Genomic DNA, 72089 nt, shown 5'->3' with positions numbered 1-72089 from the left:
CACAGACGTGAGACACACAGTGCGGCATACTGGGTGCAAAATATGGATTCATCTACCCAGCTCAGCCAAGAAAGAGTTTTAGTATGCCTCTACCTGCAGCAAGTGTTCTTTTCTTGTGACAAAATCAAAGTAATGCGAATTTTTCCAGGCACTAAGGTAAGCGCTTTCATCTTCCAAACTAGCAATTTCAAAAATGTATCTGGTGATGTGATGTAATATTTCAAGTCAGCAGTGGTGTGATAACAAAAGTGACGTTGTAATGAGTTTTTTGGTTTGGGCGTAACTGTAATATTACTGAAATTTTATTAGCAATTAGTTACACTACTTGTTACTGGAAAAAGTAATAGTATTACTGTAATGTGTTACTGCCTAACACTGTATACATAAAAAATAAGGATATGAGTATAATAGTATGGGAGATTAGCCCGGCATCACCAGACTAATTTGCAAATGTGAGTTAGTCTGGAGGCTGTCGGTTCATTTCTGATTTCCTAGGGGAATTATCAATATCCATAGATTTAAATGCATCTGGACGCAATGGCATAGACCTACAATCAGTCAGAACAACGAAACGTGATGTAGTGCTGAGCGACAGACAAATGTAAACAGACTACAGTGTGCAGAGAGGAGCTGCTTTTGCCGTTTTTTGTCATCAGAATGTGGTACTTTGACAGAAAGTTCCACATCAGCTGCAGTCATCTTGGTTGCTTTCAAAAATGTCTCAAAGGGGCTTCTCTTTCCTAAGCTAGGTTTATGCCTGCCATGCTGTCCTGGCAGCCAGGGTGTACAAGCCAAAAAGTGACATCATCACGTATATGCATTAGTGCAAAGGCTCAAGTTGTCAGTCATCGTATCAAACCCACTCCATATTAGCTAAACGGTTGTGATTGGGTTGACTTGGGTCAGATCGGGTGAAAATCTGTCCGAACAGGGGGGGGACCAGACACATCTGCCAGAGCAAATAAAACATGAGCCAGCAGATTTATCTGGTTCCCAGGCTAATGGGGGATGACACCCTGCCCAAAAACATTGTCTATTTACTTACTTGGATGTGATTTGACTATGTGCCCTACTGTATTACTGAGCATAAACCAACCCAGTTTTTGGAGCTTAAGTACTGTTTGTTGAGTATTAAAGGTGACATGTTGTGCAAAATGCACTTTTTCATGGCTTTACAACATAAATATGTGTCACGGGTGTTTCTAGAAACCCCTGAAGTGTAAGAAAAGAACATCATCTCTCATTTCCTCCTGCTCCATTTATCAGAAAAATGTAAGCATCAGCTGGTCAGATTTGCTGCTGGATATGATGTCCTATGGGGTTTGTGTGCTATAGAATCATCTCCAGCTTCATGATCATCCCCGCCCACAGAGTACCTGCTGGATCAACCTTGATCCAATTTCCTCACTATTGCGGACCTGTTAACACTGCACAAGCAAAGCATGTTGGCTGCAAGAATCAGCAGAAAAGTCTTCATGTACTCCTACCTTCTGAAGATGTGTAGACCCAGTGATTACCTTCATATGTGACTGAAATGTCCCCACAACAACAAGCGTATTACTGCCCCGTGGTTGCATGTGTCCATGCACCAGTCAGGTTTCTCCTACAGTTTACATCCACGTCTGTGAAAGCATGGAGGCTTCACACCCATTGACCCCCCGACAACACAGAAGATCTATGCAATCAGGACAGTTCCAAGATGGACACCCAAGATTAGTGCCACCGATTCAGTTTCTGACCAAACATTTCCCCTTCCGTTCCTGAGATATGACGTTGAATAATGGCCAGAGAAGTGTTTTATGCAGCACGTTATGATGTCACATTGAAGTTGACCTTTGACTTTTTGGATGTAAAATGTCATCACTTCATTAATTTATCCTGTTGGACATTTGTATGAAGTTTTTGTTTTGTCACCAAGCCAGACTTTTTCAGTAATTACAGAAGTGTATTTCTCACCTATATCTTAATGTTTCGTACAAAAATATTCCTACCCAAGGCCAACTGCAGAAGCCTAACTGAAATTTCAGTCATCCCCCATGTTCTATGATAGTGAGCCAGGTTTTGAGCCTCTCAACATATTAAACCCAGATTTCTCTGCATATGAGTTGTACCTCATTGGCCGCAGGCCCTCGGGAAGTGCTCCAGACTTAGAAGCCAATGTTTGTAGTGGCCAGACAGTGGAATTACAATTCCATCTGGCCCAAAAAGACTTTTGCCACAGTTTTGCATTTGGAGACATCTGTAAATCAATAAATACATTTTTTGAGCATCACATGAAATGACTTAAATCAGGATTTAATCCTTTCGGTCCAATAACATTTGGAAAGTCTAGAAGAGGCCAAAGATTAAATCATTTTATCCCCATTCAGTTTGGCAGAGGGCTAAACCTGAAGTAACTGAAAGTCTGTAGTGCTCTTTCTCTACGGGCCCAGTGATGTGGAAGCAGCACCAATCATCTGGATAATTCCATACCACAGAAAGAAAGCCTTTTTGCTCCATGCACTACTGAACAACTTTCATAGGAATGAATGGGGTCCCACCTTCAATGATGTGTCCAGTTCTCTTTATACATCCATGAAGAGGAATGATTCTTAGTTTCAGGTGAATATACACTACTAAATAGTTACATAGTCATGAATATTATATTCCATTTCTGCCAATATAACCCCCTAAATCTTACACACTGGGCCTTTAAATGTCGTCCTGGCAGAGGTAATGTGGATCATGCTGTGTTGGTGTCAGTATGCTGCCCAGATGTCAGGGGAGGTAAACAGGACTCAGTGGGTCAGGTACATTGTGTTCTGCAGGAAGGCCTCAGCTGTGCTTTCCTTCCTCACTCTATTCAAAGCGTGATCATGTCGTCCCTGTTGGTTTGTCTCTTCACTCCTGAGACTCCTCTCACTGATGTCTCTGCATGCACTCCACTCAAAGTGTCACCGACAGTAAAGATCAGAAAGGGACAGGTGTCACTTGAAAAATGCACGGGGTGCTTTATACAAAACTACTACTGAACTATCACTATTTATAAACGTTATAAATATAACTGGAGATGCTATTGGAGTTGCAAGCTGTAAAATATAATGTGTTTCAGTTGTACTTTTTTTTTCCTCACAATGATTCAGCGTGACTAAGCATTTTTTCTGCTGGAAGGAGCTTTGCCTCAAAGGAACTGTCTGGAGGGAAACTGCATTAAATGTAATAGGCTTGATTGCCATTTTCAGATTAGAAAATCAATATCAATTTCATCTGTGTGGACAGTACAGACCTAGGTTGGACTTCTGTCTTACTTACACAATGTATCCTGTTTATTAAACACTTGAAGGAATCAAAGCATTTAAACAAGAAACAATGGCATTGTGCCAGCACCACTGTCACAACAAAGTCATTCCTAAAGGTCCAGTGTGTAGGATTCAGGAGGTATATTGTCAGAAACAGAATCTAATATGAGCCATTTATGTCTACCTAAGGAGCAGGTCCTTGTCTGCCATGCTGCACTGCCATGTTTCTACAGTAGCCCAGAGCTAACAAACAAAACACTGGCTCTAGTTAGGGACATTTGTGTTTTCATGACGGCAATTGTAGTCAGAAGCCCCACTGTGACAAGAGCTTTGGAAAAACAACGATTTTTATATGTGAAACTGCTTTATTCAATGTATTATGGTTTAAATCACTGGGTCCGTTTGCTCTGGAGAAGAAGATACCTCTGTGAATAATTTGGCTCCCAGTAAAACCTCCTGAACATCTGGATCATAAGTTATCAAAGAAAAAGAAAAGGTGAGCACATATAAGCAGGTACAAGGCTAGCAGATTCTCTGCAACATCCCAAACAGCACCGGAGAAACACTGATTTGTAATGTCTAACTGTTTATTTAATATTTCTACTGGTTTTAATCACCTGGGCTTTTTGTTTTTCTAGAGAAAGAGACCTCCAAAACAATGGGCACTGAAGGAATTCTAATCGGGAGAAGTTTCAGCTTGCTGCAATCTGCAGTTCTCATTGCTAGATGCCACTAAATCCCCCTAAATCTTACACACTGGGCCTTTAAGTGGAACATACAAAAGATAATACTGGCATTCACCAACTTTCTCATACTAAGCCATGTAAGAAATTCATGAGCCATACAAGTCACATGCAGATAGTCTCCAACAGGCAAAATACACTAACTTGACATGAGATTCTACTGTCCTATTCTAAATGTGTGTCAGAGAGAGAATCGCTAAAGAAGAACCGAGCTGTGAGGGCAACATAAAGACACAACCAGTGACCAACACAGAAACACCTGAAATCGAGGTAACATGCTTTCTGCAGCACATCAGCACATTCAGAAACGTTCAGGACATTTGTGAAGCACTCAGTGCTTACAATGCCCTTATTGCAAAGCACTTTGTGCTGTATTTCCTGTATGAAAGGTGCTATAGCCTATATTATCTAATATATAATGACGAAAACTCTGTGTGTCTGTGGGTGTGTCTGTTCCACGTTTTTCTCCTCACTGACTTGGTCAATCCATGTGAAATTTGGCACAGTGGTAGAGGGTCATGGGAGGATACGAATGAAGCAATATTACATCAATTGGCCAAAGGGGGGCGCTATAGCAACCGATTGAAATTGCAAACTTTGAATGGGCCTATCTCATGCCCCGTATGTTGTAGAGACATGAAACTTTGCACAGAGATGCCTCTCCTCATGAGGAACACATGCTTCAAGGACCCATAACTTCTGGTAGATTTTCCGCCATTTTGAATTTTTTGAAAAACACTTCAAATCGATCTCTTCCTAGGAAGTTTGACCGATCTGCATGAAACTCGGTGAACATAATCTAGGGACCAATATCTAAAGTTCCCTCTTGGCAAAAGTTGGAAAACGTACTAAAACTGAGCTTCTATAAGGCAATGAATATTGCGGAGGTCGTGGCTCATCACATAAAGGTGTATAACATCTCAAGGGTTTCACCGATCACCACGCAACTTTGTAGGCATATGAGCACACATAATCTGAGGGGACCCCTCCATTATTGACCCCGTCAACCAAAATGGGGACGCTAAAGATCTAATTTCTTATCTGGGCCGAACTGCCATATCGATTTTTACTCAACTTGGTAGATATGTAGAACAGGACGCCTCAAGGTGACTGGAGAAATTTAACTCTAATTGGCAACTGGGTGGCGCTATAACAACAGAAAAATACTTAAAAATGGCTAAAATGGGACCGATCGCTGTGGCTCCCCCTGTGGCCGAATGTTGTTGGGTTTTTTTCTCATTTTTGGTATGACTAAGTCATGGTATGGTATGCTGTATATAATCACGGAAACTGTCAGTGTGTCATTCAGTCAGTCAGTCATTCTGTCTGTCCCACGTTTTTCTACTCACTGACATGGTCAATCTATGTGAAACTGCACATAGGCATTGAGGGTTGGCATAGGTAGAAGGTGACAAAGCTACCAATGGGTATGGACTAGTCATTATTATTATTATTTGCTTCAATCTTCTATGCAATTTGTTTTCAAAGCCACAAGGAGCCACTGGAGGGCCTAGAGAGCCACACTGGGCTCCAGCTGCAAGTTGCCTAACCCTGCCACAGACAGTATAAAATAATAGACATAGCCCCTGTTACATCACCCACTGGTTTGTGAACTCCCATTTTGAAGCCTCAAGTTTGGTATTTTGGCCATCTTGGTTTGTTGAAGCCAGAGGTGACCATATCTGGACAAGAGAGTGGAGATAACCCTAATGCTAGCTGCTAGCTTAGTTAGCATGATGCATTTACAGCTATGGGTGACTGTGATAAGACTAATTCAAATGCTTGTGTCTTAAAATCATTAAGATAAAATGTACTTACTAAGAAAACTAAACATCCTACTCCTTAGAGGGTCTTTGAGTACAATCAAACACTGAACAAGACTTTTTTAGGCAACCAAAATGTTACAACTTTCATGAACTGAAGACACACTGAAATAATGTTATGGCTGCCCCTATAATCTATGAATCTGGGGCTCCACCAGCGTTACGTTACCTAACCATCATTGTCACTGTGGTGGTGACTTGTCTACAGACGAAACCCACTTGTCACTCGGAGCGGCCATGCACTTAATTATGCATATCTTTGTAAGTTATGTTAAAATGTATGTCTATACAGTTGTCATAAACTGAGAAATAAGTTGAGGAGACCCGAACTGTTTGTAAGCATGTTTATTTCTGCTGTTAAGTTGGACACTTTAACATGGGGGTCTATGGGGATTGACTCGCTTCTGGAGCCAGCCTCAAGTGGCCATTCAAGGAACTACAGTTTTAGGCACCTCAATGTTTCATTTTTCAGACCCAGAGGTTGCCGTTTGGATCTGTTTTCACAGATCTATGATGAAACACAATAGACTCAAGCACTGTGTTATCATTTTGATAATGGGCAGGGATACATTCAAAGATATATTGATGAATGTGAAATCATGTTATACATTTTTTCTAGCTTCAAAGTTAATTTATAGTCATTCTTCAACACAGGGTTGCACAGTTGTAGTCGCTTCAAACACAGTGGACACCTTTGGGCTCTGTGCAGACACCTTGCCTCACTGTTATCACTGATGCTCTGTAGAGGGTTAATGATAACATTCTGAATGGTTTTAATTACCTACTGTATAGCCCTCCTGCTGGGCCTCCTGCTGAATATGTCAGTATAAGCAAACCCACAGTGTGAGGTGAACAGCGTGGATAGCTTGATGCTTGCATGTCCTGCAGTAAACCTGGTGCATTCTGTTGGATTACTTCGTGTCACGTTCATTCTCCATCCCTCATTACTGAAGCTCAGTTTCCATGGAAGCAGACGAGACAGCCACAGTGACCATGAATAGCATACTAGTGTGCTGAACATCAGGTCAGAGCCTGCAAACATGCACGATGAGAGGGGCTTTAATGAGTCATAGCAGGGGTAGAGATGAATCATGACCAGAGTGACGCAAGGTAAGAAAATATTTGCTGGGATCCTGGGCTTAATGCATCGCTCTCTCCACTAAACAGGTTCTGCTGGTGGAGCAATCCACCTGAGGCATGTATTACAAACGTGCAGTGAAATCTAAGCCTTACATATGATTTGAGCTGTGGAAAAATTCAAGATTAAAAAACACAGTTGTGTTTGACATCAGAGAAAGCCTCAAAGAAAACTGAGCACAGAACAACATAGCTCCAATAAAGGATGTGATGTTTGAATTCTAATATGGGTTATAAATAAATAATGATGACTGCTCCATTTTCCAACACAGAACATTAGTGTTTCTATTGACCCACTGACATCTGCTCAGTCACAGTTGAGCAATGTCAAACTCTGAACAGTGAACCCACTGGAGCCGACCGTGACATCAGCCTTGAGTTTGGCATTTTGGCCGTCGCCATCTTGGATTTTTGAAGCCAGAAGTGACCATATTTGAATGAGAATGTGGAGCTGTAGAGGAGCAAGGGGTGGATCTGACTCATAGACTGTGGTAACGCCTCAAAGACAGCCTGTCACTCAAAGCAGCCCCGCCATTATTTATGTGTAACTTTCAGCCTTATGTTGCATTCACATGGAATTATGCAGACAGTAGAGGGCAGACGGAAAACACCTTCTGGGCACCACGGTAAAAACAAACAGTGTGACGGAATGGCATTACTTGTGATTGCCTACTATAGACCCATATCTAATTCAAAGAGTGCATCATAGCACACATTAGTAAAAAATTACAAATGATCATGTGATTGCTTCAGATAAAAGATTTGTCTCTGTACTTTTTTTTTTTTTTTTTTTTGTTAGATGTTGGTGCTGTATTTACCACATTTGACCATGAAGTTCAGTTTAAAAGAAGAACAGGAGCCAGAGCCTTCAGGTATCAGGCTTCTCTTTTGTCATCGCTGAGGAGGGCAAAAAATTAAAGAAATTTAACTTTGACCAGCAATGCTGTTGCCAGTCTTCTCCACCAGCGTCACCTAATTTTATTGTAATGCTTTCATCCATTAACATGATATCTAGTTTGCTGTCTACCTTCTCTCTGACTCCATGTGAATGTGCCAGTAATAAAATGTAAATAGTTGTCATGAATGATTTGCTGTAGAGACCAAAACTGTTTTTGTACCGGGCTGGAAACATGTTTATTTCTGCTGTAAAGTTGGGCACTTAAACATGGGTATCCATGGGGACTGACTCGCTCTTAGAGCCAGCCTCAAGTGGCCATTCAGGGAACTGCAGTTTTTGGTGGATGTGGATGGAGTGAATATTGGTAGGATTGAAGTGCCATGCGACCATACTTTTGATAATTAAAAAAAATATGAACACAGGTGTTAATGTTTTTGTGTAAACTGAGTTTTTTAAGCATATAGATTAATGTTGATTGTTGGCAGAGGGAAACAATCCAGAGTTACTGCACCAGCATCGTACTTTTAAATCTGCACAAAAAGAAGCAGCCAATACAACTGCTGCAGTGCAGAGGGGGTAGTGTATACTGTTTTTTTTTTGTTTGTTTTTTTTTTTAGCTTTTTTTTCCTGAAAGCAGCTTCTTGCTGCACCCAGAAGGACACTGTGAGAGCAGGGAAAAGGAATCAACTAGTGAAGTTGTTGGCCAGACCACTAAATAATTTTCCAAAACCAACTGGCAACCTCTGGGGCTGAAAAATTAACCCACTGTGGGAGTGCCGAAAACTGCAGTTTCTCTAATGGCCACTTGAGGCTGGCTCCAGAAGCGAGTCAATCTCCATAGACCCCCATGTTACAATGCCCAACTTTACAGCAGAAATAAACATGTTTACAGCCTGGAACAAAAAGTGTTTTTGCTCTCTGTAGCTAATTTAACATTTATGGCAACTGTACAGGGGGCGAATTTTTATATATAACTTTTGACTATAACTTTTATATAACACATTCACATTTTGTTAAGGCTTAAAATGAAGCTTATTTAATGGCAGGGCCACTTGAGTGACAGGCTATCTGTCAGATCCACCCCTTGCTCCTCCACAGCTCCATCCAATATGGTTACGTCTGGCCCCAACAAAATCAAGATGACGAAAAAAAAAAATCAATCAATCAATCAATCAATCAACTAGAACTGATTTTTTTTCTTTACTGTGTACTGGAGGGCATAATAGGTAGCCTAATGTCTGCTTTATCTACTTCATCACAATAACTGTCAAACAAATTATGTGCAAGATATAAATAAAAGTATTAAAGGTTTTGTTAAATTTTGCTCCTAAAATATTCCCTGAATCCACCCTTCTGCTTGGATCAGGATAATCCTGATTTTTTGGATTAATGGTATCCCAATCCAACTACTAACGCATACTAAAGGTTTGGTCCGGATCAAAACCAAGACTGGGTTATGTGGTCTAATTCAACAGCCGAAATCCGATCAGATTACTTCTGAACAAATGGGCCCAGGTGATCATACTCTGGGGGTTCATCACTGTGAGGGACCACTTTAACATTGTCACATTGTTTTCACATTGTCCTTTCACACATTCATAGTGAATATTGATCATTGCCACTTTCAGCGCACCTAACTTCCATCAAATCATCAAAGGGGCAATCAGAAACAACTAGGGTTGGGGGAAAAGATCTATATCAATCAATCAATTAATTTTCTTCATGAAGCCCAATATCACAAATAACGTCCTGGCATTTTTTTTACCGACACAGCCGAACCTGAGCTCTACAGAGAAGTAAAGCATGAAGATGAGAAACCCTTGAGTACAGCAGGAAGGGTGGCATTAACTTGTGATGCCTGGATTTCAAGGTCAGTGGATTCATATGTGACTATAACGGCACATTATCTCACAGAGAACTGGTGACTGCTGTCTCACGTTCTCCAAACTAGCGTAGTACGCGAAAGTCACACCGTAGCACACACTGCAGACCTCCTGCAAAATGCTGCACAAGAATGGGGGATTGTGGTTGAAACAGACAACGCTTCTAACATGGGTGTTGCCATTCAGTTAGCAGGATACCTGCATGTGTGTTAAGATCACACGCTTAATCTGGTCTTGCAGTTCAGTTTGTCAGGTGTATGCAGCATTGCTCACAGGTCTTATGACGGTATTGGCCAGTCTGTCTGCTTTGCATCACATTTTGCTGCATTAAAAACGATTCAAATCAGATGAACAGACTGAAAACTTCATGTTATGAGGTAAAACTGATGTTGACAAAGTTTTCCTTTGGGGAAATAATTTGCTGTTGGAAAAAAGGTAATAAATCACAATATATTTTATCGCAATACTCAGCATATCGCAATTATATCATATTGTGATATTAGTGTATCGTGGGTCCTTTGGCGATTCCCACCCCTAGAAACAAGGGTGAAGAAACTTCTCAATCAGCTGCCTTTATATTGATAATAAATTTCACACTGGTGTTTTTGGACTGAATGAATTCCACATGAATATCGCCTATTTTCTTCTGTCAGAAGGAGTGATCAACCCAGTCGTGACCAACCCAAATATGCTGTCACTGTCAGTGTAAATGCATTCAGCCTAAGTGCGTGGCGTCAGTCATGAGCACATCACACAGGGGCAGTGGCCTGAAGGTTAGAGAAGTGGGTGTTGGACCAGATGCTCGCCAGTTTTAGCAGGATAAATCTGGGTGGAGAAAGTGAATGAGCAACACTTGTCCCTTCCTCATTACAACTCCCAACTGCTTGGGGACTGGATATACTCAGTGGCCATTGCATCAGACTGAGGTTGTATTGGGCAGCTTCCGGTGTAAATAAATGAGAGTTAATTCGACCTTCCTGCAAAACTACCTGAATAAATGAAGCTTCGATAAATATTTCAGTTTCTTTTAATCACTTATTCCACACACATGCAGCTTAGTCTTAAAATAAAAGAGATTTTAATGCAATGAACTGCTGTTGTCTTCTACATACGAAGGTGATGCTTTGCTATGTTAGTGTTCAGTCACATGAATGCATCATAATTGGTAGTTTTCTGAATTCTACAGCTGAGGTGAGATGTTGTGCTGCACAGAGGGATTCCACAGACCTCAGCGTATGTGAAACCGCTGCACTGGCAGTTGCCATGGTAACAGTGCCTACACTCTGCCAAGGGGATGTCCAACCCCCATCCAAAGGGAATCCTGATCACCCCCAATCAGTGATGGAGTTGCAGAATGATGGAGGAGGGACGCTGGATCAGGATGTGAGTGACAGACTCAGTGCACAGGGAGGAGGCAGGGATAGGTGAGGATGCTGCTGATGGCTCACTGGTCTATTTATATCAGACACATCTGGTCCCATTTTGATGTTTCTTTATACTCACCATCTTACCTGGGTCCAATTCTTTTTATCCTCCCACTCCGTAGAGTTGACTGATTCTTCTGGCATTGTGACATGTATTTGCGGTATCTCAGTTGAAAAAGCAATCAATCCAGTGAGCGCCATGGGGGGACTAACAATTAACCTATCAGTGCCACAGGGGGACTAACATCATTGTCAAGCTGTTATCATGTCTTGTCAAGTTGTTCGCCAGAACCAGTGAAGAGTACGCTATGAACAAGATAGGCGCTGCTATCCAGGCTGCTCTAAATTGACCAGTGTTAGGCAAGTTAATCTTACATATTACCAGTTACCTTACCTTACTTGATTGGCTTTACTTTGTTATAAAATAATCTTAATCTTTGAGTTTGGAGAGGATTCCAAGCTAAAAAGCCAAAAGCAGTCAGAAAGTCATTGATGTTAAAGTCGACTTCTTTCTTTTGAGAATTTTGTCAAGTCAAGTTATATTTAAACCTAGTCTGACTCAAGCCAAAGTCATGTGACTCACATATTTGGTGTCTGTGTGTCTGTTCCACGTTTTTCTCCTCACTGACTTGGTCAATCCATGTGAAATTTGGCACAGTGGTAGAGGGTCATGGGAGGATGCAGACGAAGTAATATTACATCAATTGGCCAAAGGGGGGCGCTATAGCAACCAATTGAAATTGCAAACTTTGTATGGGCATATCTCATGCTCCATATGTCGTAGAGACATGAAACTTTGCACAGAGATGCCTCTCCTCATGAGGAACACATTTGCCTCAAGAACCCATAACTTCTGGTTATATAGATTTTCCGCCATTTTGAATTTTTTGAAAAACACTTAAAATCGATCTCTTCCTAGGAAGTTTGACCGATCTGCATGAAACTCGGTGAACATAATCTAGGGACCAATATCTAAAGTTCCCTCTTGGCAAAAGTTGGAAAACTTACTAAAACTGAGTTTCTATAAGGCAATGAATATTGCGGAGGGCGTGGCTCATCACATAAAGGTGTATAACATCTCAAGGGTTTCACCGATCACCACGCAACTTTGTAGGCATATGACCACACATAATCTGAGGGGACCCCTCCATTATTGACCCCATCAAACAAAATGGGGGCGCTAGAGAGCTAATTTCTTATCTAGGCCAAACTGCCATATTGATTTTTACTAAACTTGGTAGATATGTAGAACAGGATGCCTCAAGGTGACTGGAGAAAATTAACTCTAATTGGCAACTGGGTGGCGCTATAACAACAGAAAAATGCTTAAAAATAGCTAAAATACATCCGATCGCTGTGGCTCCCCCTGTGGCTGAATGTTTGTTTTTCTTCTAATTTTTGGTATGACTAAGTCATGGTATGGTATGCTGCTGCAACAAGGGCTAGCCGCACCTTTCCCATGTGAACTACCAGTACGCCCCACTTGTAAGTCAATACAACATATAAACACTTTAACTATGTGCCTTTCAATGTGCTACCTCAACTACTAATGTACAGTTTTAGCCCAGTAACTATCCCACTATTGGCAATGGTACTACTGTACTTTCAATAAAGCAATCGTACTATCAAATTCACAAAAACTCTGTCTGAATACATTGCTCTTCTTAATGGGTTCAGTTGACTATTTAATCTGCAATTTCCTATGACCTGTATCCCAAACACACACCATGTGAAAATGTATGTGGGCAACTGTGTACTCAGTGGGTATGGACTAGTACATTAGGAGGCCTCCATCATGTCAGTTTCATGCAACTCAGTGAAATTCAAAGACAGAGGGAAGTTTTAACCCATACACAATGTGATACAGTTTGATAATACATTTCTGGAGTGAAGCTGAGTCACCTTATCAGTGCTTCCACCTATAATTTCTAAACACCTGTTTTTCTTTGTGATTGCAAAACTTTCCTGCAGAAAGGAATTAACAGCAGCTCTCTTGTATAAACAGCTCATCCTTGCAACATGTGTCATAAAAATGTACTTTGGTATTTCTGCTGCTCTCTTCCTTGATATGAGATATTGAATTCAGTTAGTCCACTCATTATTTATAGTTATAGTGTAAAAGAGTCTGCCTTTTTGTGACTAACTGAGCTTCCTAGGGTATGTTGCTTCAGTATTCCTCTATGGAATCTGGTTAATATCTTGTGAATTTTCTGTGTGGGTGTACTTACAGTAAATGAATACAGTCTCTGTTTTTAGCTACGTTAATAAAACTGGAAGAGGATGAGCATTCTCCTCCTGCACCAGTGATCAGAGAGGATGCTGACAGAATCTGACACACCAATAAAAGTCATCCAACTGCCGCCCTTCACCTGCAACCCCCCACCGCTGCCACAGATCAATTTCTACAGCAAGCTAGACCTTTGAGACTCCCCATGCACCCACTCAGTAAATTTGCACTTTGCCAAGTTCAGTCAAGTGAACTGTTTCCTGGAAATTAATTGAGGCTTGTTTGCACACTTCTTAGCACTAGAACGCCAGGAATCACTGTATACCTAAAACTGCCAACAAGTAAAATTTACCCATAATTCATTGATGTTCAAGGTACAAATAAACCTTGTACCTGTAGGTGCAAGGTTCATGTATTTATCATTATAAAAAAAAAATAAAAAATTATTTATCATCAAAAAATGTCACAGCAATATCAAAAAGATAGACACTGAATGTTATGTGTAAATTCTTTAATTTATATTTGGGAGGTGGAGTGATTGCATTCAGCTTCGGCTATGTTAAATAACCGGATTTAACTTGGATTAAAGGTTAACTTTGGTATTTTTCAACCATATTTTTGTATCTAAGTGACTAATGGAGACAACAATTTTTGAAATTGGTTCAGTATTAAGAGAGAGTGTTGCAGCCGGCAGCAGCGGAACAGGCTGCAATTTAACATTAATGGGCAATTAAGCACCATCAAGGTATGTTCAGTAAAAGTGCCTGTTTTTGCAACTGACAGGCTCGGATTGTTATTCTAAGGGCTCATTCATGCTCAGTGTTAGATAGAAACAGATGGAGCTTTCCGTCCATACACTGCATTTATTTTGTCTGCATTTATTTGTGCACGTTTTCTGAAAGCTGATGGATACGGACGAAATGGAGCAGTAACTCCAGAGATCATGGAGGCAGTGTAGCACATTTCAAGTGAGATGCAACTGTGGAAAGCAACATAAAACATTTAATAACAGCAGAATGGAACGAATCAGTAATGCATAAAAATTAGGGCTGTTAAAATAATGAGTTATTTTTTATTAATTAATCACAGACAAGGTAGCTGTGCCGTTTGACCGGGTGTGTCATTGAAGGCCACAGTGGCTTTGTTACATGATGGAGGCAGATGAGACAAAGCTGCTTGGCCCTGTGAATGGAATCTTTACATGTAAAAAATGCCCAGATGGAACTGTTGATAGGAGCACTGTTCTCTGCACTTTCTGCAGTAAGGCATTTTCATACCATCTGAGTACTTCAAGCCTGAAATATCACTTCAACGCAAAGCATTTAGCAGTGAACCCAGAGGTCCGAGCTAAAACAGCCTCTGATGCTAGCGCTAGCAGCCAACTTCGTCAAGCCACATTCGATCAGACACAAACTGAGTAAATCTACCTGTGACCGACTAACTAACTCTCTTGCAATAGATTGCAATGGACTGCAGAGCAGTTTCGGTGGTAGAGGATAGCAGGACAATTGAGCTATGGCTAAGTCCCGCCCTCAAACGCGATGAGCCAATCACATTTCTGGAGAGAAATATAACGTTATCTTTAATATCTCTAGCTAACGTTAGCTAAAGTTAGCCTAACGTTAGCTCCTAGCTGCGTTGTTCATCATGCCACCTTGTTTGCTGGGAGTTCATTAGCCTATTTTGTTCTAGTTTTGTACTTTGGTGATCGTACATCATTGTTAGCTGTTGTCCAAAGGGCTCTAGTTAAGCTAACGTTAACTTCTAAGAGCTTAGCATCATTAATTTATCTGTAATCGCAGAGATAACAAAGGTTGGCAAACGTTTGATTCAGTGTAAATACTGTAGCACCAAACTAACGGAAAGACACTCTTGGTAAACATGGTATAAAGGCCGTTATCCTTTTCTCATATTCTGAGCCAAAAACCTGAACTTCAGTGGCACTTTAGCTTGTTGTCTTTGTTACTTGTTCACAAGCATATGTGACCTGTAAATTTTGTCTTGTAATTTAAGCTTTTCATCGACCTTCTCAACAATAAAATGATGAATATATCCCTCCAATGCGTAGTTTAGACCCTTTTGGTTACTTCTCAATGACATCTGATCGTTATGTCTCCAAAAATCATCAATTGTCTCCTGCAAAATGCCGTGTGCTGTGACAACCTGCCATAGCACCGGTCACTGAATGTTGATAGTTTGTCGAGTGAGTGGAGGGGGGCGTGGCTTAGCCATAGGTCAATTGTGTTCAAAACCCAGGAGCTTTACTGCAACACATCTGCCAAATTGAATTGAAATGTTTAAATACTTTTACAGCAAAAAATTATGTATGCAATTAATTTAGATTAATTCATCACAGAGCATGTAGTTCATAAGATTAATTTTTTCAATCGCTTGGCAGCCCTAATACAAATATAATGTAAAATACAGTGACATTAGTGGAAAGAATTCTCTGTCTATGTCAGGATGTATGGCAGCACATTCCTCTGCTGTCTACACCCCTGCCTCAGTTTAAAAGTACAATATTACGACGTCCATTACATCACCTCATTTGTTGTTGTGTGAAACTTTTGACTCTGTCCTCTAGTGCCATCTATTGGCTGTATCTACGCCAACATCAAAAAACACTTAATTTAGAGTCGACAGAAACAAAAATTAAACTTTCAGAGATCACCTTGGTTCATCTTTCCACCTTTACAACCATCACCAACTCAGGTTTGGTTGAAATAAACCCTTAATTCACCAAGTTAGATGTGGAAAATATGCTGGCTTGATACACACTAAAAATACTGTTTATGTAAATGGAGTTTGGTTGGTATGGTGATGGCAATTTCAGGGCCAATTCTGTTTCAACAAGATATTTTAAAAAGTTCAACCTCTGTGGGGAGCTTATTCCCAAATGTTGACAGGCCCTTATAATAACAATGTGAGCCTATAGGACAAAACCGAACACTTTTAGTGGACATATACATTGACGATGCACAAATGCCCTGAGTGGTTACACTACAGACTGTTTTAGTGTTGCCAGCTCCAGCCATTTTACTCAATACTGGACCAATTTCAAATACTGCTACTGTCTGTACTTTTCACCTGCCTCGTTCCTGTTCACCTGTGGAACATTTTCCTTGCTGTTGCACTCACTCACTTGACAGTTACTTTACAATTTGGAGAATCTGCAACTGTGGATGAACAGACAACCATCAACTGGATTAGTGTTGATGAAGAAAACATGTAAACGTGACGATTGTAAGGAAAGATGTTAAGTTTTAAGAAATGCTTTGCTTGAATAATTTCTCAGCAGATTTATGTTAATTTGTCTGTGATGGATCCTTGATGATGTCTGCATGTTTAAAAGAAAGTGTTGTGGTGTTTTCACTTCGGTGGAGAGGCATATCAGTTCTGTTTGAGAACATGTGACCCTTGATGAGTCTGAGCCTGAGATAATACACTGATCAGACTGATGAGACAGAAGATGGGAGTTTTTTCCCCTCAGTTCTTCTGATAGTGTGGAACTGTGTACATGATGAATAAAGCTTTATTATCCTACGTGCTCATCAATCTCCTCATCATGTAAATCAGGTCCCTGCTGGTTAATAAAATGGATGGCAGGGTGTGATAAGCGTGCTCCATCTCATTACAAATCTGTTTATCCACCTGGATCTTTATCTACTTGAAATATCACATTAGCAATAGTAGATGATAGTATTTTCAACAGACAAGTGTGCAGAAATGGTAAATGGACTTTCACATGTGGACTGGAGAAGCTGAAGATTGAACTGTTGACCATCTGATTAGTGGATGACTTGTTCTCCCTCTTGAGCCACAGGTGCCCCATATGCTAAAAAAGTGTTCATAATGGGCTTTACAAAAGCCAGAGGGCACTAGGGATGTGTATTGGTATTCGAAAACTTTAAGGTATTGACCAGAAATAACTCCAGGGCTGTGGTCGAGTAGTCCATTTTGCTTAGGAAGGTTCCCAAATGAGTGAAATGACCTGAAAGTATCTGAGCATCTGCCATGATAAGAGCTTTTCAAATTCCTTTACCATGAAAGGGACAGTGCCCCCAAAAATGAAAATTAAGCCATTATCGACTCACCCATATGCCGATGGAGGCTCAAGTGAAGTTTTAGAGTCTTCACAACACTTCCAGAGATCCAAGGGGAGAGGGGGTAGCAACACAACTCCACCTAATGGAGCCTTACGGCGCCCCAGATTCAAACGTCCAAGAACACATAATTGAAACCAAAAAATATCTCCATACTGCTCGTCCGTAGTGATCCAAGTGTCCTGAAGCTACTTTTTGTGGGGGGGTTCAGGACATCTGGCCATCATGTGTCGTTAGGGTCAGATGGGACCAGGTGTGAATGGGTGTGAAGTCGTCTGGTGAAGGATCCCAAGACTGCATTGTAGGTGGGTGATAAGTGGTGTCGGTGGCCACCTCCTCTGTTCAGTGATGGTCATTCCAGTTTGATGTAGATGGCTGGAAACAGTTATCTCATGGTAATATTATAGCAGAGGAGGTACATTTTGCTCACAGTAATCAGGTAGTGATTTCTCAGTAATAATGGGGTAATAGTGCATGATATGAATATGGGCTCATTTATGCTCAACGATAAATACGGATCCGGATATGGACGGAGCCTTCTGTCCGTGCGCTGCGTTCATTTCGTCCGTATTTCTGCACGTTTCCATAAAGCTTACAGATAGGGGCCAAACGGAGCAGTACCACCGGGAACCGTGGGGGCAGTGTTGCTGTCACTACCCGATACGTAGCTCTAGTGAGACACGAAGAAGAAATAACAATTCAATTTCTCTCATCAGCAGTACTAGAGAAAAAAAATCTCCGTCCTCCACTCGTGATGTATTTAACAGGCTCACCGACCACCGCCTCCTACAACGTTGCCTCTGTTTTTGTCTGATATGCAAGAGGTACATTATCAATATCTCCTCCACAGTCGCCATGTTTGTTTTTGAGTTTGTTGTTGTCATAAACTTTTGACGCTGGGCTGCCTCCTGGTGGATATATTGGTTAAGTGGTTAACATCCATGCCAATGTAAAGGGCGCATGGAAGTATGTGGGCAGTGACGGTAACATCGGGAGCATAAATGAGCCCTATGACTGGCAGTAACAGAAACAGCTACCATATCTAAGGAAGGCAGCAGGCACGCGAATTAACCACTCCAGACTCGGGATGTGGTGGTGAGAAATATATATATGGGACTCTTTCAAGGTAAATGGAATGAGTACACTTAAAATCCTTTAACGAGGATCAATCTGAGGGCAAGTCTGGTGCCAGCAGCCGCGGTAATTCCAGCTCCAATAGCGTATCTTAAAGTTGCTGCAGTTAAAAAGCTCGTAGTTGGATCTCGGGATCGAGCTGACGGTCCGCCGCGAGGCGAGCTACCGTCTGTCCCAGCCCCTGCCTCTCGGCGCCCCCTCGATGCTCTTAGCTGAGTGTCCCGCGGGGTCCGAAGCGTTTACTTTGAAAAAATTAGAGTGTTCAAAGCAGGCCCGGTCGCCTGAATACCGCAGCTAGGAATAATGGAATAGGACTCCGGTTCTATTTTGTGGGTTTTCTCTCTGAACTGGGGCCATGATTAAGAGGGACGGCCGGGAGCATTCGTATTCGTACCTCCGCTAGAGGTGAAATTCTTGGACAATTCAAGGACAAAAGTAAAAACGGTAAAACTTTATATGAATATCACATCTATAACACATTATGAGGGCATTTATAGTGAATTATAATGCATTTATAATGCTCTATGACTATACTCTTAAACACACATCATGCTTACTGATACACTATATTAACAGTCATATATTAACTATATTAACAGTCACATTAGTGACTTTTAGTTTCAATTTGGGCAAGTAAAACTGAATTACACAAAATATTATAAGTATTTGGGCTTTTACTTGGATGAATACATGTGTTTTTCAAAAGGAACATCTCTATTGGCTGAGTCAGCAAACCGGGCACTAGGGGGAGTCATAGGGAAAACAAAGACCCTGAGGGATATTGGTTTTTCCACTTACTCCAAATTATACCAAACGTGTGTATGTCCAGTTTTAGATTATGTGGCAGGAGTGTGGGGTTCTAACTTGCAATACCCCAAAAGTGAGGCTGTGCATAATAGAGCCATGCGGTACTTCTTGGGTGTACGTAAGTTTGCACCAACCCTGGCTATTATGCAAGATATGGGGTGGGAATCCAATGAAGTACGGTGGAGTGTGCATATGGCACGTCTTTGGAATAGAATATTAGGGCTGAATTACAACAGAATTATAAGAAAGATTTTTGAGTGGGATATCATGATTAAGGGCGCATGGGCGAGTGATACGTACGACATCCTTGTTAGAGCTGGGTATGAAGACCATTACTATGACAAAGAAAAAGTAGATATCAGTTTTGTTAAAGATATTACTTTTCAGCAAGTAAAGGACAGATGGGCACTAGATATATGGTGTAAACCAAAGCTTCGTACTTACTGTGAGATAAAGCATGTTTATGGTCCAGAAAATTATGTACTGTATAATCTGTCAAGAAAGAAACGGTCATTGTGTGCTCAAATTAGAGCTGGGATACTTGGTCTTCATATCGAGACAGGTAGATATGTAGGCACTGATGAAGAGGATAGAATATGTAGTCTGTGTGATCTCAGTGAAATTGAAAATGAAATGCACTTTGTCTTTTATTGTCCATTCTATAATTTTATTAGGCAGAGACTTTTTAATAAGGTAGATCCAAAAAACGAGTTTGTGTGGTTGGATGACTCAGAGAAATTGAAACATCTTTTTCATTATGATATTTTTTCATTTGCTTCATTTCTTGAAAAGGCCTGGTCATTGAGGAGGAGGGCCCTGTATATGTAATAGGGAAAGACCTTATTTGTTCCTGTATGTACATTCAGTGTGTGTATCTATGTGTGGTATGTAGTAGAAGTTATGTTGTATTAGAGACTGGAAGGACTGTTAATTTCCTTTTTTTTTGTCTTCTAGGAGATGTGTCTTATAATTCCATATGGGATGGGCCACAAGGTGGCAGGACACGAAAATAAAAATTTAATTCATTCATTCATTCAATCATAAAACATTATAATTGCGTCTTATAATATATAAAGACAATTTGTCATGAGTTGGAGAGTTTTTAGTCAAAGATTTTGCAAAGACTGGGGATCTTGCAGTGTGACTATTTGCAAGATTGTTAGCTTCAAAAAGGAGAAAAGGGGACAGAAATCGCTGCAGCCTTTGAAATCCCTAGTGAGTATGCTAGCTATAGCATATCCACTTTCCCCATTTCAAACAAGGCAGCATGTAAGCTAACAATACTGCATGGACTATAATAACATATTATGAGTCCTTACTAGAGCTGACTGTTGATGTGTGGTTAGGTGAATATAGGTATATAGGTACCGGGCAGTGTCTGGGAAACCAAAGTCTTTGGGTTCTGGGGGGAGTTTGGTTGCAAAGCTGAAACTTAAAGGAATTGATAAAAGGGCACCACCAGGAGTAGAGCCTTAATTTGACTCAATGTGGGAAACCCCACCCCGCCCATACATGGAAAAGGTTGATAGATTGATTCTGTCGGTGTACGGCCGCTCTTATTTGGTGGAACAATTTGTCTGGTTAATTCCAATAACAAAGAGACTCCAGCATGATAACTAGTTATGGATGTTTCTTCATCAAGTTATGGCTCACAGTGGGAGTGGATAAAGGTGCACGCAGCACCATTTATAAAGTAGAATCAGGTGTATGTACTGCTTTAAAAATTTGACAAAAATGTGTGCATATTCATGCATGTTTCTGTTTTTGTGATACACACTGTTTTAGTCATGAGTCTACAGTTCATGTATCTGGCCCCTGCTCTATACTGCACTGATTACAGGCTTTAATTAGAATATGTGATGTATAGAAACGCCACAGTGGAACTGCAGGTGAGCGGTTTCATGCTGTGCAGGACATTGTATAGGCTCACACAATCATTAAATGTAGCCACTGATGGTGAACAAATTGTGCTATTAGAGGTAAATTACCTGCTGTGGCATGCATGATACTCTCAGTGCTGATGAGCAACAAATGTAAAGACACTTATTTTAGTGACTTTAATCAGCAACTTTGGCTGGTACATGCATTTTATTTCCCAACCCGAGATGTTATGTAATTCGCCCCTGTCAAATCCTTTAGAAACAATGTAATGGGAACTGTCTGAGATGGTAATGATGGCCAGAAATTGAGGGTTAGAAAATCATTACAGTGCTGTTTTCAGTGCAGAATCCACCAGACAGCACAATCATCTCAAGCAGAATCTCAAACTAAAACATTCAACAGTCAGAAAGAAACATCAGAGAGCCACACTGTTGCACTGGGTGACCATTAACACACAAACTGTAGTTTATTTTGACTGAATCCCACATACATTGTCCTGCTGCCATAAATACTCTCTAGATCACCACATGTGGATTCATCAGCTGCTGAAAGTAATTCCCAACAAATATTTTGAAAAACACTTAAAATCGATCTCTCTTTTTATACATATATATATATATAGATAGATAGATAGATAGATAGATATACTTTATTAATCCCCCTGAGGGGAAATTCAATTTTTTTCACTCTTTTTTTTTGGTCATTAACACACAGGTCTGAAAGACACACACATGTACAAACAAACAAAACAACCACTAAACAAACGCATGGCCCAACACAGAAGGGCTAACTCGTCAGGGCAAGACTCAGCTGTCTATCTACACCTCAAGGAGAAAGTACATTCCTTCGAAGACAGCAATGTGCACATTTCGGACAGGGAAGACAGATGGTTTGAAAGAGGTGTAAAAGAAGCCATCTATGTGAAATTGGAAAAGCCATCTCTCAATAGAGGAGGAGGTCTGCAACACCACCTAGAATGCTGTCCTTTCATCCTTGCCCAGGAGGTTTAACAACTTAACCTCTAAAAACAACGGTCGTTCACAAATGGCCTCATGTGACTCTAACGATGAGTTTCAACGACTGTCGTCGACACACCATTGGAGCACCAACGAACCAGTGACATCATTGGCCTTGTGAAGACCTCCCCAGAGGTTAAATACCTGGGTGCTTACACACCAGTTTGTCAGACTAGTTCCAGCCTAGTCAGACAAGCATGAACTGATGAAGCCTCTTGGATAAGAGGTGAAACGTCTTCTAAGACAAAACCAAGTCCAGTTGCATTCGATTCAATTGCCTTGAGATAACTATGACCTGGATGAATGAGAATATCCACAGGCACGAAGATCAATATTGTTTTTCTGTTATGTTCAGAAACATTTAAACAAACACTAAAATGAGTACTCAACATATTTTAAATCAAAATTACTGGAAGAGTTTTGCCAAGTCTGAGAAAAAAAATCCTGTATGATTGTCTTAGAGATTACACATTTAGTTAAATTAAAAGGATGTGGGCATTCCCAGGTCCTCATATACCAACACTATGTCATGCCCCTCAGCCTGTGATATTGTATCAGAAACCCAAAGGGACTGTTTTTTACTTATCAGAAAAGAGGGACGGCTGGCATGTGACTTGTTTTTTTGTTTTGTTTTTTCTTCTTCGTCTTTCTTTCTTTTTTTTTTCTTCTTTTTTTACCATCCCCAAACCTACAGATATTTTACCTTGACGTGACTGGCAGGAACTGCATGACCCTCCCACCACCATATATTAGTTATTAGATTTTTAAAACTTCCCCTTTAATGTACCCTTTGATAAAAGTTAAAGATGAAATCCTGGATTTGAAAATAAGCCCTGGTTTTCCACTCTTGTCATGCATGCTGGTTAGTTAATGTAAACAGTTTCTTTTTGGCCAAGTTTTAAATGATTTGTAGAATAAAGTGATTTTGGTGAAATATTGCTATTTAAAGCTCAGATTTGGTTATGGGTTTTTTTTTCTGACAGAAACATTCTTCAGTCATGATGTGTCCATGGACTGTTTTACAGTTTCTGGCTGTGATAAATGGTGTAATTTTGGCAATTTTAAAGAAAAAATGCCTGCCAACACACCCCCATGTTTTCTTGAAAAATCTGCAGTAAAATAAATACAAAATACAACCATTTAAATGTGTATGTCCCTCCACTAAGCCAAAATAAAAACCAACAGTCCCTCTCCACTGCCTTAAAAAGTGCCTTTTCTCACCACCCCTACCCTGAAGTCACTAACCCTACCCATAACCCCTACCCATGTATGTAACTTTCACACCAAAAGTCACCATTGTTTTAATACAACATTATGTAATTTGCATCCTGTCATTGCGCAGTGACATCACTTACATGATGTATTTCCATCACGTTAGGTTACATAATAAACATACTAATTTAACCACAAACAAAATCTTTTGCATGCATGCTCACTCACTTTCTCTAGCTGTCAGTGTTCAGGGCTGTCAACTGAGTCATCAGCTGTTCTACAGCTGAATGACAATCAACATATAGTACAGAGACACACCTTCTCTGTCAGCCCATCATCTTACTGCTCCTTATTTTGAACATGGTTCTTTTTCTGCGTGTAGTTCTTTCACACTGCAGCCATGCGTACCCTCCACCTCCCCATCACCGCAGTCACAGTCTTTTCAAATTCATCAGCCCCATCTGCCTCATCAGCCATCAACCCCAGAGTCATCAGCCACCACCTCCACCAGTGTCTGGACTCTATGGAGGGATTTATCTTGCTGCTGCTCAGATTTCCCTCAATCACAGAAGATCTCCCTCTATTGTCCGAGCACCAAAGACTTTTGTTAAATCGTAATCAGCACAAATCATCTGTTAATCTGTAGACTCATATTCTGTTGATATTATTTTCACTTCATTCCTCTGTCTCTGCTCATTACCGTGATCATTGGACATTAACCACCTTTTATAATGTGTTTAAGCTGTGCGTCACATAGAGATGCTAAAGGGTGCCCTGTGCATCACTATATTACGACCTGGGTTTGAGAATGGGTTACTCACAGCTATAAGGGTGCAACACCAAATGTGACATTTAGTCGTCTTTTGTTAGTCTTTGTATTGAAATACCTGTCAGTCAGTCTGTAAGGGGTGCAAGTTTCAATCCTCATCATTTTGATTATATTTAGATAAACCATCCGCCTCAATAAAGCTCATACATGCTGTTTCATTGAACCACCATTTCTATTTTTAGTTTGGCCATTGTTGTACAACAAAGAATGTATTTCCCTCCACATCACCTCCAGAAGGACCTGTATTCTATGTGCTTCATCACACATTCAAATTAGAGAAGCGAAAAGCAACTGTCAGAGCGCTCCATCACAGAAGAAAATAAAACACAGAGGAGGACGGGCTGCTGTCACCCCGCTGCCTGTTTAATCAGGCCTCACTGCATCATAATAAAGTAATTACTCAGTATTTATATATGTCATATTTAATCAGCAGCATGAATTTCAGAGGTGCTGAAATGCAAACGCAGCACTGTTTACAGTGTCAGACTGCTGCTGTGAACCACACTGAACTCATGAACCTGATTCGAGCAGGCAGCATAACAGTGGATGTGCTGTTGTTTGTGTGTCCACTTAAAATACACAGTTAGAGCTGAAGTCAAGTGTTTAAAACTTCAAGGACTGATTATACTCAGGAGGACACCTTGACACTTTTGGATTTTGTTCCCATCAAGCATCGTATTATTTCATTTGATCTCAAACAGCTCTGACATGTTATTAATGATTACCAGCTTCCATTACAGCCATAACTTAATAGAGTCCAATAAAATTAAACCAAAAGGACAGCATAGTGTGATGTTACACTGGTACCATCTGCTGGCTGTAATTGCAACAGATGTGTGAGGTACATGTAACAGTAAATGAAACCTCCCTCTGATGTGTGTGTGTGCAGACTTTTCCCAGCGCATATGGAGGCTTGCTGTATTTCCAGTGCTAACTTAACACTCCATACTGCATTATCCAGAGCAAGGCTTTATTCCAAAGAAAAACAACTACCAAGTGTGCTGATGTCCAAGACTGTTTGTTTCTTTGCAGATTTTGGTCTGCACTTTGGCCCCACCAGAGCACTGACATTCAAAGTAAGGTTCTGAATGATATTCAGCTGATTCAGGTGAGAGTGTAGGCCGACATGTGACACAGTTGACCATACTGTACTATTACTGGACAGACTACAAAAATGGATTTGATTTTCAGAAACAGTTTACCATGTTTTTTTTTTGGTATGAATTTATAACTTCTAGCTATAAGGGATTAGCAGGACCTGATAAGTTTAATAAACTAAGCATAGTCTCTGAACAGTGGGTAGTGCCCTCATATGGGGACATTGGGTTTATTTCAGTGTCAAGAGTGTAATGAAATAGAAAACTGTTCATTTCAATACCTGAACAGCATCTAAAATAGTGTAGAGTGTATTAGTGTACAACTGTTGAAAACTCTTCATTTTAATGCCTGAACATGACTATGCAAAAACAGATATGTCTAGGGTGTATTCCATAAAGCAGGATTAGTGGAAGCTCTGAGTTAGTTAAAGGGCCACTGTGTAAAATGGGTTGAAAACCGTTGAAAACAGTGACATCAGTGGTCAAATTCTAGATTGCAGGGCTCACTTGCTCACCCCTCCCGTCGGGTAAATGACGGTGACCTCGTAGGGACAAAAAGCCTTGCGCAGACATGAGTTTTTCAGGAGTAGGTCTATCTAGCGACGAGGTGAATGTTTATTTAGAAATCTAAACCATGTTATGATATTGTAATGAATCCCTCACGAGCAGGAGACCAGAGGAGCGTTCAGGAAAAAGGCCAGTTTATTTGAGCACTCCAAAAACTCCGGTAACACTCCAGGGGGTAAAAGACTCCGTCCCAAACTCTGACTCTTCTAGCGTAACACACACACTCCATACACACATTCTCGTTTACAATACCAAGCGGGTACCCCCTCCCCCTCTCTGCTCCACCAATCTCCAGCCCGCACACTGACTGACAGCGTAGCCTGTAAACAGAGCTCAGCTGTTTTTGAAGAGTTTCTTATAGCAGACACAGACCCAGAGCCATACCTGTTTGAGCCGGAGCATACAGTTGAGGAACTTAGATGCTGAGCGGGCGAGAAGAGAGGCTGAATCCTCTGCTCCCATTTGGCTGCACAGAATGGGATTCGATGCTACCATCGTTGGGAGATACATCACCAGGAGGAAAAGCGCAGCAGAGAGTGCATCACAAGGGGTGAAGTTGCGTCTTCTCTTCCTCGCAGATGACAGTTCGGGTTCATTCTCTCCTGTTGCGTGGTAAGTGTGGTCCATTCCCAAACTTTATAACTAAAAAAACTTTTCACTACTCTCTGTCTACGAACTACTAACACTCTCTGCTGTTTCCTCCTCCTTCTTCCTTCCTTCCGCTGTCTTCGTTGGTTTATTTATACACGGGAAACGCGTTCTCTGGCTGGCTGGATTGTCCGCTCAGTCTGCCGTATGTACATGGCGGCGCAAGATGGCGACCTCTCTAAAGCAAGGCCCTTGCTATATATATATAAAAGCATAATTATAAGGCTACAAAAACCAAACGAATTTTATTTTATAGCGATTATACACTTATATAAACACATTAATGGGTAGAAGATTCAGATTCAGATTTGACAATAAACCATGCCAAATATTACGCACTGGCCCTTTAACCCTGGGTTTCAGAAAAAGAGGTGAGTTAAACTCTGGGTCAGTTACTGTGGCACCTGACTGTGAACCTGCTGCTGGCAGGTTTTCTTCGGCAAACCCTGAGTCTCTCTCTGTTTCCTCCCTCTGATAAAGCCAGACATGGTGTGTCATTTCCTCACTGATTCTGTCCGTATGAAAGTGCCTATCAAAGTACTTTCATTAGCCGAGGTTAACAGTCAGAATGAGAACCTGGTTTGATTTTAGTTTGTTACTCAGGACTATCTAATGTTGAAGCATGAAGGCCTCCTCACCTCAGAATCCAACCCCTGCATGTCCTTTTCTATAACACTGCAGACAGCTGTCAGTTTGTTAAAGCAGTTACACTAAAATATTTATCACACATAATGCGTCATGTCAGTTTAAACTCTAAAAATTGTTACAAAGCTTTAGATATGTAGGATCACCGAATAATTATCCTCATATTTTTGATAGCACTGATAGAACGTCATTCTTTTAGTATTTCTGAGTGAGCAGGATGTTGGTGGCACTGCAGAATGTGAATGTGTTTTTTTTATAGACTGTGTCTCGTCTAAATGTGTTTTGTCAGCCGCTCATTTCAAATGTTTAAATTTGTTGCCAAGTAGCTGAAATAAAGCCACTGAATGCTCTACTCTAGCCTATTACTTTACTCAAGTGCAAATCTTCAACCACATTATTAGCACACCTGATTACAATTATGTCTCTCGGCCTATGTCCTTGATTTATATTTTTTAATAGTAACACGGGCAGAGGGACAACATTTTTAAAAGTGTGCCCCTCATCCACACCCAAAAGGAGGGGAGTCTAATTTCATGTTGTTTGCAGGGAATGAGAAGCAGTGGTGCTTCCTTTAGGTAACATCATTAGAAATCACTCTGTAAATGTCCATTGTTATGCGGATGATACACAGTTGTATTTATCGATGAAGCCAGAAGAAAGTAATCAATTAATTAAACTTCATAATTGCCTTAAAACCTAACCTACCTATCTACCTAGCAGTACACCCACCTCATCAACTACCACACCACTGATAAGAAGCATGACATTAATATTCTTAATGAAGAAATAATCAAAGTTTCATCAACATGTTTTTTAGGTATTATGGTTGATGATATACTCTCCCGGAGAGAACAGCTTAGTCTTTCCTGCAATGAGGTCACTAAATCTCTTGGGATTCTTAGAAATATCAGAGGTTTTGTACACAGTATGTGTTTATTAATGTTATATTATAGTTTCATTTATCCATACTGAACATACTGCAGTATTGTATTGACATTACTATTCTTCAGATTTGTAAGTGAAATATAAGATTACAAATTTACCTTGTAGTTTTAGATATCATTTCGTTAATAACTCACAATTCCATAATTACACAACTATCCAGGCTCAGAATATTCATCTTATTTTGTATAAGACATCCCATGGTCAATTTTTTTAATTAATATTGTGGAATTGTTTTATGGAATGAAAATGTTCATTTACTGGATTCTTGTGTCTTTGTACATAAAGAGACTTAGAAATGCTCTGCTGTCAAAATCATTTGATTTATAACAATAATGATCTTAGGAACTCTTGTTCATGCAACAATTACTTAAGATTTAAGTTTGAACTGTATTCAAATGTATTGACAACTGACATTTTTTTTTACCTTTTCCATTTCCCTTTTGTCTTGTATTTATGTATGTGAATTAAAATAAATAAATAAGAATTTTTAAAAAAATGTTTAGCCAGTTTTTTTTAATCTAACTACATCTCATGAGAGTACACATGGTTGCCCTTGGTTCAAATCTTGGAAGTGACCGCCCCCATGTGACAAAACAGTGAAAGTGCATCACAACGTGGAGGGCTTAAAAGTGTTACCAGGATGATACTGTTTGTCGGAAAAAGGCTATCTGCATCCCCTTTGCGTTATTATAATATGTATTTTTATAAAGTAGTATGAACAAATAATTCTTAGCAAAGTTTTTTATTGTCATTGGAAAATAAGGAGTTTAAAACTACAGCATGTGAGCACAAACACTGACTAGAAGTCCTAACTGTAACAGCCTGATGAACAATGGGAGTGATATAAGAATAAAAGAAAACCAAGAACACAATGTGATAACCAAACACTTAAGAAGGAAATAAATGACATCATTACAGTGGAAAATGCTGCAAAGGCTACTGACCAAAGTGAAGTGTTAAAGAGATACATTAGATAGTCACTGAGGTGAATAATGTCATCAAGGTCTACTTTACACTTTGTCTGATATACAACAGTACTGACAGTCAACATTCACTTTGCATGCACAGGACAGCAGTCTAGAGGTGGGACAGACCACTGCTGCAGAGGAGCTGCTGACCCTTAGTGCCGAGAAACAATCAATAGTCATTGATTCCCATTTGAAAAAAAAAAGAATATACATTAAAAAAAGAGAAAAAAACGTGACGCTCAGCTGCTTAGCAATCATGCTCGCACACCAAGTAACAGCACAAAACTACATCAAATGTGGTGTTTTTACATTGACATCAGTATGTGACAAAATAATCCAAACCAAAAAATCACTTAACTAGCTTTGTTGGAAATCTGATTTTAGAGACTGTATGAACATTAGAAACAGATATCAGCTGTCTGAGAACACCAGACTAGAACTACTCACAGCATCCACTGAGCAGAGGTCAAAGGGCATGGAGCAGGAGTCAGTGGACGACAAGAGAAAGATCAAGGAGGACACCAGAGAGCATCTTTGAACAGACACAGAGGTTGCCATGTCAAACCATACCCTCCAACTGTTGACATGTGATTAAAGTTTTATACTGACGTCACGTGGTGCAACTGAAGCATCTTCACTCGTAGATAAAGAAAAGCTCTGACAAAGCTAATAAGTGGACCTTGAGTTGGGATTTTGTGACGTTAAACAAGGTTTTGTAAAATGTTGAAGTTTGATGTAAAATTCAGGTTTGACTTGTTTAGTGTCCTGCAGTGGAGCACTGTGGCTGTGTGACCATCAGCAAAGGGGAAGCACGGAGCTGCTGAAAGCGGCATGCAATTCACATTCCTTGGATACATATATGCATACACTTTACAAAAGCAACAGTTTGACCAGAATCAAAGGTCACTTCTGATGACATTTATTGATGTTAAAGGGAGAGTTCAGATTTTTTGAAGTGGGGTTGATTGAGGTTCTTACCCATAGTCAGTGTGTAAGCAACAGTAGATGTGTGTCAGTATGCACTCATTTTGGAAAATGGGTAGGAGTGCTGAAATGGAAGCTAAATAATGTACTGTGCTGGAGGGGTCAGCAGCAAAACATATTAACAGTTTGAATACACACTATATTGAGAGTGTTTTCACCTCTTTTCTGTCACACAGCCTGTTCCAATAGGGAAGCCAATAACGGCTGCAGTTCCATATCTATTCTCTCTTCAAAGCCATCAGACTCCATTGACATAAACAGTCATTTTGGTTCACTCAACATACGAGCTGTTGGTCTACCGCTGCCTCTATCAGTTAGTTAGTTTGTGTTACTGTGTGACTTTGGTGAGTGCCAAATACCAAAGTCACACAATAACACAAAAAACCCTAACTAATGGAGGCAGCAGTAGACCAACAGCTCCTGTGTTCTGCGATGTTAAATCAATGTTTTTTCTCAGTAGAGTCTGGCTTTGAAGAGAGTGATATAACTTCATCTCCATATAACTCCATCTGAAATTGCTGTCTGATGGAAAGTCAAAGCAGTGAAAATACTCTCAATACAGCATACACATAAATTGTTATTGTTTTTGGTAGGACGTTTTTAGGTGGCTAATCCTTGATTTATTGCCAACCCCGCCCACATCAAGCTTCCGTGTTGGGTCTCCTGCCTGCTTCTCCTATCTACTGTTGGTAATACACTGACTATGATAAATACCTCATACAAGCCCACTTCTAAAAATCCAAACTCTTTAAGTTCCATAATTGCTCAATGAGCCTCTGTACTAATCAATAGGTTCCTCTAGGTGAAGAAACAGCATCCAACAAATTCAAGATTTATATTTATACGATTTAGTGTTTGTGTTAAACTGGTGAGACGCAGCACTTATGGACCATTTCCGGAGCACTCTCCTCTGTGTCAGTTCAACGACTGCCTGGTTAGCACGAGCTAACATAGCAGCAGTGGTTAACATTTGACACTGAGCTGTTAAATGGCCCCAACAAACTCACACCGACACTGGAACAACTTGACTCTGTGGTTTACCTTGTTAACAAACGTTGGGTAACTTTAGCCATGTGATGCTAACAGTTAGCCCCGTCACTGTGTGCGACCAGGCAGACTCTCACCAACTGTCCCCAGTGTGGAGCTCACACTCCCGCAGCAGTAATGTCCTAGCGACAGGGAGGCGGAGGGATGGCGGGGTAACAAAGAGAAAGAGAGAGAGAGTGAGAGTGAGAGTGAGAGAGAGAGAGAGAGAGAGAGAGAGAGAGAGAGAGAGAGAGAGAGGGGCAAAGAGAGGCTGAGCAAATCAAAACACTGGCCATTTTAAGGTAAAAAATACATATATAAATTCAACATGTGGTGGTCATGCTGGTATTGTGGTGGACCACCACAAACAAAAAAGTCAGTGTATGGAATACACTGACTTTTATATGTATTTATGGTTTCTTTATTGTCATTTCTCAAAAAGAAAACAAAAAAAAATTTGAATCCCAAAAGTGAAAACTGAAACCAATGAACAGATATCCAAATGATCAAATATTAGGGTCCAAGTTTCTGCTTCTTCCTGTCAAATCACTAACTGGGAGATGAATCATTGATGAAAAATAAAGAAAATATATCAAATAGATACTGTACTGTTTCATTCACAGTCTTTACACACCAAACAAAATAATGACTTTATGTTTACTGTCATGACTTTAAATCTTATCTCTAATGTTCGCATACTGAACAACAGTGAAGACCAGCAGCTGTGATTAGAAAACGTAACCTGGCACTATCCCTTTAAATGCTAAACAAAGAACCTCAGAGGGCATATCTCCTTATATCATTGACCTCTCATTAATTAACTGTAACATTATCCAAAGACAGTTCAAGTGTATGCATGAACAATACGCACAGGTCGGGACAGTCAGTCCGGTCCTCAGGCAGAGAACAGTACCAGAGTAATAAGGCTGTCCAGTCATGTTGACCGTCTTCCCTTCAGCTCTCCTCCTTGGTGATCCTCTCTGTTTCACTGGTCCTTAATGCTGAGCACTGGGTCCACCAGTTTATTATGAACATGCATTAAACCTGCAATGAACACAAAATGGATAATAAAAACATATTAGATACACACATACAGCTCAGTAGAACGTTAAAAACAAAAGACTGAAAATGTAATAAGCGGTAACAGAAAATGGAAATGGATGGAAGCTTTAATGTACCTGAGCTCAATAATATTAAGTGTTACAAGTTTTTGTATTTACGACTCCTCTCTCTTCCTCCATGTCTGCCCAAACAACATTACCTTGCAAGGCAGGCGTAATCATGAGATGATGCACGAATCGCAAGAATCATGAGATGACGTGCGGATCCAGCCCTGATTTGTCACATACCCTGAATAGTTCCAGCAGTAGAAACAGTACACGTTTCTACCATTGCACAGTATAAATATATATATATATATATATATATATATATATATATTGTGTAACTGTAACTATGCATCGCGATGACGCAGATCTCCTGTCTGTTTCTGTATACTGACACTTTTTCCCTTAGTGGAAATGAAGCGTTAACTTACTTGTATTTCACAGATAAGAAACAATAAATTGTGAAGACAGTAAAGTCTCCACTAAAATAGCATTTTAAGTCTTGTGTGTGAATTATCCTTCAGGGATTTATAATTCGGGATTTATCCTGGCTTCATATGAACAGAGGAAATCTCTGCTCGTCGCTAGGCTAATTTATACAATGTAAAATGCCATAGGCTTGTGCTAATAACGTTAGCATTTTGTATTTCTTTGGATACGTGTTTAGTATAAGACAGTTGTTTTGTCTGTGAACTTTGTGAGTTGTAATGGAGCCAAAGTGTGTGCCGTTACCTTTGTTAAATGTTGCTGTTGTCCCTGGCTTTATATGAGAAGAGGAAAAGATAGCTAGACGCTAGGCTAATTTATACAATGTAAAATGCCATAGGCTTGTGCTAATAACATTAGCATGTTGTATTTGTGGGGAAAATGTGTTTGTCTGTAAATGCTGTGAGTTACAGTGTAGCCAATTTGTGTACTTGTGTTTGCAATGGTCTCTATTAAGCCACATTTAATGTGTGTTTTGAATCAACTATAGTTAACAGCACTTCACAGAAACCTCCGCCACCGACTAGTGTTTTGGAAGTGTAACTGTGGAGTGACACAGACACACCACCACAGAAGTAAAAATGCTCACAACAACGTATGTGACATGCGTAGGCTACATGCGCAGGGTCTACGCACAACCATAAGTCTTGCTTAAGAGCTCACATGTGAGCCCTATGACTCTGTAAGGGTTCACACCCACACAGAGTTTAAAGCCTGCAACTCCGTACCATTACAGTAATCTCCGTACCGCACAGTAAACCTCCACTAATTGTTGCGCTTCGATGCGTGCTTTAAATACCGACTGAATCAATGAGGAAATGAAACAGCGTGTCTGGCTGAGACAGAGAGAAACTCTGGGTTTGTTTAAGAAAACCTGCCAGCAGCAGGTTAGGATCATTGAGTCAGTTACCATTGTAACTGACCCAAAGTCTAACTTACCTCTCTTAGTGGAACTGAAAACAGAATTTCCCTCATCTCAAGGTTAACTAACTCAGAGTTTTTAATACTCAACCTGCTTTCTGGAAAATATTCCAGGACATGTGCACTTAGTTGGCAGTATATCAAGTCGACCTAGTTCAAACTAATCCAGTCTAATCCAACAGTCCTACAATAAATCCAGTCTCCATGAAGGCTCTAATGTTCAGTTTGTGTTAAATGGTTTAAGATACTGTAGGTGTTGATTCCACTTGATGTTAATTGTTAAGCCTATGGATTGCTGTTTGCTGTTGTTAGAATGTACTGCTATACACTGGTGTTGGTCATATTTGGTACACCTTATTTATATCAGCAAACTCTTTTCTACAGACTATTTGTCGGTACCTTTGAAGTATTTGACTGTTTTGACCCGTAGCTCCAGGGTGGCGTCTTCATCGCAGACAAAGATGGTGCGCGGGTGCTGCTGGAATGCTGATACAGTCCACATGTGGTTCACTCCCTCCTCTATGGCTTTATACAGAGCAAAGGCTTTGTGTGCTCCTGTGATCAGAATCATCACCTGAGCAGAAGACAACAACAGTGTTATAGTCAGTATAGCTACTTCCTACTGTGGATCCAGGAAAGGAACATGAAGAATGAAGCAATAGGTATTCTTTAAATATATAATTGTATTTAAACTGCCAGAGGTTGTAAGGTATGTCTAAATAGTTCATATATGGTACAGAATATCTTAACATGATAATCTGGTTAATCTAACCTCTTTGGCATCCATGACAGTTCCGACTCCCACAGTCAGAGCCATGGTGGGAACCTTGGAGAGGTCGTTGCCAAAGAAACGAGCGTTGGCCACAATGGTATCCTTAGCCAGAGTTTTCACTCTGGTTCTGGAGACAAGGCTGGAACCTGGCTCATTGAACGCTATGTGACCATCAGGGCCGATACCTACAGAGAGACAATGAGAGGAACCGGTCAAAGACTGAGCTAAAGACAACTTTCTCTCACCCAAGAGATGACTTATGCAAATTTTCCTCACTTGATAACTGATACTGAACTGATAACTTGTTTTACATGGTCGTAATCAGGGTCATCCTGAAGATTACATCAAAGTTTCAGCAAATCTCTGAGGGAAAACATTTATTTAATTTATTTATATGATATGTAATAAATCATTGTTGTAATGCAAGTCTTTATTCATCCATTCCAAGTACCAGGGATGCATCAAAATGCAAATGGCAGCTGGCTTAACTGCAGTGCTTTACAGTACTGCTGTTGTGCCTTACTGCTGTCTTGGCTGTCCCATCACTTTCAATGTCCCATTTTCACAGTGCAATGTTATCAGTTATGAATGAAATGATAAAGTAAACAATTGGCGTGTGGTATAAGGCCATGTGAAAAGAGTCAATTGTGTGAGTCTTGTAGTCAACACGTGAGTGTTGACAGCCCTGCACAACACATTTTCTGCATCAAATTACTTACACCAGTGCGTGCAGAATTCAGATTTTATTTGCGCTACCATGCATATGCACGTGGTATTTCGCGCCCCATGTATGGAAGACAAAACAATATAAGAAACAATGTGTCTGACCTCCTACGAACAGCTCAATTCCTCCAGCCTCTGCGATCTTCTGCTCATAGGCCTGACACTCTGACTCCAGGTCCTCTGCGTTTCCATCCAGGATGTGAGCATTGGCTGGATCGATGTCGATGTGCTTGAAGAAGTTGTTCCACATGTAGGAATGATAGCTCTCTGGATGAGCACGAGGTAGACCTGGAGAACAAGAAGGTCACCTTTTTTTTTTTACCAAAAAGATGTAGTGCCATGACTCCAGCCTCCAGGGTAAAGACAGCACTTTTTTTTCCTACTGTAAAGGGGAACTACGCCCATTTTCAAAATTCATACATGTTATTTCTATGGTCTGAGACAGTCCAACAATATTGGTTCCCATTAACAACTCTCTCCCAAATCCAAAAACTAGAGTGCTAAAACTCAAATCTGTGATGTCATTAAAAAAAATGAATTCGAAAAGATGTTCAAGATGACACTGACTGCACCCAGGGGAACATTCAGAGTATAAGGGTACTAGGGCTGGGCATTATATAGCCAACTAAAAATTGCGCAATATCGATATCAAGGTCTTCGATAGGGGAAAAAAAGTTGTATTCTTCATATCAGCCAGCAAACATTTTCTGTTTCGGATCTGAGAATACTACAATTGAGTAAAGCTCATTTGTGGGTCTATGGAGCAGCTCCAGACTATATTTTAATTTAAGACTTACTTCTCTGGTTTCTCATGTTCACAATTATTGATTCAACCTCCCTAGGCCATGAAAATAACATTGAAAATCTTAATTTAGGTGGTTTCCCCCTTTAAGGGCCAGATATACACTAAAACAAAAAAAACTGCTGCAGCATCTTCGCCGCGAGGATGTGGAGGGTATAAAATGAGCAATTCAGATAAAAATATAACATAATCTAGAGCTAGCTGATGTGAACTGGATGGACCTCCATGCATTTCTAACAAGTCTGTTTTGTTTGATAGTGTCACCTTACAGAATTTCTGAGTGATGAAGTCATCTGAGTTTTACTCCTGCTGCCAGGGTTAGCGACATGCTTTGCAATTTTTAAGAAAGGCTACTGTGAAATCAGGGATTTCAGGATGCAACAATCATTAGAACAGCCCCAGATATCCTACAGGGACGGGTTTTCACAGGGCAGCAATGCAGGAATTAGGGATGCGCGATAATATCGGCACGTCATCAGTATCAGCCAACATTGGCTTTAAAATCAGAATTGGCCGACATGTTTTTTCTTAATTTGTGCAATGAATGAATGAATATTATATACATTGAAAAGTATTGTATTTCATGTCTCCATCTGCTGGTGGGCCATCATGATAAGATTATGCATGCATAATATGATGTTAATTCAACTGCAGAGGCTTGATGATCACTAAAATTAGGTGGGGAAAAAAATAAATACATTGATTTTGATTGACTGGTTAATCTTGACATCCCTACTTTAATACCTTTTACATGTTTCATCTGTAAAAGTTTTGTATAAGAAAAAGGTTTTCTGCACGACAGTATGACCTGCAGTTTTGACTGTGACCATGTCATGGTAAGTTTCATTTGCAGTAGTAGGAGCTAGAACAAAAGAAGCACAAGCTTTATGTCCAAAGCTTTTGTTTCTTTATTGCGATTCCAGAGCAAAAGAGTGGCACAGGTGGTGAAACAGGTAAATGATGTGTATCTGCTTATATATAAACATTAATTACACAATGTTGCTAATCACAGTTTTCTTGACCATTTCACAAAGTGTGACACAAAATAAACCTGTAAGATAACTGTTCTTATCACACTGTGTATAGTGGCCTAAAATCACTGCAGTCAATCACAGTCGCAGGTTGAAGTATAGTGAGTTCTTCAAGTTAAGACTACACATTGATTTTTCACTAGTGGAATGTAGTGCACTGCACAAGACTGACTGACCATATCTAATAGTGTGTGAAGTAATAGCCTGCCTTTGATTTAAAGCCAGAAGGCTTTATCTCCAGTGCCGACTCCTCAAATATCTTTCAAACATTTCAAAGCAACACCGCATACTAAATAAGTTCAATGACGTAAGTATGAAATTAACAGAAAAGTTAAGTGATCAATTAGCCAGTCTTTAACTCACCAACATATTCATCCATGTTGAAGGTCTTCACATATTTGAATGAAATATCTCCACTTCTGTAGTATTCTATCAACTTCTGGTAACAGCCATAGGGAGTACTCCCTGAAAGAGACACATTGATATACGTTCCGTTTAATGTTGATAAAGTTACAGAGATCTTGTGCCAACTAACCCTACTAGCACCTTCCTTTCTGTGTGGGCGGTGCTCACCTGTAGGTAAACCCAGAGTGAAGTATCTGTCAGCGGAGGGCCGGAACTGGATGATTCTGTTGCGGATGTATTTTGCTGCCCACTCACTGGCCAGGTCATAGTCGTCCAGAATGACCAGCCTCATTGTATTGATTTACTAAAGGAGTAAAGAGAATTTAATTAAGTCACAGTTTAGAAAACGGTCACAGTCACCGAAGTTATAAAGGCGCCCTGCTAATGTGATGGTGACAGAGAGGCAGAATGAGGACGCACCACACCAAACGTCTTTACTAAAACTGGCAGCTGAGTGCGCTCTGTGCTAGCTGACTATCAAAGTTGTTACTTTAAAATGCGTCACTTATTTAAACTGCCTTCACAAATGTAGGCTTGCTTTAAAAAGGACTGGCTGTTCTTTGCTACTGAGGCAGATATAGACGGTCCCATACAGGTCACACTGTACGTGAGCAGGACTCTGGTAAAGTCAGATACTACACTTGAGGCGGTGGCTAATGTTAGCAAGCGGAGCAACTTCAGCAGGAGCGGCTTGGTCTAAGTTTAGTGGATGGTTACTGTTGACGGTTAGTCGGTTAGTGTCACTAAGCTAATATGAAGCTAATATCGTTAGTTAGCAACTTGTTAACAGGAACAACACAGTTCAGATATTTCGTGTTTTTACCTGTTAAAATCCGCTGTTGGTCAGACGAGTAGTCATGTGAGGTCGGGCGGCTGTTTTGTCACGTGACAAGCTAACAGTTACCGGTCAAGTGATTTCACCGTGGAAGGTACGGAAGTTCGTGTAAGCCAAAATACTACTACTACTACTACTACTAATAATAATAATGACAAATTGTTAGATAAATTCAAATAAAGAGAATTTAACAGTAAATATAGTGTTGAGTGGTTGGTTTAGGTATTGAATTCCTTTTTGTCAAGTTATAGTATTTTTACCTGTGTAACTTTTTTATTACATTCTACTTTTTTCATGACACTGTCACCCATTCCTGCAGTAATGGCTTTGTAAGTGCAAAGCCTAAAAAGCTGCTTGCTTGAAGGCCATAACATGATTTTGTTTCCCCCTGTAGCCCCCCTCCATCCTGTACTAAATATTGTTTCCTGAATAAATATTGCTTACCTGAGTCTTACATGGACTGCAATCATATGGAGGTATATGTAATTTTGCAATGTACTAATTTCAGGGAAAATTGGGTAAATTAACTGGACAGTAACCAGCGTAGGAGCTATTTGCTAGTAGTAGGAGCTATTTTCATTATTTCTTTGTGTTTCTTTACTTTGCAAAAACTTGAAAGCACTTTAGGTAGGTTTTATATATGTAGGCAGGTACATGGGCGGGTCTATTTTGTTTATTTTCACCAGAAGAGACAGGAGCTTCTTTTGTTTTCCCTATGGTACCGGTGGCCTTCTGGTTTCAAGTTTGATTATGACCTATGGACAAACCACTTTTTTACAACCAATTTTTTTGGTCAAACAAACTATATAAATCACAAATAAAGTACATCATCGCATTGTTGGAATAGTAAAAAAGACAAATATTGTATTTTTACTGCACTACATTGTAATAATTTTAATAGTAAAATTTCAAATAAAGGCCAAAAAAAAATTGTGGTGATGCCTTGTCACTGCTGTAATTTTGAAAATGTCCAGTGATGTATTATAAAACACTATGAAAAGAAGCTATTCCATAAACTTTTTTTTTTTTTTTTTACTTTTGATAGTTTGAGTACATTTTGCCGTTAATCTTCTGCACTGGATTGTAAGAGACAGTTCACCACAAAAATCTTAAATATTTATTTTTTCTGTACCTGTAGTGCAATGTATCATTCTAGTTTGTTTTGGTGTGAGTTGCCATGTGTTGGAGATACCCGCTGTAGAGATGTCTGCTTTTTCTCAAATATAATGGAACTTGAGGCACTTGGCTTGTGGTCCTCAAAGTACCAAAAACAAACAAGCACTACAGGTAAGAGGAAATATATCCATCTTTGATTTGGGGGTGAACTGTCCTTTAAGGATCTTCTTTCATTCACTAATGCTGATGAGTGTCCTTGTTTTATCTAGAGGGTGTGGTTTACCTGCAGCAAATATTCGCTGATCTTTTTCTAAAAACCAGTGGAACCTGTTTAACAGAAATCTGGCAGCATGAAACGCTGTAACAAATCTTCAAATGTTGTAAATTAAAAGCCTTATCCAAAGCACACATAAAACATACACAGCAAGCAACATAGTCATGTTTAAAATTTAATCTTGTATCATACTGTTAAGAGGAAAGAGGTGCAACACAATAATTAATGTATCAGAGTGAGCATTTTGTAACAGTTGGTTTCTATCTGGGAAGTGGAGTGGAACTGTCAGAGAGGTAGAAGAGAGAAGGTAAACTTGTTCCATATTCTTCTCTGCAGCAAAGCATGATGATGATGGTCCCAGGTTGTCACTGGAGACAGGAGATGCAGGATGTACCAGGCTGTTAAAATGTCCACTTTATTCATCCTTCTTCTTGTAGTCCTCTAAGTGGGCCAGGATCCATCCAGATGGTCCCAGGATGGCCAGGGAGAAAAAGCCGAGAGCAACGGTAGATTCCTGACAAAAGACAGAGGATTCAGTCAGCTGACAGCCAATCAGCATCTTCACTGCTACAGAAAACAGGATGCATTAAATACACCCTGTAAAGTGTGTCAAAGGCTGTGTTTAAACTGCTGAACAAATCTGAAGTTGATATTCACATCCGTTTTTTTGGGGGGAGCAATGTTCTCTTTTTTTTCTATGTAGAGAATATATTTACACTGCCCGCCCAAATTTTTCTCATTGTTTTTTCCTTTTAAATATGCTGATAGTGGCATAGTGTCATCCAGCTATGTATGCAGTCCCACTGGTCTTTCATCCAAAGCAGAGGACCTAAACTTGATCATTATCTGTAGCTATAGAATGTTATTGGATACTCTGTATTAGGGCTGCATGATATCAGGAAAATGTGTGATAAGCCATAATGCTGTTAAACATCGCAATAACTTTATGCCTTGCGAAATATTAAAAAACAAATTAAGTTTACAGTTTTAATGCCTTTCTGCTTTAGGTTTGTGATGTGAACGTACACCCCAGATCATGAATAGCCTATGCACACCGATTTAAAAAAAAAAAAAAAGAAAATAGTGAAATGCACTGATGTTGATAGGTTTTCACTCACTTACATGACATTAGAGAAAAGTTATTAATTTATTGTGTTAGTCCCACTAAATCCTGACACGTTGTTCTGACCGAAATTGTACTAAATTGAATTTCTATAAGTCAGACTAACACACCCAGATAATGCGATTGGGAGTCGAATTACTCCTGCATGTATACAGTCAATCGGATCCAAACTGACGCAGGTGCTCTGTGCATGCTCCACAGTTTCCACCCTGGACTTTGACCCGGAAGTCGGATAGCATTAAATACGTAAAAAGAAGAAGCTGGTGACAACATTGCGAAAACTACATCCAGAGCCATGCATTTTTTGCCAGACGAGGAGAGCTCATGCTATGTCAGCTGAAAGAGTTTTGAAATACAAGGATGGGAGGAAAACACGGAATGGCGACCTGTTTGAAAAAGTGGTGGAAGAGCTGGACCACGCTTGATTGTTTGGCCTGTGACATAATATGTCAACCTGAAAAAGGTCCAATACTAACATGCTGGAAGGGGGCGTATCTCTGCCTATAATAGTGGAGTCAGAGATACCTGGATCAATAAACCGATTCCCCTCCCTCGCTTGTATACTGGGACAAGGACAGTAGTCCAATTAAATGACCTAGGGTACGTCCCAAGTCCCTTAAAATTACTGCTAACCACCTAACCTAGCCACCTTACCTAACTGTTTAGTCCCTCCCACTTAGGAAAACATTTAAGGAGTCAGGAGTTAGGAGTGAGGAGCGAGGATTGCTGATAAGAGACATGAGACGGCCTTACTCTGAAGCGTCACGTAAAGCGACGTCCTTTTCTGATGACGGCGGCACAGCTGGATCTGCTGCATAACGGAGCCAGCGTTTGGCGTACATCCCAAGTCACATTATATTCGCTGATCAAAGCCGTAACCATTCATTGCAAAGAATGCATGTAACGGTTACACTTGCGCCGTTTCTCCGCCATCTTGTTCAAATGAGACAGACGTAGGGGGTGGGTATTTATACGTCATGGCCTCAAGCTGAAAAAGACTTCCTGTTAGGAACCTCTCGTGTTACCTTACTCATTGCACCTAACAGATCCCTCCTAACGCCTAACGCTAACTCCTTACGGGCAGGAATAAGAGACATGAGACGGCCTTAAAGATGGCGGAGCTCGAACGACTTCCGGTTCAAGTCAGGAGTTAGCAGTGTAAAATAAGAGACTTGGGACGTACTCCAATACTAACATGCTGAAAGGGGGCATATCTCTGCCTATTATAGTGGAGTCAGAGATACTTGGATCAATAAACCGATTCCCCTCCCTCGCTTGTATACTGGGACAAGGACAGTAGTCCAATTAAATGACCTAGTGGAGCTATAACCATAGCCTGACTTAACTGTGCATGTAAATGTACTGATTGAGTGAGTTTTCACAATTTAATGTTAAAAACTGGTGTTTGATGATATGTGGTTCTAATTATTATGGATGTATTCATATATGATGAAAATGTATCTGAAAGTTAAATATCCTTAATCTAAAAACTTTATTCACCAAACCACTTTTCATGCATCTGTAAGTAAACATACAAAACATGCTCAAATGTAACAAGTTGAGTTGAGTTTAAGAACATCAAAATCATCTACCCTGTGTAAGGTCATTCAGGTGTGATATGATTGTGATCTGTGATAGTCATATAGAAAGATTTTTTTTTATGGATAATGCATAATTCAATAAGATACTGCACCAATTTAATAGTTTGTTATGAGAAATGCTGATTCTCATTCATTCTGAGAAGAATCTTTGTTTTCTTATCGCTTATTGAAACTATGAACAAAACGGGGAAAAAAAAACAAAACTTCTCTTGTGCAAGACATACGCTATGGTTATGTACAGTAAGAAAATGGCGGCTGCCGATGTAAATGTTTTCATCAGTGCGGGGTCTCTGGACAGTAAAACATCGGGTCATCATCGACATAAATCAATACCGTTTCGATCAGTAGCACAATTACATTATCACAACACTGCGTCCCGTGGACAGTAAAGCACCGTCCTCACTGACATCACTTAAGACAGCATTTCCAGCCACGGCAGACGGTGTGACATAACGTGTTAGGTCTGTTGTAATATCCTACACATTCCCGAGTTCAGGTGTATTTTATAAGCCTTAAAACACAAGGGTACTGTCTACCGGCGGCCCCCACAGACCTCCATACAAAAAGAGTTGTAACCATGCTCCCAATATTTAAAATAGCATACAAGTTTTATTTAGGCAACAAGGATACAGCTGAGTGCATATTGATTGGGAAAATAGAGAAACACAGCATTCCAGATTTGTGTGTGAAGACTGTGGTGGGTCAAACAGGTCTTGCACACTAGTGTTTGAAAGGTTACTGGTTAACTTGCATTGCGAATAACAACTTCAAAAGTCGCTCGGGTTTAGTACCAAATGTGTAACTGTTCCTGTAATTATCGTCATTACATTTAAAGTACTCTTAACAGTTCGACGATACTTTGAGACAAGCCTGACCGCGCAGAGACATGACTTAAGATAGCATTAACTTACTGTGTTAGCTTGGGCCTAGCGTTAACTCCGTGAAGGAAAGGAAACCGTTAGTGTGGAAATTATGAGAATGACTTAAATACTTCACCGGACAAGCACGTTTTAATTCACTTTATTGGATACGTTAGCATTTAAGAAATACATGTTTAACACTGCTCGCTGCCTTTTAGATCAACTATTTTGACCTCATCAGCCAAGGACAGCTAAGCTAACAGCTGCTAACTAGCTAGCAGTTAGCATGAGCCCATAGTCATTAACAGCAGACTTACCACTGCGCCGACCTTCTCCTTGGCTGGGGCGGTGTAGAGGTTAGCCCTCTGGGCAATGGTGTGTCCCCGCAGGACAGGGGCAGCACGGCTGGCGATGGTTCTCAGGAGCCCCGGCATGTTTGTCTGCTACGGCGAAACGATGTCCTCTCAGGTGAAGAAGCTGGTATGGATTGAAGAGGAAGTGCTTCAATGGAAAGGTCATTTCTCTTCTCACCGGAAATGACTAGCGGGTCGCGTTAGTGCCACCTACTGTCCCGGATGTTGACATACATGGAGGGATCCATTATTGTCAGAAACATTGGTCATCATCATTGGTCTTCTCCATAGATAGAGTACATTTACTAAAATAAAATGGAGGTACTTAATGTATATATTATCTTACTTTATTATACTTACAATACATTTTAAGAGGAAATAATGACTTTTTTTTACCTGCACTATAGCCTATTAGACAAATATTTTCTATTGGAGTTACTATTAAGATTTTATATAAAAAACTCAAGGCAATTTAAAACAAATAAAAATAACCTTGTGAAACGTCATTTGACTTGTGTCCTCTAAAAATCAGTGCTGTGCCATGTATGAGATGCCTTTGAGTTGCTAGCAGTTTTAAAGATACATTCCCCTCTGAAATTACTACATGTGGCTAAGGCATGAAGTTGGGAAAAACAAAAAAGTGACAAAAAGCCATCTGTGGGAATTACACCCCAGGAAAACACTTTCCAGGAACCTTAAACTCAGTGGAAAATTGGGGATAGGGCACACAGACTAGTTACTGAAACAAGGACAGAGACATGAAGTCAAAATAAACCAAATGTTTTATTAGATTTGTCAAAAGTAAGCAGATAGGCAGGGACTGGAGCTGCTGAGAAAAAAGAAAACATCAGATCAACACGAATACCAATAAGAGGGAATTAGATACAATGATAAATACAATTAGCTTAAAGTGTCTTAATGCAAAATGTAAAACCACAAGATAGATAACATTTTCAGTCCAAACATGCTAAACTAAACAAAAACTAAGTAAAGTAAGTAGAGGCCACTTGTGGAGAGGCAGACTGAGTGCCCAGGGGTGGCACCACCTACTCACCTCAGGTGCAACACAACTCTACTCATGGCCAAATGGTGCAATGCTACATTAGTGTCCCGGTGCTCTTACTCGCATAAAGTGTAAGGACCACACCATAGGTACCTCGCCTCCCAACAAGATGGCACTCTGCTTCAATTAAAGAAAAATTACAAAAATTATTAATTCAATTAGTTTAATAATATTAGCAAAATAAGCACAATTCCAGCAAATCAACTATAAGGCTAAATAAAAAGGACAAAACAAGGGCAAAACAAAAGAAACAGGAGTGGGTTAACCAACAAAAAGGGAAGACAAAGTAAACAGGGCTCACTATGCTGTATACTACAATGTTTGTGTTGAAACCCTACTTACCACCTCTGACATGGGGCATTAACACAAGATCATTCAGATAGGCAAGACAGCAGGGTTTCCACATGCACTGTGCTCAGGTCAAAGCTGAAAACAAAAAGCAAGCAACTGAGTACACAGGGTTAAAAGAGCCAACTTGTCCAAGGGAAGTTTACATACCTGTTAAACAAGCGACGACAGCAGGGAAGAGGACAGGAGCCAAAAGAATGAATCCAGCCACCAAGTGCCTTATATAATCTTGCACTGATTAGAGGTGTGGTTTGGGGAGGAGGCAGGCCTGGGGCTGCATTCACTAGTCCTATATGCTTACACACACTGCATTAAAGGTGCACTCCACCACACATGGTTTCATTTAAACAGCTTTTCAAGGACCAAAGAGGTAAAATGATCCATTATTACACAAAAAATAAAGACTAGAAAAAAATATCCCCAAAATGAAAAAACAGATTTGTATATTGGAACTTTCTTTTTTCCTCTCCCATTAATCATCTCATGACCCCTCACATTTATCTTGTGACCTGTAGGATGGATCTAAACCCCTAGGTTTGGAACTATTGGACTAAGCTACTAAATATAATATACTAAGAAGCATTAAGATAGCTCCACCTGAAAGAGCTACAACAGGATAATGCTATGTACACAATGTTGCAGAAATATTAATCTAATAAGGCTTTATATGTGATAGTTGTAGCCCTGCTGTTAGAGCTGTTCATGTTACTGTTCATCAGCCCCTAACCATCTAGTGAAGGTTGGAATATAGCACACTTATCATTGGGCTCATGTGTTGTGTTTACTGCCACAAAAGAGGAATAAATCTCTTGTTTCTGCCAGCATCACTTAATGGTTACCAGCCAGGCTAAATGATTTAAGGAGGTCTTCTGACCACTGTTGAAGCCAAGCAACTGAAACACCAACCAAAGATGATAAATAATGTGAAAAATGTGTGTAAAATGGAACAGTAATTAATGCTGTAGGCAGATCAACTTTCCTGCTCAGATTCTACTCAGTGTGAAAATGAGAGATGCCAAACTCCAGGAACAGTTTAAGTATTTAGAACAACTTTATAGCAAGAGTATATTCAGCGGTAACACCATGCGCCAAAGTTCAAAGTAGGCCTATCCTTTTCTGTCAGTTAAGTGTTATGAATTATTGCCTCAATTGTGGCCTCGTGACCTTTATCAGGGTCATCCGCTATGCACTGAAGAATGCGCAGTTTGATTTGTAGGCCTCATGGGATCTGATTTTCTGATGTGCTCTGACAAGGTACATGTCACTTGTTTCGAAGCATCTTCTGCTTTGAAAATGTTTTTTTTCAGGGGATCCATAGTTTCATAACTGACATTATGCTCAAACAGTGAAGTGGTCCTTAAACCCTCTGTGGGGTTGAAATCACAGAAAGCAGATGCTCCTCAGATGCCATTGTTGCTAGCAGTGAGAGAATGGATAATGTTGATATACTGTTGTCACAGAACATTGCAGAGGCAAAGTGAGGGTTTCTGGCACAACTTCACCAACTTCCAAGGTGAATGGAAAAGTGAGATAAATCAAAGGCCACAAACTGAAACGTATTGGTCTTGTAAAGTTGTTATAATTTATACAAGTGTTGCTGGACTTTTGACACATCTGATTTATCTCCCTTCTCCATGCACCTTGGAGGTAGGTGAAATTGGGCCAGAAACCCTCCCCTGCCTCTATAAATGTGAAAATGAGAGCAGATCACCAATAGATGTTGCCCACATCTTCACCAATCTGCTGTCGTAATGAGTTTCTATCAGTTTATTTTCTAACGTGTCAGATGGAGCCCCATCTTCTGGTTTCATTCCCCGGACAGAGCACTGAGACATTCTGGGGCTTCCCATTACACATTACCTGCTCAACTGTTGATTAAATGACAAGACATGTTGTATTTTTGTGAGACAGATGAGAAGTAGCAGTAGTACAGTAGTAGCAGTAGCTGTTTACTGCTCAAACAATCATTTTTTGGGTGTTATTATCATTCTTTAAACCTAGATTTTGACCCCCTCTGCAGGACATGGCCTCACAGTTAGGCAGCATACAGATTCCATTAAACTTTGTATCATTAATCAAGCACAGAGTGAATCTGGGTTCTTGGGTAGGGTGAACAGACATACCCATTTTTCCTGGGTAGTCTCCATTTTTGGTGTAATCACTCTGCACTGTGCTTTTATTACTATTATCAGGGGCGGATTTAGTGTTTTGGGGGTCTGAGCCTCAGACAAACTGCCTTGCTTTATTTCCACCCGTTCTGTAACTGGGGATGTTGATAGGCTGTTGGCAGCTGTAGAAGAAGTGGGCCTACTCAAAAAAATTTTCTCAAGAAAAACTATTAATAGCACACAGCAAGTTAAAGTCATAGTCCTGCAGTAAGGAGAGGTGGGCCCAATATCAGCACTATTGATTTAAAAAAAAATTATGCATCATATTTTAATTGTTATAATTTGAGAGTGAAAATCTGAATCTGTCAGGTAAATGTAGTGGTATAATGTTTTCCTCTTAAGTACGAAATTGTTTTTTTAGGGAGCTTTATTAAGTTATCTTGGGCTATAATGAGCTAAAATAGTAACACGATCCAGTATCTGAAATAACTTAACATCATAATAGAACAATTGGCCGTAATAGTTGGGAACCTCATGGTAAAGTCCACTCCTGATTATTATGATTATTCCCTCATTTTTTTTACAGGGTCCACCCAGTTATTATGCTGTCATCTACACCCTCAATCTAATAATCTAGACTAGTGCAGGTGGTGTCGAAATTAGGGATTCACAATACTGGATTTTTGCCAATACCCAACATACCCAACATGGCCTATAACCAATACTGATATCGACATATCCACTTTTTTGCCCATCTAATTTTAGTGATCATCAAGTCTCTTCTCTAGTGGAATTAACATCATATTATGCATACTCTTATTGTGATGGCCCACCAGCAGATGGAGACATCAAACAGAATGCATTTCAGTGTATGTAATATTCATTTATTGTGCAAAATAAGAAAAAGCTTGTTGACCGATTCTTTATTTGTTTTAAAGCCAATATCGGCTGATACCAATGTAATGCCAATATTATCCCTGGTAGAAATGCAGGAAATTTGTTTTAAACTACATTTTTTTGAAGGGAGCACCCCCACAACCCCACCATCTATCTTTCTTTCCAAGTTTGCGCCTCCATTTTAAAACATAATTATGTGCCCATAGTTCCTGATATTATTAGTCACCCTGCGCTATAGTTTATTACAGTGCAACATACCATGGTGAAATGAAACTAATTGTCCTTCTTTTTCATAGTTAATAACATTTGATATTTTAATGATATATAACTGGAAATATCCTTTCATTTCAGAAATCTGGTCACCTTATTCTTGGGGGACCTGAGGGTCCCTGGGTCCTTAAGGGTCCCTGGGTTCCTGGAGCAGGTGCCTTCTTTGCCAGCAGGTAATCCATCCTTGCTTGTACCTACAGCATGTACCAACTATTACCTGAATGGTTCTCGGTTTGAGGCTCAGGCATTAACTCAACTTCAGTTTTGTAATGTCAAAGCTTACTGGCCAGAGGTCAACTTGCAAGCAACTCCACGTGAGTGGTAATCCTCTCATGAGCAGCCCGGCTGCCTACTGCCTCCTGCTAACAGGGAACAGGGGGGAAGTGGTATGTAATAATCCCCTTCACCCCATCCCTCCACCCTTACCCCCCACCTCTCCACAACAACACCATACAGATCTTAGTTAGAACAAGCATTTTGCAGCACTGATTCTCTGCATCTCTTTTGTTTGGATTTTGTAGTTTTTATTACCTATCTGTATATTTTTCCTTCCTAGACTGTTGGGTAGACTGTTTGCTTTAATTAAGGATCTTTTTCATTTGTCTTTTTCTAATACCTCAGAAAATGGGGATTGACTCTGGAGTCAATATTTCAGATGATGTTGTACCTTATGGAGGGGAAAGTGCCTTTACCCAACTGGAGCACAACATAGTGGCTGGATATCTAATTACTGCAGGTAACAAAGAGAAGACCACCAACAGATAGATGATGAATGATGAAAGTTGTATTGTTGCAGTGTTGTGTAAGTTTCAATTGTGGTTGTGTAACAATTTCAGAACATTCATGACAAAGAATAACAGTGATTGTTAAGGGATCTTATCAAAACTTACTGCTGCATTTCCCATTTGGGAATTTATTCTACTACAGGCTGTCTTTCCCAAACATACTGCTGCCTAGCTATACATATACAGCTATATATGTAGCTATACACTGTCTCAAGAGAGATTTGGTGCCGTTTATTGTATTTGATGTTAGTAGGAGTAGCAGTGTATTTCTGTTAACTGTTTTTTATTAGTTTCAAAAAACAGTGAACACACGGGACAGGGGTAGAGAAACATGGTTGTATCAAAAAAAGACATTAGTCCATTGTTGTGTTTCGAAAAACTGTTCTGATAGCATTATGTAACTTATCCAGGTCTTGGCACTGTATTCTGTGTCAGATGTTTTTTTTTTGGTTTCTGAATTTGTAATTTGTATTTCTCTTAGGTCAACAGTGTAATATAAATTAGCCTATTCATTCATTTTCCTTAATCACTTATCCTGTTTAGGGTAGCATGGGGGGGCTGGAGCCTATCCCAGCTGACATTGGGCAGGAGGCAGGGTACACCCTGGACAGGTCGGCAGACTATCACAGGGCTAATACATAGGCAGACAAACATTTACACTCACATTCACACCTACAGCCAATTTAGAGTCACCAATTAACCTAACCCGCGTGTCTTTGAATTGTGGGAGGAAGCCGGAGAATCCCGAGAAAACCTATGCTGACACAGGGAGAACATGCAAACTCCGCACAAATGCTCCCCCACCCCAGGTTCAAACCAGGAACCCTCTTGCTGTGAGGCAACAATGCTAACCACTGAACTGCTGTGGTGCCCAAAAATAAATATGAATTATAACCTGTTAACATTTCTAAAAACTTCAGTGCAGTGGTTCCAAAATGTTTACTATCATGAACCCTTTTGGAAGCCAAAGTTATTTCACTGAAAACAAGATTGGCCTCTTCCTGTTTTTGCAACATAGTCTCACTCCCAGAGCGACGCCCATGGGTCCTTTAGTGTCTGTAGAAGACGCACAAGGCTTTCAACCTACTCCAATGCAAACCCACCCATGTCATTATTAGATGGTGAGAGCAACGGATATCATACAAAGAGCGTAAAAGTCCACTTAGGACAGGTGGGAGGGGAAGTAGATGGACCCAACAAATGAAAGGACTTTTTTGGAGACCTGTGTTTGTGTAATGTATGAAACTAAGAATCAACATTGAGTTCTTTCGTCATGTCAGTCATTAGTCATATGAGTTGACTCAGGTGACTATCTTTAACCACAATGTTTTCATAACCCTAACCGAGTAGTATTGTTGCCTAAATCTAACTGCCTATACCCCTTCTTAGTCATGTGAGTAAACTCAAATGACTTACTGCTGACCCCCTCTGCTTCAAGATAGCTGACCCATGTGCATCAATATTCAATACAAATGGTAGCCTAGGGCATCATCATAATGACACAAGGGGTTTATGAAGCATCAAAATATGATGAGTAGGGATAAGATCACACTGTATTTTGTATCGACTTGTTTTCTTGATGAGCATTACCAGTTGTTGTTGTATTCTCTGTCATAGTTCCATCCATCTTGTAGTGATCATGGCCTTTTTCTTTCTAAATAAGTCTTTCGAACCTGAATTTTATAGCAATTGCATCACTGCTATTTTCAGAAGATGTGTTTATGAGTGAGGTTATAATGGAGCGTGACAATGACAGGCGGACTGATGCAGCATCAGCAGTGATGTAATCTTTGCACTGAAACATCATGGGGATGAAGGAGCTGAATTGGAAGGCAAAGCTCTCGATTTACTGGTCCATCTATGTCCCAGCCCTCACCTATGGGCATGAGCTATGGGTAATGAATGAAAGAATGAGATTGCAGATATAAGCAAACAAAATTAAATATCCTCCTGGCTGGACTAAGCTTTAGGGAATGGGAGGGGCTTAGACATCCATAGTGATCTTGGAGTAGAGACACTAGAGACACACTCGGGCATCTGATCAAGATGTTTCCTGAGTGCTTCCCGTTAGAGATTTTCCAGGCACAACCAACTAGGAGGAGACCCCAGGGTAGACCCAGAACACACTGGAGGGATTATATATCTCATCTGGCCTGGCAACACCTTGGAATTCCTCAGAAGGAGTTGAAAAATGTTGCTTGGGGAAGGGATGTCTGGCATACTTTGCTCAGCTTGCTGTACCCGTGGCCAAGCCCCGAATAAGTGGATGAAAATGGATGGATGGATGGATGGATGGATGGATGGATGGATGGATTGAAGGAAGGATTGAAGGATGGATGGATGGATGGATGGATGAGAGTTATTGACTCAACTTGAATACAGCCTTGGAGCCACCAGAAGAAATGCAGCTGGTGTTTTTTTCTTTACTCTTCAGTCACTGTGACTGAATAAATATAGGATTAGGTGTTGCAACTTTGACTATCAGCTGCCACACTGTGGAACTTCACACCATGTCTTCTTTTCTCTTTTCAGGTGTCATAAGTTTAGCAAGCAACATTGTGGTGCTGCTAATGTTTGCAAAGTTTAAGGAGCTGCGCACTGCCACCAACTTTATCATCATAAACCTTGCTTTTACTGACATTGGAGTGGCTGGGATCGGCTATCCCATGTCAGCTGCCTCAGACATCCACGGTAGCTGGAAATTTGGCTACACTGGTTGTCAGGTGGGTGGAATATGAGTGCCATCAGATATACATTATTTCACTGATAGAACAACCTACATCTACACTGAAAACTCCTAATACTAATTGTTTTTTATCCACCTTCAAGGACCCATCCTATATGGCTGGTATGTACTGTGCAATGCGTAGGTAACGTTTGTAGACTGGTTTACTGTGTTTACGGAAGTGCTTAAGCAGTGTTACACATGGAATATCAAGATGAAACTTCTATCATTTGTATTAGGCTTTGCATTGGCATTGCTTTTGTGTCGCCAGCACATGATTTTATGCCCACCACTATGTAATGCATTGTTAAGAGTTCATGTCCATTTCATGCATTTCTGTGAGACTGTGTTGTATGTCAACCCATGCAACATACGGTCATAGAACGGTTCTTATGACATCCTATGAAAAATGCACGCCCAACAGTTTGTGTGATATCCTACAAATTTGCACCTCATGAATGACATTACATTCTTAATGTACACTTACATAATTAACATAAAGTTATAGAGGTTAGGGTTATGCAATAAAAGTTACTGTGGTTAGGTTTAGGAAAAGAAACATCGTGAGGACATACCCTAAAATGACTCAAAGTTCACAAGGATTCAAACATGCAACTCCAGGGAAAAGTCCCGGGTGAAAGTCTGTTTTTTTTGTGAACCTTATTCTATGAAAAATGCATGTACAACAGTTCTTTTGATATCCTAGAAATTTGTGCCTCGTTACATGATGTTACGTCATCAACTTACAGTTACACAATTAAGGCAAAGTTACTGAGGTTAGGATTAGGCAACCAAAGTTAGTGAGGTTAGGTTTAGAAAAAGTGGAATCAAAATACGTGGGATTGCGTTTCGTAGAAAAGCATATGAAAAGTTTGTGTGAACTGCCAGACCTATGAAGTTGGATTTAGCTCCCTCCTTTGCTCAGTGAAATTCTTGCTGGGCTATTTGAGAAGAATGTATTTTACACATTCCTCCAAAATGTATGCAAATATAAAGGAATTATTCCTTAGACCCGGTCAGAAAATTCACAAACCTTGAAGTTCCCATGTCATCATGTTTTCAACCTTTTATATGTCACACTAACTAACATGATTTGTTGTGAGCTGGCCATGAGAATCAACCTGTGAGGCTGAAGCACGTTTATTTCAGCTGCTGCACTGCAGCAGGCCGCGTGTTTGGATTCTTTTGGCAGATTATGTTTTTCCTCGGGTCTTGTTATTGCACAGCAGTACTGAGCCATATGATACTGGTCTACAAAGAGAAGCAGGGCTGGGAAATCCAGAATCAAATCTTTGAACTAGGCAGGGGGGTTCCCTATGCAGTACCTACTGTGTAACTGTGCTAACTTTTTTTTTTCAAAAATGTTTTCACACTTCTTTTTAGTGAAAACTGTACATGTGGCACATCACATCAAAAAAATCTTTGCGATTATCCAACCAGGTCTCACACTGAAGTCCTTGAATACCAGCGCTAGGGCAGTGACTTCTGCTGTCAGACTCTGACAAAAAAAGCCGTGCAAGGGTTGGTGGATGGGTCCAACAACCACTGACTTCCACCTGGGAGGCCAAACCCTGCTCTGTTTTTTTTTTTTTTTTAAACCTAACCACATGCTTTTGTTGCCTCAACCCAACTATGTGTTGGTGTTGGCCAATCATTTGTTTTTTAAGGACAAAAAACAATTTGCTGTGTTGAACTAGTCTGGGGCCGTTAGTGGCTGTTTTGGTAAGGAACCGGAACCAGGGCGAGTGAGAGAGGATCCGGAATTCGATGGATGTGCCTTTCCATCAAAATAAAAGCACCAAGCTAATAAAAATGCGGTGAAACTTTTTAATTTAAAGAATATAATTTACAAGAAAAGCCCCAAGCCATTAAGTTAATAGATTTTCTTACACCCCTCATCACCCCAAATCGATGGTGCGCCAAAGTTTTACTTTGGTGAACACTTTTACTTTGGTGAATTTGGTGAATTCAGCATCCGCTCTCTAGACCGGAACCAGAATCCAGACAAAATTCAGAGTGAATAGAAACCAGGCTCTTCACCTTACCTCTTCAGAGCCTTACGTGAAGAGCCTGGTGACGCGAGGCTAGTGTTGAACCAACATAGTGCTTTTATTTTGAAAGAGACTGTATGCAAACTGTACATTTCCTTTGAGAACTCAAGTGTATTTTGAAAACAGACTGCATGTAACAGGCTGAAGTTGACACAGAACAGAGCTTCCCAGAACATCAGCAACAAACACACCCAGGGTACCTTGCACGTCATACATCGATGTGAAAAGTCAAGTGGCCAAATGTCGATATGTGACAAGGTCTGAGTGAGAATGTTATCTATTCACATCTGTTCAGTCAAAATACTGCCCTCCACTGGGTCATATAGTGCTGATCATTGACAGCTTTCTCAAAACAAAAACGACACAAGAATTTTATCCATCCACCGAAAATCAGGTACACTTTACAATAATACTGCTAACCATAGGCATTCAATAGACTCGTGGGTTGTTGGATATGTTATCCAATCTTCCAGGCAGCCATTGGTTTACTTTAGTGCACTGTGAAATCAAGGATCGGAAACCTGAGACTTGTTCAAGTTTGGTTTTCCACCAGTGAATTCACTAATCGGCATTCACTGTTGCCAGAGTTCTGTGTCAGTATGTATCATTTTGATATTGTTGCGTGTTGCAGAGCAAAACATTTTTAATTTCTATGCAATAATACTGTAACTTTGCCAAAAAACACAAACAAACATGGTGGCTTTGATGAAAAATAGAAAAAAGGAATGATAATTAACATCGATTCATTGTTTATTTATTGGCTTATTTTTCCAAGGAAAATTGTTAAACATTCTCTGGTTCTAGCTTCTTAAATATGGGGAGACATTGCTTTCCTTCATCATAAATCATCATAATTTTAATACCTTTGTGTTTTTGACTTTTGATTAGGCAAATTTGAAAATGTCACTTTGGGCCCTGGGAAATTTAAGATGGGCATTTTTTCACAATTTATCCAAGATTTCAAACAATTTTTTTCACCTAGTATGTTCTTGGTTAATCTGAAGCAATCTGCAGGTTAATTGATAATGAAAATAATTATTGGTTGCTGCCCTAGTTAAAATACTTGGAAACCAATGGCTTTATTTAAAGTAATTGGAGCATGTTCAAATATTAAAACACTACAGCATTTCCTTCAACTGAAAAATCAGTTAACATCCTGGGTAGGTCGGCCTGGTGTGCCTCTTTTTAGCCCCTGGCTGATATAGAAATGTATGGGTTAATGTGAATTTGAACATGATACCAGACATGATGTTTGTCGTGTTTTTTTTTTTTTAGCTATCTTTATGTGTCAAAATTCAACTACTTTGAACCAGTAAACCTCAAGGACATATCAGAATCAGAATCTCTTTATTGTCATTGTACGAGTACAACGAAATTGAGGTATCAGCTCTCAGATTCAGTGCAATACAGGTATAAGTTAAAACAAGGCAGCTATAGAAACAAGTTGAAAAAAACTATAAATAAGAAATATACAAAACAAATTTCACTAGTATACAGATTTACACTATCGTTGCAAGCTACATCCGTGAGTCCCAGTAGAAGGGAAGGATAAAACCAGTAGAACCCAGTATATTATATGCAACAGTGAAAAAAAACACAGGAATATTGTACAGACAGCATAATATTGCACAGGTGGCTGTATATTGCACAGTAGAGTATTTAGTGGATATTCAAGTGATATAAAGGCCTATTAGAAGTATTAGAATTAGAATAAAAGGACCATTATCACTAACTGTTTTTTTTTAAATTTAATTTAATTAAGGTTTTTGTTTATGTCTCCAGATCTATGCAGCTCTCAATATCTTCTTCGGCATGGCCAGTATCGGCCTGCTGACTGTGGTGGCCATCGACCGCTACCTCACCATCTGCAGACCAGACATAGGTATCTATTTACTGCTCTTCTGCTCTTCATACACATATATCCATTGGAGATGGGGGGGGGGACATGTGCCCCTCACTTTTCAAAACCCTAATTTTCAGAGTTGTGGACTCAAGTCACATGACTTGGTATCAAGTCAGACTTGAGTCACAAATTCAATTTACAAATGATTCAATACTTCCAAGCTTAAAGATGAAAAACTATGTTATTTAAAAGTATAAGGCATAAAGGAAACTACAGATGAATAGAATAGAATAGAATAGAATAAAAAGTTGTTGTTGTCATTGTACAAGGAATATTCAACAAGATCAGGAGTGCTGAATCTGATCAGGTGCCAACTAGTCAATAAAACGGACAGACAACATAATCATTTATAAAATCAGAAATAAATGATGTGAATAATAATAATAAAAAAACAATAAAAATAAAAATGCTGTATCAAGCTGTTGCACATGTACAATAAATAGTGGACTGAACGATTACCTTCACTGTGATTATGATTTTACTTGTACACATTAAATGACATGACAATGACACACTGCCATGAACTTACTGAACACCTTCATGTTCCTAATGGGATAAACCTTTCTGACAACAATAACAGTCACAATGACAATATTGTAATGAGACAAATATCTCCACACTGAATCATCATGTTAGTGACCTTCATTGTGGATTTAATTTCTCTCTCCAGGGCAGAAAATGACGATGCAATCATACAACCTTCTTATTGTGGCAGCGTGGCTGAATGCTGTGTTCTGGTCCTCCATGCCGATAGTGGGGTGGGCTGGTTATGCCCCTGACCCCACTGGAGCTACATGTACCATCAACTGGAGGCAAAATGATGCGTGAGTTGTCAATAGACTGCAAATGCATGTTGCATACTTGACACTTGACAGTAGCTGTAACATTTTGTTTGAAAACCATCACAAAATAAATACTACTGCTGCCACTACTAATTGTGCTGCGACTGAAATATCCTGTTATCAAATTGTAACAACTATTATTACTAAGTTCTCTTAGGGCTCAATTTATTCATTTATAAAAACAATCAAGCAATACTGATTATCAAATAAATACTCACAAAATAAAAGCATACCCAAAAACAACAGAAAACTATATTTTATAATAAATTTGTCAAAAACGGTCCAAAAGATCCATCCAAACAACAAAACAAAAACAGTAAAATAAACGTAAGTTTACATCTACCTTACAAAGTTCTGTTTGTGCTCTTATCCCCCTGTGGGATAAATTACAGAAAATAAGTTTGGTAAGTGTGACTGGTGGTATCAATTTGCCCCTGGGTTCAGTAAGACAGTCTATACTATCCATATGCAGTGGATGTCCTTCATCCTTGTTTTTGTTTGTTTGTTTTACTACATTTACCGTGTCACGTTGCGCTGCTGAAATATGTAAGGAATGTCTTAGCTTAAGCCCTTCATTCATCTGATTACCAGGGACCTTCAGTCATAGTGTAGTCAACTATGCAAGTCCCTCATTATATTTGCCAATATTCTTCTTCTCCTCCTTCTCCTTCCCTTTCTGAGGAAATCTAACTTCCCTAACTAAACTTGGCTCATAGGTCCAGTCCCATGCTAAAGTTCCTCAACGGGAAATGGGAGCCAATATTTCCTGATGGTGGCGCTACGGCTACTGATTAAAGTTCAAAACTTTGAAAATCCATAACAAATCACCTGTATGGCCCATGGCTTTGCAACTCTCACTAAACCAGGTCCAATTGTGAAGGCACTTTTGTACACCCCAACCTAGTGCAAACTGTGAATTCAATCACTCTGTTTTTATCAGGAGCTGCAAAATAAATTAAACCTATCTTCTTCCACATTTTTTGCTCAATTCACATTAAACTTGCTATACAGCATCTTCTGACTGTCCTACACAAACGCATCACACAGATTTTCAACTGATCAAAAATTGAGCCCACAGTGCATCAGAATGTGTAACTGTAAACAGCTGCTGCAAATTCACACTAAGTAAAGCTCCAGTGTTCATTAAAAAGAATTTGACAATAGTTTGCCATCAGGGTAGATGAAGTGTTTTTGATTTCACAATTGCATGTCAAAAATACATCTTTAAGTGTCAAATTTTTCACTTATGGATCAATCAATTTTGTAAAAAGACATTCCAGATGTTCTCTATGTGTCTAGATCAGTGGTTCCCAACTGATGTGTTGTGGTCCCAAGAGGTCCTAAAAGTGGGTCGCAGGTCTATTCTGAATGGACCACAAGTGACTGAAATGTGTCAAGTTTGTTAAAGGGAAATTTCGGTTTATTTCAACCTGTCTCCTATCGTCCTAAATTTGTTTCAAGTGACTAGTTACATAAAAATAATAGTTAGCATATTAGCCGTTAGCCTAGATACAGCTGGGGCGCATAGTAGACCTGTTAAAACGCAAGTGAACGGGCATACCTTCAAGTGCAAAGTTAGTCCACTAAACAAGCTTTTTTTCCACAAAGACCACCTCATATCGTTAGGATAAATGTCAGAGAACATATAGAAAATGACATGTAAACGTGTTTTCTTACCTTACCGGTGTGCTGCCATGTTTGTTGTTTACCATCTAGCTCTGCTTTCCAAAGCGCGGCCGAAATATATCTCGCGAGCTCTAGATAAAGCCCAGCTGGATACTAACATTACTCCACGTGGAGGTGGCTCGTCCTCGGTCACATCCAGACCTTGAAAATAAGGCTGCAACCGGTCCCATTCCTTGCAACAGAGGCATTCCTCTTCTGTGGGCATTGGGGCACAGCATTCACAGCTACCATTACACCACCAATCTCCAGAGCTACGCAGCCTTGCAGCAGCCATTCCTCCTCTCTCGTCCTCTACCTGTTGCGACTCTCTCTCTCTCTCTCTCTCTCTCTCTCCTCCTCAATTTCACGAAGCTCTTCGTCAGTGTATTCTGGCTCAAATAAATAAGGGCGGCCATCAAACTCTGCAAAATCAAATTCCTCCTCCACAAAGTCGAAGTCTGGCAAAAAGTCAGCCATTATTCTATAAATCTTTCATAAAATAAATGAATGAACTTTTCAGGCTACTGTCTGGTTCTGCCTTCCAGCTGTTGCTGCTTGTTCTCGCGAGTTTTCGGCCGCGCTTTGGAAAGCAGAGCTAAATGGTAAACAAACATGGCAGCACACTGGTAAGGTAAGACAACACGTTTACATGTCGTTTTCTATATGTTCTCTGACATTTATCCTAACGATATGAGGCAGTCTTTGTGGAAAAACAGCTTGTTTAGTGGACTAACTTTGCACTTGAAGGTTGCCTGTTCACTTACGTTTTAACAGGTCTGACGCTACTATGCGCCCCGGCTGTATCAAGGCCAACGGCTAACATGCTAACTATTATTTTTATGTCACTAGTCACTTGAAACAAATTTAGGACGATAGGAGACAGGTTGAAATAAACCGAAATTTCCCTTTAAAACAAAAACAACCCACACACACTTTATTTCTAAATACAGGGAATTTCTGGCAGAGAGCTTTTATTTTGAAGTGCTGTTTCCTGCTCTAGAGTGAGTGACTAATGAACAGCTACTTAACCGAGACAGCAAACTAGCTCAGCGACATGGCCAAACACAAGTATGAGACAGCCAGGTCTCTCTTGTAAAAGAGATTTTCAATCTTAATAGGACTTCCTGGTTAAATGCATAAAATAAAATAAAATATATGTATAAAAACTCCCACAAATAACATCAGCAACAAGTTAATGAATAGTTACTAGAAGTAATTAGTTAGTAAGCCTGGCCCTGCTTTGGTAAGTCTATATTTAATTATATAGCCAATGCAAAAGGAAAATTTGAACTGAATGTAAATGATTAGGATTTAAAACTCTTTTTCAAAGTCAGCCAGCCCAAGATACGACTCTTAAACTACCTCTGCTTTTCCTCCACAGCTCCTTCATCTCTTACACTATGGCTGTGATTGCTGTGAACTTTGTGTTGCCTCTGTCCGTCATGTTTTACTGCTACTACAACGTGTCAGTCACTGTAAAGAGATACAAAGCCAGCAACTGCCTGGACAGCATCAACATCGACTGGTCAGATCAGATGGATGTCACCAAGGTGAACACTGAGCCCCACAGAGCCATCAAACTCACTCTTCTTTCTCCTTCTCTGATGAGTTAGTGTACCACTTGCAGTGGGATGTGGCTTTGGCATAGGTCATCATTTTAAATTAAATTTTAATATTTGGTTAAACAAAGTTATCCAATAACTCAAATGGCTATTAGTCAAAAATAATTAATAAGTATTTTCCCTGCACGCATTGCATGTGAAACGCTCCAGGTGTACACTCTAACCATGGCATGCTATGATGTAACAAAGTCTTATTGCATTTAGAATGACATGTTGACACATCCAGTGTCCACCGGGTACATTACCGGCACATTTTTGGTCCTCTGTGTCCAACTAATTTTAATCAATATGGTCACTTAAAAGGCTTTGTATCAACCCACACTTTATCAGTGTAACTGTAGCCTGAAATGTCTTTTTAGGCACTAATTCTACTTAGTTCCATCTCACGCATGTACTGCATTTTCATTGCTTGGATATTGGACTGTGAGCGCTACAAAAATGTGGCATCTGAGTGCATCTGTATTTGGCTTAACAGATCCAGTTCAATCCATCAGGTCCAGTAGGCAGTGGGCTGCACCTGCTACCAATTTGCTGCTTTTGCTACACTGTTGGTGCGTTAAAGTGCCCTCTTGAGTGGCGAAAACGAGCGGATGTGCCCTTTTGGCTGCCCTCTTGATTAACAAAAACGAGTGGATGTGCCCTTTTGGCTGCCCTCTTGAGTAGTGAAAACGAGCGGATGTGCCCTTTTGGCTGCCCTCTTGATTAACAAAAATGAGTGGATGTGCCCATTTGGCTGCCCTCTTGAGTGGTGAAAACAAGACGATGGCCCTATTGGATGAAAACGAGCGGATGTGCCCTTTTGGCTGCCCTCTTGATTAACAAAAACGAGCGGATGTGCCCTTTTGGCTGCCCTCTTGAGTGGTGAAAACAAGACGATGGCCCTATTGGATGAAAACGAGCGGATGTGTCCTTTTGGCTGCCCTCTTGAGTGGTGACAACAAGACGATGGCCCTATTGGATGAAAACGAGCGGATGTGCCCTTTTGGCTGCCCTCTTGATTAACAAAAATGAGTGGATGTGCCCATTTGGCTGCCCTCTTGAGTGGTGAAAACAAGACGATGGCCCTATTGGATGAAAACGAGCGGATGTGCCCTTTTGGCTGCCCTCTTGATTAACAAAAATGAGCGGATGTGCCCTTTTGGCTGCCCTCTTGAGTGGTGACAACAAGACGATGGCCCTATTGGATGAAAACGAGCGGATGTGCCCTTTTGGCTGCCCTCTCGATTAACAAAAATGAGTGGATGTGCCCATTTGGCTGCCCTCTTGAGTGGTGACAACAAGACGATGGCCCTATTGGATGAAAACGAGCGGATTTGCCCTTTTGGCTGCCCTCTTGTCCCTATGTCATGCAGTAGGTGCCCTTTTTTCCTTTCTGCCCCTGCCTTTCAAACATCCTGAGTCCGTCACTGTCTCTCAAAGCCTTTGGAAACCTTGGGCTATAATAAAAACTTAATGTGAGTCTTCTTGACCTGAAAAACAGATATAGCAGATTATCTGAGCTTTCATCAAAATTGGCAGTCTTATTATGCCTTTTATCACCTTAATGTCGATCCACTTAAAGTGATAGTTTGAATGTTGGAGTAGGAATGTATGAGGTACTTCTCCACGGTCAGTGTACTCATACAGTAGATGTAAGTCAGCACGCCCGCGGAGAAGATGACCAGAGTCCAACACAGAAGCTAAGCAATGCACTGCTGTGGAGGGGTCAGCAACAAAACAGATTTTAGCCAACTAAAAAAAAAATAACATCAGTTTAAATGTACAGTATATTGAGAGTATTATCACTTTACCTTTCTGTCAGACAGCCCGTTTTGATGGGAAGCCATTAACAGCTTTAGATCCCCATCTATGCTGCCGTCAAAGCCACCAGATTCCATTGAGAAAAACAATAATTTTAGCTCACTGAGCACAGGAGCTGCTGGTCTATGGCTGTGTCCATCAGTTAGCTAGTTTCTATTATTGCGTGACTGTGGTGAATCCAAACTAGCCCTTTTAAAAGCCAAAGTCACACAATAACACAAACAAAATAACCGCTTGAGCCAGCAGTAGCGCAGCAGCACCTGTTTTCAGCGATGCTAAATTACTGTTTTTCCACGATGGAGTCTGGCGAAGAAGAGCACGATATAATGGCTTCATTTTCCCATTGGAAGTCACTGTCTGACATCAAGGTAAAACAGTGAGAAGACTCTCAATACCATACACTTTAACTGATAATGATAATTATTTAGGTGGGACTTTAGGTGCCTAAAATATGTTTTGTTGCTGCCCCCTCCACAGCAGTAATTACTTAGCTTCAATGTCAAAATTCCTTCTCCAAACTGGAGTTGTGCTGACTGACATCTACTGTTTGTAATATGCTGTCTTTACATAAATACCCCATACAACCCCATTTCCAAAAAAAAGGAACAATCCCTTTAATTTAACTCTCTCCTTTACTACCATATTCTGCTGGCAGATGTCCATAGTAATGATCGTCATGTTCCTGGTGGCCTGGTCTCCATACTCCTTGGTTTGTCTCTGGGCATCATTTGGTGACCCCAAAACCATCCCTGCCCCCATGGCTATCATCGCTCCACTCTTTGCCAAGTCCTCCACCTTTTACAACCCCTGCATTTATGTTATTGCCAACAAAAAGTGAGTGTTTTTCTCCTCATTCCACTTTGGTAACAGTTGATGTGTGTGCAGATGTGCTTGTTACTTGCAGTTGTGGTGGTAGAGAGAGGATTTCTATTATTTTAGTGTTTAAATGGTGTGCTGTACTTAACTGTGAGTGGATAATCTTTTCCTGCAGGTTCAGAAGAGCCATCATAGGGATGATCCGATGTCAAACCAGGCAGCGAATCACCATCAATACCCAGGTTCCCATGACAACCTCCCAACAACCCCTGACCCAGTGAGGTCACACTGCATCAGTATCGTGTTGTATCAATAAACCGTGGCATTTAAACCATGTATAGAGGATTGCTTTGATGAAATGAATCACTGTCAGTGTCTTTCTGTCTCTTCTAGCTGTTTTCTGTTGAATAACCTAATGCACTGTGGTGTTTACTGTGTACATTCCACTTGCTGTGACAGTGTAGTCATTGTTTGTGTTCTAGTCACTTCAATAACAGACGGACTCTGGAAATCTTTCTGTGTATGGACTGCATTATTCACCTGTACGGCATATCCCGTGCTTGGAAAAGGCCAGAGCAAGAACAGGAAAACCCCAAGCTGCTCTCATACACTGCTTGTACAATTTCTTAGGAAAAGTAAGGCACCAAAATTCGTACATATCCCACGTGATCATGAGCCAGTAATTTGTGTGTAAGCCATGTGTTTGGGAAATTTATGATCATGTGACCAATGCACTGACAGAAGTGAAGAAGAAAGTGATCCCATTAGGGCACGTTGTTATGGTGGTTGGATGGGTCACAATACACAAGACTTTCTCCAGGAGATCAGTGTTCTGAACCATGTGAACTTTGAGTGACCTTTGAGTTATTTTAGGGTATGATGTCATCATGTTTCTTTTCCTAAACCTAGCCACAGTAAAATTACTTGCATAAACCTTGCCTAAATAACTTAACATTAAATATGTATTTGCTTTAATTGGGTTAGTCATTTGTGGGGTGCTAATCTGTAGGATATCATATGATCTGTTGTATTTGGATACACTGAAAACCCACAGCCAAGTCGCCACAAAAATTTTTTGCCGTTGTACATTTCTGCAAAACATGAATATGTTGCATTTTTACGTTGCATGCAAATCATATCAACGTTTCTAAAGTGACATAGAATAAGAGCTGACCTTGTCACTGGGAGATGGAGGAGATGGTGGATGGCATGTTACCTGGGCAAGACGCTGCCAGGATGCAGACCACTGCACACCACACCACCAAAAAACTTGTTTGTTTTAAGTGGCTTTTTAGGCAGCAAACATGGGTGTTTTCTAGCGTCTCCCCTACTGTTTTTCCATCGGGGACTGTTCCACAAAAGCAGTTGTTTTGTTCAGACATCCTGCGGGAATAGTGTCACAACAAACAGCTGTTTTTTACTGAGATACTGCTACTTTTCCAGCAGGGATTGTGCCCCCAAAACTGGGTATTTTAGGCCAAAATATGATCTTTTCCTAACCATAACCAAGTGTTTTTGTGCCTCAACCTAACCACATGTTGATCACAGCATTGTTGAAATTAAAGAAACATAAAGTTTAAATGTATCTGCTACATAATAACATACAAATGTAACGTATCTGTGGTTTGCAGAAATATACGCCAACATTTATTCTGCTGATTGGGTTAAAACACTCTTCTTTAGTGGTACTGATGTAGCTCACATCAGAATCCCAAGAAAGTTAATTGGACAGGTAAAAGTTAATCTGTGTGTGATTCTGTGTCACTACATGTATTCTTAGTGTATCTTTAAACTCAGTCAGGACACTGGTGGTTGACTCTAGCTGATGAGAATGTAGCTTCAGTCTAAAGCCACACTTCTATATTGTAGATACATGTAGATTCAGCTATTCTTAGAGCCTGATGTTGTGTTCACGTTATAGCAGAATAATTAAGCTCCTCCACAGGCTGCTGGTATACTGTAGATGGAAATGACAGAAATGCATTAAAACATACAAGCACATTATGGAGGAAGAAATGCCCCTCATGTTTCAGTAGTGTTGGTAGTAACACATTACAGTAACACTGTTATGTGCACTTGAGTAAATTGTTTTTAAACAAATTGTACTTCTAAGGGTACTTTGTTTTGCTGAGTACTTTTTATACTTAGGCCTACTTGAATACATTAGTGATGAAAAATGTACTTTCACTCTGTAACATCTAACTTCTGATACATTTAGTTTTAAATGGTTTTTATATTTAGCTGAGCTCATTGTCTGACAGCAAGCAATAAAAAAAACTACTAGCCAGTCATACCAAGCAAATAGAGTTTTTTTTCTTGTTGTTTTAAGCCATTACATGGTGCCTAACAGCACGTATTTCATTTGGTTCTGTACGGCATTTTAATGACAATTAAAAATGATGTAATCAATTGCATTGAATTAAGTTACTCACTATTTGAGTATTTTTTAGGAGATACTATTTCACCCTTACCCAAGTTGTACCTGATATAATTACAAAGTAACAATACCTGTACTTGAGTACCTTATCACTTTAACCACCACTGGTTGTCAATAGATTGTGTTCACTTGTATCTTCACCTGTTTCAAGGATGGCCATTGTCAAGGTTTTGCGATCGGAGACAATCTGGGATGAAATTCTGACAGTGTCAGAAATTTGGGATGACCATCTCACAGTGTGACAGCTGTTGCGGCCTACATCTACTAACCAACCAGTAGAAATGCAGCACAAAATGACGCACTGGCGCTAAACCCAAACAAACAGACAGATACAGAAACAAACAGATAGCAGCTTGCCAGGGAGGTGAAACATGCCAAAAGAAATGTGTGGGATTCCAGCAAAGAGGAAAACCTTGTGGAGTTGTGGCAGCAGAAGCCTTGCCAGCATGATGTGTCCTCCAGCTCTTACCATGATCGCGTAACGATGGACGAAGCATGGAAGGAAATAGCAGCAGAGTTGCAGCTGCCAGGTGAGCAATCTAGCACCTAGCAAACACACACACACACACACACACACACACACACACTGCAGTATATTCAAATGACTGAATGAAATCTTGTTAGCTAGAGACTTTGTTAATCCCAATAGAAAACTGAACCATTGCAGCAACCAAATCACACATGACTGAAAGGTGAAAATGGTATTTGATAAAGTAAAAGGATCCTTTACTTGTAAATGTAAACCACAATGTAACAGTACTGTACTGCAAGTCAAAGCCCTGCAATCAAAATATTCTTTAAACACATTTGTTTTCTCAGCAAATGTACTACATGTTCTACTTCTGACAGGCCTTTGTCAGTGTTTAGTAATACTTATTTGTTATTGTTGATGCATTAAGTAAGTAGCATTTTAATGTTATACTGTATATGGCACTGTAGTGTGATTAATCAATCACAATGAACACATATCTTATAAAGTGATAATAATGTTTGTGTGTAATAATCATAATCAGAGTTGGTATAGAGTACTTTGATTACTTTTTGCAGTAATGAGTAACCTAATGCGCTAGTTTGCTGTTTGAGTAATCAAATATTTAAGTACATTTTCAAACAAAGCCATCAGTTACTTCCGTTACTTTTAGAACGCTTGGCTGACCAAACGTCCTCTTTTGCCCGGACATGTCCACTTTTCACGTATCTCGCATCTCCAACACTCACAACGAGGAAGCAGCAGACACCCGCGGTGTAGACTCACAAGTCAGTCTTTAGACGCTTTGCTTAACTAAAGACTGATGACTTTCTCCCAGATTTTGTGTTTAGATGGGCAGATACAATTTCAGAGTTTGAAAAAACTCCCTACATTGCAGAACCAATAGTAAATCTGCAGGGCGGTCCTTCGGTGGCTCGCTGAACTCTTGTGCTTATAAACATAGTCCCACTAGAAACACTTGTAGCGGTACAAAATGGCTCAGCCGTGCTCGCAGAAAACGCCGTCAAAGTTCAGTGGATGTTTGTCGCGTTTGCAGCGACACATTCTCGCCAACTAAAAGAAACAAACATAATCTTTTACAAGGCCATGACTCATCCGTCTGGCCGGACTATAACGTTAGAGGGAATCGCCTTGTTGTTTACAAATACTTCCGGGTAGAAAACCAGCAGAGCTTTTAGCTATATATATAGCCTATATATCACATTTTTCACATCACTGTATCACCGTTTAGACTAATCCGATGTTTGTAAAGTCTATAAACACAATGATTGAACAAACATTACTATTTCTGTGTGCATGTTTAGCTGGGCTAACCGTTAGCTGTTAGCCCTGTTAGCCGTTAGTGGTGTCTGTAATAGGTAATAACTCATTAAACGGTCCGTGAAAAAAATATCTTTTCCAGCGGATATCTTAGTTACAACATGATTGAGCTAGCAAAGCAGTTTTGTGTTGCTATGTGTGGTATTTATTCAGTTTTAGGAAATCACAATGTCTAGAAAGCATCAGTGGCTGCAGCTGACAGGGACAGCTAACAGCAGCAGCAAAGCTAACATCAGGACGTCATCTGCTAAAAGCCTCCCGTTGTCGGATACGACATTAAACTACTCCAGTTAGCTCAAACATGTTGTAACTACGTCCGCTGGAAAAAATATTTTCTTCACGGATGAGCACACATTTGATAAAACGGAGTTAAATCTCTTGGCATCCATTTTCAAGCTTTCTGTGTGTTTGTTTCCTTGCGGACGAGAAAAGGAGGAGCGCACATTTCCGGGAGGGCGTGTCCTTTTCAAAAATGCAAGAGGCGTTGCTTTGTTGCCGGCCGTTTTCGCCGGTGTGTTAAACACAATTTAGAAAGGAGTGTCCCCAGACTATCAGAAGGCGGAGATCTCTGATTGTCTGGTGGCGAGACTACCCGCGGCGCAGCATTATTCTAAGCTTCCAAGATGCCAAAGCACAAGTGCAGCTTCACAGATGAACTGCAGAAAAAATTCCCAACTTACCGTTCCGACCCGGTCGGGATATATGGGAGGCTGAGTGCACCGTGTGCAAAGCTGGCACACATGATTCTGTGTCTAATAAAGGTGCCGGGGACCTCAAAGTTGGATTTTCTAATACAGAAGAGGTATTATTTAGAACATTATTTCCTATTAATTATTTATTTATTGTCCAGTAAGACGTGAAAAGATAGCTATTATTTTACAAGTTGATTTTTCTAATACAGAAGAGACATTATTTCTATCATTATTTCATTCCAGAGATTTTACATTTATTTCACATTTATATTTATTTTTGTACAATTGAAACTTGTAAAAAGATTATTATTTTAGGCACATTAAAAGCATGTTGAGTAACCTCTGAGAAGCCTATCCAAATTTCTGTCTTTGAGAGATATTATTTTGTAATATAACTGAATTTTCTATCCATACATATATAAACTTTAAATATATTAAAATTATAAGGCATCTTTGAGTAAACTGCGAGTTTCACGAGTATCTCGTGGCCGGGCCGAGTGTCCTCTTTTTTGAAAATCAAAATATGGTCACCCTAGGAACGCTGGTCCTTCAGCTCTGAAACAGCAATGACTGTCTTTTGGTTCTAATAACAGAGATAATGTTAAAGCTATCAGCCTGAAAGAAGCCACGGAGCTTGTGGCTCGCTACGTGGTTGGAGAAATGCTGCTGTTGTCTACGGTGGAGTCTAAAACATTCCGCAGGATCGTCAGTAAAAACTCAATAGATGGAGGAGGACTCTCTGACAGACAGGTCAGACTCAGGAGGACTTGCATTATGCCTGGTACACACTACACTACACTTTCTGCCCGTTCTGAAAGTCACTGTGTCACATTACACGATTGTGGAGTCATAAAATCGTGCTGTGACTTGGCCGACAGACATGACACACTACACGATGGTACTCACCAATTTTCCCCGGTCATCTTTCACGGCGTGTGTGATGTCATCAGGTTATTCTTGTCCTATTTTTATTACTTTCCCTATTATTTGAGTCACTGTGTCTGTTCATGTGCCAGCCAACATGTTGTTGTAGTCACCTAAAAGCATCAGCAGATGGCAGGAGCTACATTTGAAGCACCGTACGTAAACATTCAAGCTACTGTATCCTCCACAACAAGTTCCTACAAATGTTTCACAACAAAAGCCTATTTAAAAAATGGAGGGATTCTCTCAGCCGAGGTTATAAGGGGCTTTTAATCTGAAAGAAATTCAGAAAGTGTTGAGTTTAAAATGATGGCGTGATATGTTAACTTTACAAAGACAACGGAGCAGATAAAAAGTAAATATATAAACACACAGAGGGATTAATAAATAACGGACCGTCTATAATGTAGTTTGTTTCAAATGAAGCTGGGAGCCTCTGCAGTTGTGGTGAGTAAAAGCCCCGCCGCTATTTGTTAATGTCATTACTTTATGTCCGACCGTGAGGATGTACCATTGTTTGCTAGCTTGATGCTAATGACAGTAACGTTAACTCAGCGGGTTGACAAAGTGCCTCTGCTGTTTCACACTATCATTTACCCCTCTAGGGATGTTACCACACAGAGTAGGAGGAAATATTAAAAACGCTGGGGTGTTGTTGTCATACAGTTGTCTACGGCAGCAGATCGTTCTGTGATGGGAGAACTGGATCTCAGTGAAGGGCAAGTGGTCCATAACTTTAATTTTGGAGACAAAAAAATGTAGGGTTAGCGCCCTGTGGTCCATTGCCCAATAGGAAATGTAGAATACTCAAAAATACTTTGAAAGTACTTGAGTTACTTTTCTCAGGGAGTAACGTTGGAAGTACTTTAAAAGTACTTGGGTTACTTTACTCAGGGAGTAACGCAGTAAAGTAACTGGTTACTTTTCAAAAACACTTACCCAACTCTGAATAACAATACATTTTATTTATAGAGCACTTTTCATAGTACTCAAAGACACTTTACATTAGTTAGAAAGATGTACTTTAATAATCCCTAAAGGGAAAATCAGTTGTTTTCACTCTGTTGTCTGAAGTACACACACATGCACAAACAGGACCTATGTATGCACTGGGTGGGGGGCTGGGCCCTGGGCATTTGGAAGTTTGGTGCCTTGCTCGGGAGCACCTTGGTTGTGCCCAAGAGGTGAACTGGCAACTCTCTAGTTACCAGTAAAGACTCCATGTTTGGTCTAGACAGGGACTTGAACCAATGACCCTCCGGTCCCCATGGACTCAGCTAGTGCTGCCCTAAACTGAGTAAGAGAATTACAGAGGAACGGGGCGACTATGGAGAAGGCTCTGTCACTACAGGTCTGGAGCTTGGTCCTGAGAGGTGGAGTCAGGAACTTAAGTAAAGTGCTTCATTTGATGTAATTAGCTACTTTCCACCGCTGAGTAAAATTATTACTTGGGCAGCATAATGGTCGCTGTTATATTATTGAATTATTATTACTGTCAGATCAAGAAATATTTACTTTTTCTCTGATTATGTTTTGTTGTATCTTCAAGATACCACCCAGCCAGCAATGCCACGTTGGGCCCATATGGGGTCATCATGGGCGGCAAATGTGGATGCCCAGATGGGCTTTAAGTGGGCTCTGAAAGGGTCTTATATGGGTCCTAACTGGGCAATTCATGCAAGACCCATCTAGGCCCCACCTGCCCAAATGGGTTTAAAGTGGGATTGCGCCCGGATCCACATGGGGGCCAACCGTGGATGCCCAGGTGGGTTCTAAGTGGGATCTGAAAGGGTCTTATGTGGGTCTTAACTGGGCAATTCATGCAAGACCCATCTAAGCCCCACCTGCCCAAATGGGCTTAAAGTTAACATAATCACTAAAAACTAAGAATGAAATAAGTGTGTAAAGTTTTGCATGAAAATACAAGACAATACACTTTCGATGCTTTATCAAACTGTATTTCTTATAAAAATGAATTATCCTTTGTAAAAATAAATTAAAATGTTACAAAATTAAAATATATAACAAAATAAAATACAAACCTCAAATATCTGAAAATCAAAATAAATTAAAACTATCAAAATAAAAATATTTAAATCCAAATAAATATATATGAATCTAAATAATAGGTAATGTAATGTTACCAAATGTTAATGTAATGTTAACAATTCAATTATCTGCAGGCACGTACTAACAATACGTGAACAGCCACAGCAGAAACCAGCAACATCACAGAGAAAGCTACAGGTGCTTGAGCAGAACTAGAAGACGACCCATTCGTAGATTGAACTCGCTTATGGTGTCTGTGTTCCATCTTGCCGCGCTCATTTCTTGCTCTCTTCGAGCTCTGGCAGCTCTTTCTCCTCCTCTGTCCCATGCCCCGGTGAACCATTTCCATATCCTTCTTGTTGACCCCTTGAGTGGTGGCATTCTTCTTTAGTGCCCCTAAAAACAAATGATAAGTCAACTTAGTAAGGTTCTTTTTTTGCTGCAACTAGCAGCTCTTTAAATCAGTCAGTCAGTCAGTCCAAAACAAAAAAAAACAACACTTTTCCACATGTGGTAAGCTAAAATGTTTGCCCTAGGTTGACATTTGCCATGGATATTTGCAGCTGTCTACTCCAAAATAAAACCTATTTGGAGGGGTTTTTGAAAGTTTCAAGGTGGCGCTATTGAGGCATTTGGACACCTCCAGGACAGACGCTTGTGCAAAGTTTCATGAGTTTTGGACTAGGAGTATCAAACCATGTGTACACACGGATAGCAAATCATAAACGTGTACATGTCCCCCCCCTCCTCCTCATCCATTTCCCACCAATAATAAAGTATTAAGAGGTGAAACACTGCATGAAAGCTAGAGATGATAATATTAACTTTACAGTAAATGTTCCCACAAGTGAAATTATCCTCAAACGTAATAGATGCATGGGGCACAATATTACGTTGATATATTTAAAAAACAAGCAAACAAAAAAAAAACAATATTACGTCACTTCAAGTTGAGTCACAGACGCGACAGCAGCCAGCAAGAAGTGAAGTGCTGTGTGGCAGTTTTTCGACAAAAACACCAGCGGAGATCATATACATCCATGATGGAGATACAGTTGAGTGTACACCTTGTCAGACCAAGTTGATGAGGATGTGCGCATGCATACGGTGCTTTTTAGGTGAGATGACTCGGTACGCTGCTCACTCCAAATGATTTCATTTTGCAGCCTCTTGCGGGATAATTTGCAGATTTTGCACAGTTTATATTTCAAGTTCTCTCTTCTGTATTACAATTTCGCTTTGAATATTTTAATAAACATTTCTGTCTGATAGCCGACTTGAATAGCTTTGTATCCATGTGATTGCGGGGTATTTGATCTAGTCATTATATACGGTTATAAAGCGCAACTGTGGTCAAAATTCATAAATCACCGTGTTCATGTGTACACGCTAGTTTACAGCTCTGTGTAGACGTGTAGAAACATTTGTAAACGTTGACACCCCTATTTTGGGGCGTGGGAAACCCACCAAAAAGGTGATGAAATGATGATATAAATAATAATAATCAATACAGATCCAATAGGTTCTCGCATTGTCTTCGGTGCTCGGGCCCTAATAATAATCAGACCAAATGCAAGAGGGCATTCGCACCTTTCGGTG

The 72089-nt window shown here is 40.1% G+C and overlaps 3 protein-coding genes across 3 annotated transcripts; 1 reads left to right on the top strand and 2 right to left on the bottom strand.

Moving 5' to 3' along the window:
- Positions 1 to 29023: 29023 nt before the first annotated feature.
- Positions 29024 to 38441, bottom strand: LOC117267523 (glucosamine-6-phosphate deaminase 2). Its single transcript, XM_033643484.2, has 7 exons — positions 38345 to 38441; positions 37690 to 37825; positions 37480 to 37581; positions 35389 to 35571; positions 34561 to 34745; positions 34188 to 34362; positions 29024 to 32319 (listed from the first exon to the last, which is right to left on the bottom strand). The coding sequence occupies exons 2-7, from the start codon at positions 37811 to 37813 to the stop codon at positions 32261 to 32263; spliced, it is 828 nt and encodes a 275-aa protein (XP_033499375.1). The 5' UTR covers positions 37814 to 37825; positions 38345 to 38441; the 3' UTR covers positions 29024 to 32260.
- A 1467-nt stretch (positions 38442 to 39908) lies between these two features.
- cox8a (cytochrome c oxidase subunit 8A) lies at positions 39909 to 43833 on the bottom strand. The gene is made up of 2 exons (XM_033642209.2): positions 43648 to 43833; positions 39909 to 40260 (listed from the first exon to the last, which is right to left on the bottom strand). The coding sequence occupies exons 1-2, from the start codon at positions 43762 to 43764 to the stop codon at positions 40162 to 40164; spliced, it is 216 nt and encodes a 71-aa protein (XP_033498100.1). The 5' UTR covers positions 43765 to 43833; the 3' UTR covers positions 39909 to 40161.
- A 4994-nt stretch (positions 43834 to 48827) lies between these two features.
- Positions 48828 to 64869, top strand: rrh (retinal pigment epithelium-derived rhodopsin homolog). The gene is made up of 7 exons (XM_033643324.2): positions 48828 to 49105; positions 51687 to 51877; positions 55713 to 55812; positions 56504 to 56657; positions 59722 to 59890; positions 62418 to 62596; positions 62754 to 64869. Exons 1-7 carry the CDS (start codon positions 48994 to 48996, stop codon positions 62857 to 62859), a joined length of 1011 nt encoding a protein of 336 aa, XP_033499215.1. The 5' UTR covers positions 48828 to 48993; the 3' UTR covers positions 62860 to 64869.
- The last annotated feature ends 7220 nt before the right edge of the window (positions 64870 to 72089 follow it).

Source organism: Epinephelus lanceolatus, chromosome 15, assembly GCF_041903045.1.
Source record: "Epinephelus lanceolatus isolate andai-2023 chromosome 15, ASM4190304v1, whole genome shotgun sequence".
Classification (NCBI taxonomy): Eukaryota; Metazoa; Chordata; class Actinopteri; order Perciformes; family Serranidae; genus Epinephelus; species Epinephelus lanceolatus.
This window is presented reverse-complemented; position numbering and strand designations above follow the sequence as displayed.

Excerpts from the sequence above, each read along its gene's own strand:
- rrh (XM_033643324.2), top strand. The coding sequence starts at position 48,994 with ATGGGGATTGACTCTGGAGTCAATATTTCAGATGATGTTGTACCTTAT. Across the intron at positions 59,891-62,417 it reads ATCAGATGGATGTCACCAAG|ATGTCCATAGTAATGATCGT; the intron begins GTGAACACTGAG and ends TTCTGCTGGCAG. Across the intron at positions 62,597-62,753 it reads TATGTTATTGCCAACAAAAA|GTTCAGAAGAGCCATCATAG; the intron begins GTGAGTGTTTTT and ends CTTTTCCTGCAG.
- cox8a (XM_033642209.2), bottom strand. The coding sequence starts at position 43,764 with ATGCCGGGGCTCCTGAGAACCATCGCCAGCCGTGCTGCCCCTGTCCTG. Across the intron at positions 40,261-43,647 it reads AGGAGAAGGTCGGCGCAGTG|GAATCTACCGTTGCTCTCGG; the intron begins GTAAGTCTGCTG and ends GTCTTTTGTCAG.
- LOC117267523 (XM_033643484.2), bottom strand. The coding sequence starts at position 37,813 with ATGAGGCTGGTCATTCTGGACGACTATGACCTGGCCAGTGAGTGGGCA. Across the intron at positions 37,582-37,689 it reads CACTCTGGGTTTACCTACAG|GGAGTACTCCCTATGGCTGT; the intron begins GTGAGCACCGCC and ends TGTCTCTTTCAG. Across the intron at positions 35,572-37,479 it reads CAACATGGATGAATATGTTG|GTCTACCTCGTGCTCATCCA; the intron begins GTGAGTTAAAGA and ends CTTGTTCTCCAG.